This window comes from Pristiophorus japonicus, unplaced genomic scaffold (assembly GCF_044704955.1).
Source record: "Pristiophorus japonicus isolate sPriJap1 unplaced genomic scaffold, sPriJap1.hap1 HAP1_SCAFFOLD_488, whole genome shotgun sequence".
In the NCBI taxonomy this organism is placed as follows: Eukaryota; Metazoa; Chordata; class Chondrichthyes; family Pristiophoridae; genus Pristiophorus; species Pristiophorus japonicus.
Genome location: NW_027254393.1, coordinates 164,662 through 226,868, shown reverse-complemented (window position 1 = coordinate 226,868; position 62,207 = coordinate 164,662). Strand labels below are relative to the sequence as shown.

The 62,207-nt window shown below is 50.9% G+C and overlaps 2 protein-coding genes across 2 annotated transcripts; one reads left to right on the top strand and one right to left on the bottom strand.

The window, feature by feature from the left end:
- The first annotated feature begins 1,632 nt into the window (after positions 1 to 1,632).
- Positions 1,633 to 31,325, top strand: rusf1 (RUS family member 1). The gene is made up of 10 exons (XM_070873479.1): positions 1,633 to 1,680; positions 2,015 to 2,047; positions 2,796 to 2,901; positions 6,522 to 6,623; positions 7,612 to 7,682; positions 9,946 to 10,130; positions 12,501 to 12,558; positions 23,801 to 23,871; positions 26,274 to 26,432; positions 30,169 to 31,325. The coding sequence occupies exons 1-10, from the start codon at positions 1,646 to 1,648 to the stop codon at positions 30,339 to 30,341; spliced, it is 993 nt and encodes a 330-aa protein (XP_070729580.1). The 5' UTR covers positions 1,633 to 1,645; the 3' UTR covers positions 30,342 to 31,325.
- An 878-nt stretch (positions 31,326 to 32,203) lies between these two features.
- On the bottom strand, positions 32,204 to 46,081 carry LOC139253269 (guanylate-binding protein 1-like). The gene is made up of 8 exons (XM_070873478.1): positions 46,011 to 46,081; positions 44,136 to 44,201; positions 42,659 to 42,846; positions 40,389 to 40,631; positions 38,413 to 38,693; positions 36,557 to 36,769; positions 36,075 to 36,177; positions 32,204 to 32,562 (listed from the first exon to the last, which is right to left on the bottom strand). The coding sequence occupies exons 1-8, from the start codon at positions 46,079 to 46,081 to the stop codon at positions 32,204 to 32,206; spliced, it is 1,524 nt and encodes a 507-aa protein (XP_070729579.1).
- Between the last annotated feature and the right edge of the window lie 16,126 nt (positions 46,082 to 62,207).

Genomic DNA, 62,207 nt, shown 5'->3' with positions numbered 1-62,207 from the left:
ATGGGGAGAGGTGGGGATGGGGAGAGGTGGGGTTGGGAGAGGTGGGGTTGGGGGATATGGGGAGAGGTGGGGTTGGGTGATATGGGGAGAGGTGGGATTGGGGAGAGGTGGGGTTGGGGGATATGGGGAGAGGTGGGGTTGGGGGATATGGGGAGAGGTGGGGTTGGGTGATATGGGGAGAGGTGGGGTTGGGGGATATGGGGAGAGGTGGGGTTGGGTGATATGGGGAGAGGTGGGGTTGGGGGATATGGGGAGAGGTGGGGTTGGGGGATATGGGGAGAGGTGGGGTTGGGGGATATGGGGAGAGCTGGGGTTGGGGAAAGGTGGGGTTGGGGGATATGGGGAGAGGTGGGGTTGGGGAGAGATGGGTTTGGGGGATATGGGGAGATGTGGGTTTGGGGGATATGGGGAGAGGTGGGGTTGGGGGATATGGGGAGAGTTGGGATTGGGGGATATGGGGAGAGGTGGGGTTGGGGATATGGGGAGAGGTGGGGTTGGAGATGTGGAGAGGTGGTGTAGGGGGATATGGGGAGAGGTGGGGTTGGGGGAGCTGGGGTTGGGGGATATGGGGAGAGGTGGGGTTGGGGGAGATGGGGAGAGGTGGGGTTGGGGGAGATGGGGAGAGGTGGGGTTGGGGGAGATGGGGAGAGGTGGGGTTGGGGGAGATGGGGAGAGGTGGGGTTGGGGGAGATGGGGAGAGGTGGGGTTGGGGGAGATAGGGAGAGTTGGGGTTGGGGGATATGGGGAGAAGGTGGGGTTGGGGGATATGGGGAGAAGGTGGGGTTGGGGGATATGGGAGAGGTGGGGTTTGGGAGAGGTGGGGGAGATGGGGAGAGGTGGGGTTGGAGATATGGGGAGAGGTGGGTTTGGGGAGATGGGGAGAGGCGGGGTTGGGGATGTGGGGAGAGGTGGGGTTGGGGGAGATGGGGAGAGGTGGGGTTGGGGAGATGGGGAGAGGTGGGGTTGGGGATATGGGGAGAGGTGGGGTTGGGGGAGATGGGGAGAGGTGGGAGAGGGGGATGGGGTTGGGGGAGATGGGGAAGTGGGGTTGGGGGAGATGGGGAGAGGTGGGGTGGGGAGAGGGGGGGTTGGGGATGGTTGGGGGAGATGGGGAGAGGTGGGGTTGGGGGAGATGGGGAGAGGTGGGGTTGGGGGAGATGGGGAGTGGTAGGGTTGGGGGAGATGGGGAGAGGTGGGGTTGGGGGAGATGGGGAGAGGTGGGGTTGGCGGAGATGGGGTTGGGGAGATGGTGAGAGGTGGGGTTGGGGGAGATGGGGAGAGGTGGGGTTGGGGGAGATGGGGAGAGGTGGGGAGGGAGAGGGTGGGGTTCGGGGAGATGGGGAGAGGTGGGATATGGGGAGAGATGGGGTTGGGGGAGATGGGGAGAGGTGGGGTTGGGGGGACATGGGAAGAGGTGGGGTTGGGGGACATGCGGAGAGGTGGGGTTTGGGGATATGGGGAGAGGTGGGGTTGGGGGAGGTGGGGTTGTGGTTGGTGAGGTTCCTTGATTCCTTCCTTACACCCTGTCGTGCTAACTGCTCTCTGTGGTGTGTACAAGGTCCACCCGTCCTACTTCGCTTTCCTGGAAACGGGTGGTGCTGTGATGTGCTCATTGTCTGTAATCCTCTCTCCAGATGGCACCGGGATGGTTGGCCGTATCTTCTTTGCCTGGATGAAGGGTAAGTCTTGCAACTGTAACATTCAACACGATTAGTGTGACGTACCAGACCGCCCAACTGTCCGTGGTCCCTTGTCTGTGTGTCTGTCTGTGTGTGTGTGTGTCCGTGTGTAATGTCTGTGATCCCCTGTCTGTCTGTCTCTGTGTGTGTGTCCGTGTGTAATGTCTGTGATCCCCTGTCTGTCTGTCTCTGTGTGTGTGTCCGTGTGTAATGTCTGTGATCCCCTGTCTGTCTGTCTCTGTGTGTGTGTGTGTGTAATGGGGACTGTGATGTTCAAGTTATGACCTGTGCCCTCTTCCCCCATTCTCTCTTAACGTTGCCTTTATTCCACACAGGAGCAGGTTGGACTGTGATGCGAAGAAGTGGAGGTGAGTTTATTGCACTGAGACTCATGTTCCTGAAGCAGCAGATCTCTGTAATGCATTAAATGCCCTGTGACAGTGTAGATGGAGCCTTAAATCTGTATCTAACCCCGTGCTGTACCTGCCCTGGGAGTGTTTGATGGGACAGTGTAGAGGGAGCTTTACTCTGTATCTAACCCCATGCTGTACCTGCCCTGGGAGTGTTTGATGGGACAGTGTAGAGGGAGCTTTACTCTGTATCTCACCTGTGCTGTATCTGCCCTGGGAATGTTTGATGGCACAGTGTAGAGGGAGCTTTACTCTATATCTAACCCATGCTGTACCTGCCCTGGGAGTGTTTGATGGGACAGTGTAGAGGGAGCTTTACTCTGTATCTAACCCCCTGTACCTGCCCTGGGAGTCTTTGATGGAACAGTGTAGAGGGAGCTTTACTCTGTATCTAACCCCGTGCTCTACCTGCCCTGGGAGTGTTTGATGGGACAGCGTAGAGGGAGCTTTAATCTGTATCTAACCCATGCTGTACTTGCCCTGGGTGTGTTTGATGGGACAGTGTAGAGGGAGCTTTACTCTGTATCTAACCCCGTGCTGTACCTGTCCTGAGAGTGTTTGATGGGACAGTGTAGAGGGAGCTTTACTCTGTATCTAACCCCGTGCTGTACCTGCCCTGGGAGTGTTTGATGGGACCGGGTAAGGGGAGGTTTCATTATATTTACAGGCTGAGTATTTAAATAACCTTTTCTTTCTATGACCGCAGGCTGTTTGCTGATGGTCTGAACGACCTGGCGATATTCCTGGAAATTGTTGCCCCTGCTTTCCCGCCAATCTTCACCCTTACCATCTGCGTTTCTGGTGTGTTTAAGGTGAGTTCATTAAGGTGAGGGGGAACTGTGTCTCTGAACGGAAGCAGTAAAGCTCTCAGTTTGCTCTCCTGTGGCTGATAATGGAACCACATTTCACACTAAGGTCTCTTTACATTCTGATTACCGATGCCTTTCACACCCTTAGAACTCACGCCAAATTTGTGGGTAAGGTGGAACCGCACAGGGTAGGAAGCATTGGTGGTGAGTTAGCTGATCGGATCTGGTGCTGCCTTTAATGGACCGGCCAAGCTGAGCAGTGCTCCACTCAGCTCCAGAGAGTAGAAAGAAAAAAGTGAGAAATACTTACATTTATATAGCGCCTTTCACGACCACCGGACGTCTCAAAGCGCTTTACATCCGAGCAATGCCACAGGAGGTGTGGCAGTCCTCTGACTCTGGGAGCAATGCCACAGGAGGTGTGGCAGTCCTCTGACTCTGGGAGCAATGCCACGGGAGGTGTGACAGTCCTCTGACTCTGGGAGCAATGCCACAGGAGGTGTGGCAGTCCTCTGACTCTGGGAGCAATGCCACAGGAGGTGTGACAGTCCTCTGACTCTGGGAGCAATGCCACAGGAGGTGTGACAGTCCTCTGACTCTGGGAGCAATGCCACAGGAGGTGTGGCAGCCCTCTGACTCTCCGAGCAATGCCACAGGAGGTGTGGCAGTCCTCTGACTCTCCGAGCAACGCCACAGGGACGTCCACGGCCCTCACTGGGCAATGCCAAGGGTTGTCCACGGTCCTCACTAACTGAACAATGGCATAGGAGGCCCCAGGGTCCTCGCACTATGAGCAATGACACGGGAGGTCCCAGGGACCTCGCACTATGAGCAATGCCCCGGGAGGTCCATCGGTCCTCGCACTATGAGCAATGCCCCGGGAGGTCCATCGATCCTCGCACTATGAGCAATGCCCCGGGAGGTCCATCGGTCCTCGCACTATGAGCAATGACACAGGAGGTCCCGGGGTCCTCGCACTATGAGCAATGACACGGGAGGTCCATCGGTCCTCGCACTATGAGCAATGACACGGGAGGTCCCGGGGTCCTCGCACTATGAGCAATGACACGGGAGGTCCTGGGGTCCTCGCACTATGAGCAATGCCACGGGAGATCCATCGATCCTCGTACTATGAGCAATGCCCCGGGAGGTCCATCGGTCCTCGCACTATGAGCAATGACACGGGAGATCCATCGGTCCTCGCACTATGAGCAATGCCCCGGGAGGTCCATCGGTCCTCGCACTATGAGCAATGCCCCGGGAGGTCCATCGGTCCTCGCACTATGAGCAATGACACGGGAGGTCCTGGGGTCCTCGCACTATGAGCAATGACACGGGAGATCCATCGGTCCTCGCACTATGAGCAATGACACGGGAGGTCCATCGATCCTCGCACTATGAGCAATGACACGGGAGGTCCCGGGGTCCTCGCACTATGAGCAATGACACAGGAGGTCCCGGGGTCCTCGCACTATGAGCAATGACACGGGAGGTCCCGGGGTCCTCGCACTATGAGCAATGACACGGGAGATCCATCGATCCTCGCACTATGAGCAATGCCCCGGGAGGTCCATCGGTCCTCGCACTATGAGCAATGACACAGGAGGTCCCGAGGTCCTCGCACTATGAGCAATAACACGGGAGATCCATCGATCCTCGCACTATGAGCAATGCCACGGGAGGTCCATCGGTCCTCGCACTATGAGCAATGCCACGGGAGGTCCATCGATCCTCGCACTATGAGCAATGCCCCGGGAGATCCATCGATCCTCGCACTATGAGCAATGACACGGGAGGTCCCGGGGTCCTCGCACTATGAGCAATGCCCCGGGAGGTCCATCGGTCCTCGCACTATGAGCAATGCCACGGGAGGTCCATCGGTCCTCGCACTATGAGCAATGACACAGGAGGTCCCGAGGTCCTCGCACTATGAGCAATAACACGGGAGATCCATCGATCCTCGCACTATGAGCAATGCCACGGGAGGTCCATCGGTCCTCGCACTATGAGCAATGCCACGGGAGGTCCATCGATCCTCGCACTATGAGCAATGCCCCGGGAGATCCATCGATCCTCGCACTATGAGCAATGACACGGGAGGTCCCGGGGTCCTCGCACTATGAGCAATGCCCCGGGAGGTCCATCGGTCCTCGTACTATGAGCAATGCCACGGGAGGTCCATCGGTCCTCGCACTATGAGCAATGCCCCGGGAGGTCCATCGGTCCTCGCACTATGAGCAATGCCACGGGAGGTCCATCGGTCCTCGCACTATGAGCAATGCCACGGGTGGTCCTGGGGTCCTCGCACTATGAGCAATGCCCCGGGAGATCCATCGATCCTCGCACTATGAGCAATGACACGTGAGATCCTGGGGTCCTCACACTATGAGCAATGACACGGGAGGTCCATCGATCCTCGCACTATGAGCAATGACACGGGAGGTCCATCGATCCTCGCACTATGAGCAATGCCCCGGGAGGTCCATCGATCCTCGCACTATGAGCAATGCCACGGGAGGTCCTGGGGTCCTCGCACTATGAGCAATGACACGGGAGGTCCATCGATCCTCGCACTATGAGCAATGCCCCGGGAGGTCCATCGGTCCTCGCACTATGAGCAATGACACGGGAGGTCCATCGATCCTCGCACTATGAGCAATGCCACGGGAGATCCTGGGGTCCTCGCACTATGAGCAATGACACGGGAGGTCCATCGGTCCTCGCACTATGAGCAATGCCCCGGGAGGTCCATCGATCCTCGCACTATGAGCAATGCCACGGGAGGTCCTGGGGTCCTCGCACTATGAGCAATGACACGGGAGGTCCATCGATCCTCGTACTATGAGCAATGACACGGGAGGTCCATCGGTCCTCGCACTATGAGCAATGCCCCGGGAGGTCCATCGGTCCTCGCGCTATGAGCAATGCCACGGGAGGTCCATCGGTCCTCGCACTATGAGCAATGCCCCGGGAGGTCCATCGATCCTCGCACTATGAGCAATGCCACGGGAGGTCCATCGGTCCTCGCACTATGAGCAATGCCACGGGAGGTCCTGGGGTCCTCGCACTATGAGCAATGACACGGGAGGTCCATCGGTCCTCGCACTATGAGCAATGCCCCGGGAGGTCCATCGGTCCTCGCACTATGAGCAATGACACGGGAGGTCCATCGATCCTCGCACTATGAGGAATGCCCCAGGAGGTCCATCGATCCTCGCACTATGAGCAATGACACGGGAGGTCCATCGGTCCTCGCACTATGAGCAATGACACGGGAGGTCCATCGGTCCTCGCACTATGAGCAATGCCCCGGGAGGTCCATCGATCCTCGCACTATGAGCAATGACACGGGAGGTCCATCGGTCCTCGCACTATGAGCAATGACACGGGAGGTCCATCGGTCCTCGTACTATGAGCAATGTCCCCGGGAGGTCCATCGGTCCTCGCACTATGAGCAATGACACGGGAGGTCCATCGATCCTCGCACTATGAGCAATGACACGGGAGGTCCATCGGTCCTCGCACTATGAGCAATGACACGGGAGGTCCATCGGTCCTCGCACTATGAGCAATGCCCCAGGAGGGTCGGGCAGAGTTTCACTGTGTCCTTTCTCTGTTTCCAGTCCATAGTCGGGGTGGCAGGAGGAGCAACGCGGGCAGCCCTCACCATGCACCAGGCCAGGCGCGACAACATGGCCGACGTCTCGGCAAAGGACGGCAGCCAGGTACCCGCGGTGGGGGGTGGTCTCGCGACGGGTACGAGCAGGCGATGAGACGCCACCTTTCACGGGGTGCCCGATATCAGGAAAGGCCCAGGCTGCATCCGCGGCCAAGTGCTGAGTGAGCTGCATCATACCCAGTGTGGCACTGAACCTCACACATGGAGCAGGAAAGGCCCAGGCTCCATAAGCGCGTGTTTGTGTCTCTGTGTGTCTTTGTGGGCGATTGCGTGTGCATGTATATGTGTGGGTGATTTTGTGTGTGTATAGGTGAATGCGGGTGTGTGTGGGTGAATGTGCATGCATGTGTGTGCGTATGACTGTGTTTGTGCGCGTGAGCGTGTGTTTGTGCGCGTGGGCGTGTGTTTGTGCGCGTGGGCGTGTGTTTGTGCGCGTGGGCGTGTGTTTGTGCGCGGGGCTGTGTGTTTGTGCGCGGGGCTGTGTGTTTGTGCGCGGGGCTGTGTGTTTGCGCGCGCGGGGCTGTGTGTTTGCGCGCGCGGGACTGTGTGTTTGTGCGCGCGGGGCTGTGTGTTTGTGCGCGCGGGGCTGTGTGTTTGTGCGCGCAGGGCTGTGTGTTTGTGCGCGCGTGGGTGTGTGTTTGTGCGTGTGGGTGTGTGTTTGTGCACGCGGGTGTTTGCGCGCAGGACTGTGTGTTTGTGCGCGTGGGACTGTGTGTTTGTGCGCGCGTTGGTGTGTGTTTGTGCGCGTGGGTGTGTGTTTGTGCGTGTGTGGGTGTGTGTTTGTGCGTGTGGGTGTGTGTTTGTGCACGCGGGTCTGTGTGTTTGTGCGCGCGGGACTGTGTTTGTGCGTGTGTTTGTGCGTGTGGGTGTGTGCGTGCCTGTGTGGTGATTGTGTTTGTGCGTGCGCGCCTGTATGTGTGCGGATGACTCAGGGACCGACTGGGGGAGGCGGGGAATGGATGGGGAGTGTACAGACTTCCCTGCGGTTTGAAGGACTGTGTGTCTCATTCTCTGTCGCTCTGTGTCTGCCGCAGGAGACCCTGGTGAACTTGGCCGGGCTGTTGGTCAGCCTCCTTCTCACCCCACTCGTCACCGACAACATCCTGTACGTGGGTAACGCTAACTCCTGGAAATCCCAGGGGAGCGGCCGGGAATTCTGCACCGGGGTCGGGTTATGTGAGGGAGCGGAGGCGAATTCTGTGCTGGGGGCGGCATACCTGAGGGAGATGGTGGGAATTCTGTCGATAAGTTCGAGTATCTGCGGGAGAGAGTGGGAATTGCGGGCTGGGATTGGGATATGTGAGGAAGTGGGTGGGAATTCTGGGATTGGGATATGTGAGGGAGAGGGTGGGAATTCTGGGATTGGGATGTGAGGGAGAGTGTGGGAATTCTGGGATTGGAATATGTGAGGGAGTGGTTGGGAATTTTGGGATTGGGATGTGTGAGGGAGTGGGTGGGAATTCTGGGATTGGGATGTGAGGGAGAGTGTGGGAATTCTGGGATTGGAATATGTGAGGGAGAGGATGGGAATTCTGGGTTTGGGATGTGTGAGGGAGTGGGTGGGAATTCTGGGATTGGGATATGTGAGGGAGTGGGTGTGAATTCTGGGATTGGGATATGTGAGGGAGAGTGTGGGAATTCTGGGTTTGGGATGTGAGGGAGAGTGTGGGAATTCTGGGATTGGAATATGTGAGGGAGAGGGTGGGAATTCTGGGTTTGGGATGTGTGAGGGAGTGGGTGGGAATTCTGGGATTGGGATATGTGAGGGAGTGGGTGTGAATTCTGGGATTGGGATATGTGAGGGAGAGTGTGGGAATTCTGGGTTTGGGATGTGAGGGAGAGTGTGGGAATTCTGGAATTGGGATGTGTGAGGGAGTGGGTGGGAATTGTGGGCTGGGATGTGTGAGGGAGTGGGGGAATTCTGGGCTGGGATGTGTGAGGGGGAGGGTGGGAATTCTGGGCTGGGATGTGTGAGGGGGAGTGTGGGAATTCTGGGCTGCGATGTGTGCGAATTCTGGGATTGGGATATGTGAGGGGGAGGGTGGGAATTCTGGGCTGGGATGTGTGAGGGAGAGTGTTGGAATTGTGGGATTGACATATGTGAGGGGGAGTCTGGGAATTCTGGGCTGGGATGTGTGAGGGGGAGTGTGGGAATTGTGGGATTGGGATGTGTGAAGGAGAGTGTGGGAATTGTGGGATTGGGATGTGTGAGGGAGAGTGTGGGAATTGTGTGATTGGGATGTGTGAGGGAGAGGGTGGGAATTGTGGGCTGGGATGTGTGAAGGAGAGTGTGGGAATTGTGGGATTGGGATGTGTGAGGGAGAGTGTGGGAATTGTGGGATTGGGATGTGTGAGGGAGAGTGTGGGAATTCTGGGCTGGGATGTGTGAGGGGGAGGGTGGGATTTCCAGGATTGGGATGTGTGAGGGGGAGTGTGGGAATTGTGGGCTGGGATGTGTGAGGGGGAGTGTGGGAATTCTGGGCTGGGATGTGTGAGGGGGAGGGTGGGAATTGTGGGATTGGGATGTGTGAGGGAGAGTGTGGGAATTGTGGGATTGGGATGTGTGAGGGAGAGTGTGGGAATTCTGGGCTGGGATGTGTGAGGGGGAGGGTGGGATTTCCAGGATTGGGATGTGTGAGGGGGAGTGTGGGAATTGTGGGCTGGGATGTGTGAGGGGGAGTGTGGGAATTCTGGGCTGGGATGTGTGAGGGGGAGTGTGGGAATTCTGGGCTGGGATGTGTGAGGGGGAGTTTGGGAATGCTGGGCTGGGATGTGTGAGGGGGAGGGTGGGATTTCTGGGCTGGGATGTGTGAGGGGGATGGTGGGAATTCTGGGCTGGGATGTGTGAGGGGGAGTGTGGGAATTGTGGGATTGGGATGTGTGAGGGGGAGTGTGGGAATTCTGGGCTGGGATGTGTGAGGGGGAGTGTGGGAATTCTGGGCTGGGATGTGCGAGGGGGAGGGTGGGATTTCTGGGCTGGGATGTGTGAGGGGGAGTCTGGGAATTCTGGGCTGGAATGTGTGAGGGGGAGTGTGGGAATTGTGGGATTGGGATGTGTGAGGGAGAGGGTGGGAATTGTGGGCTGGGATGTGTGAAGGAGAGTGTGGGAATTGTGGGATTGGGATGTGCGAGGGGGAGGGTGGGATTTCTGGGCTGGGATGTGTGAGGGGGAGGGTGGGATTTCCAGGATTGGGATGTGCGAGGGGGAGGGTGGGATTTCTGGGCTGGGATGTGTGAGGGGGAGTGTGGGATTTCCAGGATTGGGATGTGTGAGGGAGAGTGTGGGATTTCTGGGCTGGGATGTGTGAGGCAGTGACTGGGAATGGTCTCCAGCGATACTGACCCGGGTTTCCATTCCTTTCCAACAGCCTCACTTACCTGCTCTATGCTCTCTTCACTTCGCTGCACCTGTACGCCAACTACCGTGCGGTCAGGGGCGTCGTCATGGAGACGCTGAACCAGGCCCGGCTCAGCCTGACGGTCAACGACTTCCTGCGGCTGGGCAAGGTTCCCCCTCCAAGCTCCGTCAACCCCCGGGAGCCCCTCCTGCCTGGTGAGCCCGGAATCTAACCTCCCCAACCGCAGCCTCCAGCTCCAGCTCCAGCTCCCGATTCCAGAGGCTCGAGCCCCAAAGTGCAGGCCGACAATCCCCGGTTGCCAGTACTGAGGGAGTGCTGCACTGTCGGAGGGGCGGTACTGAGGGAGTGCCGCACTGTCGGAGGGGCAGGACTGAGGGAGTGCCGCATTGTCGGAGGGACAGTACTGAGGGAGTGCCGCACTGTCGAATGGCAGTACTGAGGGAGTGCCGCACTGTCGGAGGGGCAGTACTGAGGGAGTGCCGCACTGTCGGAGGGGCAGTACTGAGATAGCGCCGCACTGTCGGAGGGGCAGTACTGAGGGAGCGCCGCACTGTCGGAGGGGCAGTACTGAGATAGCGCCGCACTGTCGGAGGGGCAGTACTGAGGGAGCGCCGCACTGTCGGAGGGGCAGTACTGAGATAGCGCCGCACTGTCGGAGGGGCAGTACTGAGGGAGCGCCGCACTGTCGGAGGGGCAGTACTGAGGGAGCGCCGCACTGTCGGAGGGGCAGTACTGAGGGAGCCCCGCACTGTCGGAGGGGCAGTACTGAGGGAGCACCGCACTGTCGGAGGGGCAGTACTGAGGGAGCACCGCACTGTCGGAGGGGCAGTACTGAGGGAGCACCGCACTGTCGGAGGGGCAGTACTGAGGGAGCCCCGCACTGTTGGAGGGGCAGTACTGAGGGAGCACCGCACTGTCGGAGGGGCAGTACTGAGGGAGTGCCGCACTGTCGGAGGGGCAGTACTGAGGGAGTGCTGCACCGTCGGAGGGGCAATACTGAGGGAGCGCCGCACTGTCGGAGGGACAGTACTGAGGGAGCACCGCACTGTCGGAGGGACAGTACTGAGGGAGTGCCGCACTGTCGGAGGGGCAGTACTGAGGGAGCGCCGCACTGTCGGAGGGGCAGTACTGAGATAGCGCCGCACTGTCGGAGGGGCAGTACTGAGGGAGCGCCGCACTGTCGGAGGGGCAGTACTGAGGGAGCGCCGCACTGTCGGAGGGGCAGTACTGAGGGAGCCCCGCACTGTCGGAGGGGCAGTACTGAGGGAGCACCGCACTGTCGGAGGGGCAGTACTGAGATAGCGCCGCACTGTCGGAGGGGCAGTACTGAGGGAGCCCCGCACTGTCGGAGAGGCAGTACTGAGGGAGCGCCGCACTGTCGGAGGGGCAGTACTGAGGGAGTGCTGCACTGTCGGAGGGGCAGTACTGAGGGAGCGCCGCACTGTCGGAGGGGCAGTACTGAGGGAGTGCCGCACTGTCGGAGGGGCAGTACTGAGGGAGCGCCGCACTGTCGGAGGGGCAGTACTGAGGGAGTGCCGCACTGTCGGAGGGGCAGTACTGAGGGAGCGCTGCACTGTGGAGGGGCAGTACTGAGGGAGTGCTGCACTGTGGGAGGGTCAGTACTGAGGGAGCGCCGCACTGTCGGAGGGGCAGTACTGAGGGAGCGCCGCACTGTCGGAGGGGCAGTACTGAGGGAGTGCCGCACTGTCGGAGGGGCAGTACTGAGGGAGTGCTGCACTGGCGGAGGGGCAGTACTGAGGGAGTGCCGCACTGTTGGAGGGGCAGCACTGAGGGAGCGCTGCACTGTCGGAGGGGCAGTACTGAGGGAGTGCTGCACTGTCGGAGGGGCAGTACTGAGGGAGTGCCGCACTGTCGGAGGGGCAGTACTGAGGGAGCACCGCACTGTCGGAGGGGCAGTACTGAGGGAGTGCCGCACTGTTGGAGGTGCCGTCTTTCAGATGAGACGTTAAAACGAGGCCCCGTCTGCCCCCTTGGGTGGGATGTAAAACCGCACAGCACCATTGGCGGAAGAGCGGTGTCGGGGGGGGGCGATATTTATCCCTCGACCAACATCACTGAAACACAGATGATCTTATCTATCTTTCTTTCTCTCTTCCTTTCCATCTTTCTTCGTTTCACTTTCATTCGCTCCTTTTCTCTTTTCTCTCTCTCTCTTTTCTTTCCCACATTTTTCTTTCGCTTCCATCCTTCCTTCCTTTCTCTCCTTCCTTGTTGTGGCAGAGTGAGACCCCGGGAATCCCAGGCCACACTCCCAGCCGTCTCTCTCTCACACACACACACACACACTGCAGCCCTCGGTTGGGGAGGGCAAGCTTCAAGCACCCTGGCCCAGCCTAGTGGCCTGACTGAGGGTGGGGGAAAGGTGGGTGTCACGCTGCCCACCAGCAGCCCCCTCTCCTGGGCTCCACCTCGGACAATCACCCTGCCGCCGGGCAGCATCAGCGGGGGGGGGGGGGGGGGAATTCTGCAACGAGGCCGCAGCAAGGTGTTCATCACGGTCAGACACCGGCTCCGCAACTAACTGCTCACTCTCTGCATTCCAGCCTTTCATCGCAGACTGTCCGTCAGACTGGGAGCCCCTCTCAACTCCATCTTACACAGGTCAGTGCAACAATCTCCGGTACCGACAAACCTCCAGTCTGCATCCCAGCCTGGAACTCACTCCCGGGTATCTGTTAATCTATATATAAACCCCCCGAATCCCTCGATTAGATTCCAGCCTGTAACTCACTCCCGGGTATCTGTTATTCTATATATAATCCCCCGAACCCCTCGATTAGATTCCAGCCTGTAACTCACTCCCGGGTATCCGTTATTCTATATATAAACCCCCCGAACCCCTCGATTAGATTCCAGCCTGTAACTCACTCCCGGGTATCGGTTATTCTATATATAAACCCCCCGAACCCCTCGATTAGATTCCAGCCTGTAACTCACTCCCGGGTTTCTGTTATTCTATATATAAACCCCCCGAACCACTCGATTAGATTCCAGCCTCTAACTCACTCCCGAGTATCTGTTATTCTATATATAAACCCCCGAACCACTCGATTAGATTCCAGCCTGTAACTCACTCTCGGGTGTCTGTTATTCTATATATAAACCTCCCGAACCCCTCGATTAGATTCCAGTCTGTAACTCACACACGGATATCTGTTATTCTATATATAAACCCCCCGAACCCCTCGATTAGATTCCAGTCTGTAACTCACTCCCGGGTATCTGTTATTCTATATATAAACCCCCGAACCCCTCGATTAGATTCCAGCCTGTAACTCACACACGGATATCTGTTATTCTATATATAAACCCCCCGAACCCCTCGATTAGATTCCAGTCTGTAACTCACTCCCGGGTATCTGTTATTCTATATATAAACCCCCCGAACCACTCGATTAGATTCCAGTCTGTAACTCACTCCCGGGTATCTGTTATTCTATATATAAACCCCCCGAACCACTCGATTAGATTCCAGTCTGTAACTCACTCCCGGGTATCTGTTATTCTATATGTAAACCCCCCGAATCCCTCGATTAGATTCCAGCCTGTAACTCACTCCCGGGTATCCATTATTCTATATATAAACCCCCCGAACCCCTCGATTAGATTCCAACCTGTAACTCACTCCCGGTTATCTGTTATTCTGTATATAAACCCCCCGAACCCCTCGATTAGATTCCAACCTGTAACTCACTCCCGGGTATCTGTTATTCTATATATAAACCCCCCGAACACCTCGGTTAGATTCCAGTCTGTAACTCACTCCCGGGTATCTGTTATTCTATATATAAACCCTCCGAACCCCTCGATTAGATTCCAGCCTGTAACTCACTCCCTGGTATCTGTTATTCTATATATAAACCCCGAACCTGTCGATTAGATTCCAGCCTGTAACTCACTCCCGGGTATCTGTTATTCTATATATAAACCCCCCGAACCTGTCGATTAGATTCCAGCCTGTAACTCACTCCCGGGTATCTGTTATTCTATATATAAACCCCCCGAACCCCTCGATTAGATTCCAGCCTGTAACTCACTCCCAGGTATCTGTTATTCTATATATAAACCCCCGAACCCCTCGATTAGATTCCAGTCTGTAACTCACTCCCGGGTATCTGTTATTCTATATATAAACCCCCCGAACCCCTTGATTAGATTCCAGCCTGTAACTCACTCCCGGGTATCTGTTATTCTATATATAAACCCCCCGAACCACTCGATTAGATTCCAGTCTGTAACTCACTCCCGGGTATCTGTTATTCTATATATAAACCCCCCGAACCCCTCGATTAGATTCCAGCCTGTAACTCACTCCCGGGTATCTGTTATTCTATATATAAACCCCCCGAACCCTTCGATTAGATTCCAGCCTGTAACTCACTCCCGGGTATCTGTTATTCTATATATAAACCCCCCGAAACCCTCGATTAGATTCCAGCCTGCAACTCACTCCCGGGTATCTGTTATTCTATATATACACCCCCCGAACCCCTCGATTAGATTCCAGCCTGTAACTCACTCCCGGGTATCTGTTATTCTATATATAAACCCCCCCCGAACCCCTCGATTAGATTCCAGTCTGTAACTCACTCCCGGGTATCTGTTATTCTATATATAAACCCCCCCGAACCACTCGATTAGATTCCAGCCTGTAACTCACTCCCTGGTATCTGTTATTCCATATATAAACCCCCCCGAACCACTCGATTAGATTCCAGCCTGTAACTCACTCCCTGGTATCTGTTATTCTATATATAAACCCCCCCCCCGAACCCCTCGATTAGATTCCAGCCTGTAACTCACTCCCGGGTATCTGTTATTCTATATATAAACCCCCCCGAACCCCTCGATTAGATTCCAGCCTGTAACTCACTCCCGGGTATCTGTTATTCTATATATAAACCCCCCCGAACCCCTCGATTAGATTCCAGCCTGTAACTCACTCCCGGGTATCTGTTGTTCTAAATATAAACCCCCCCGAACCCCTCGATTAGATCCCAGCCTGTAACTCACTCCCGGGTATCTGTTATTCTATATATAAACCCCCCGAACCCCTCGATTAGATTCCAGCCTGTAACTCACTCCCTGGTATCTGTTATTCTATATATAAACCCCCCCCGAACCCCTCGATTAGATTCCAGCCTGTAACTCACTCCCGGGTATCTGTTATTCTATATATAAACCCCCCCGAACCCCTCGATTAGATTCCAGTCTGTAACTCACTCCCGGGTATCTGTTATTCTATATATAAACCCCCGAACCCCTCGATTAGATTCCAGCCTGTAACTCACTCCCGGGTATCTGTTATTCTATATATAAACCCACCCGAACCCCTCGATTAGATTCCAACCTGTAACTCACTCCCGGGTATCTGTTATTCTATATATAACCCCCTAAACACCTCGATTAGATCCCAGCCTGTAACTCACTCCCGGGTATCTGTTATTCTATATATAAACCCCCCGAACCTCTCGATTAGATTTCAGCCTGTAACTCACTCCCGGGTATCTGTTATTCTAAATATAAAACCCCCCGAGCCCCTCGATTAGATTCCAGCCTGTAACTCACTCCCGGGTAACTGTTATTCTATATATAAACCCCCCGAACCACTCGATTAGATTCCAGTCTGTAACTCACTCCCGGGTATCTGTTATTCTATATATAAACCTCCCCGAACTCCTCGATTAGATTCCAGTCTGTAACTCACTCCCGGGTATCTGTTATTCTAAATATAAACCCCCCGAACCCCTCGATTAGATTCCAGTCTGTAACTCACTCCCGGGTATCTGTTATTCTATATATAAACCCCCCGAACCCCTCGATTAGATTCCAACCTGTAACTCATTCCCGTGTATCTGTTATTCTATATATAAACCCCCCGAATCCCTCGATTAGAATCCAGCCTGTAACACACTCCCAGGTATCTGTTATTCTATATATAAACCCCCCGAACCCCTCGATTAGATTCCAGCCTGTAACTCACTCCGGGTATCTGTTATTCTATATATAAACCTCCCCGAACCCCTCGATTAGATTCCAGTCTGTAACTCACTCCCGGGATCTGTTATTCTATATATAAACCCCCGAACCTCTCGATTAGATTCCAGCCTGTAACTCACTCCGGGTATCTGTAATTCTATATATAAACCCCCGAACCTCTCGATTAGATTCCAGTCTGTAACTCACTCCCGGGATCTGTTATTCTATATATAAACCCCCCGAATCTCTCGATTAGATTCCAGTCTGTAACTCACTCCGGGTATCTGTTGTTCTATATATAAACCCTCCGAACCCCTCGATTAGATTCCAGCCTGTAACTCACTCCCGGGTATCTGTTATTCTATATATAAACCCCCGAACCACTCGATTAGATTCCAGCCTCTAACTCACTCCTGGGTATCTGTTATTCTATATATAAACCCTCCGAACCCCTCGATTAGATTCCAGCCTGTAACTCACTCCCGGGTATCTGTTGTTCTATATATAAACCCCCCTGAACCTCTCGATTAGATTCCAGCCTGTAACTCACTCCCGGGTATCTGTTATTCTATATATAAACCCCCCGAACCCCTCGATTAGATTCCCGTCTGTAACTCACTCCCGGGTATCTGTTATTCTATATATAAACCCCCCTAACCGCTCGGTCGATTCCAGCCTGTAACTCACTCCCGGGTATCTGTTATTCTATATATAAACCCCCCCGAACCCTTCGATTAGATTCCAGCCTGTAACTCACTCCCGGGTATCTGTTATTCTATATATACACCCCCCGAACCCGTCGATTAGATTCCAGCCTGTAACTCACTCCCGGATATCTCTTATTCTATATATAAACCTCCCCGAATCCCTCGATTAGATTCCAGCCTGTAACTCACTCCCGGGTATCTGTTATTCTATATATAAACCCCCCCGAACCCTTCGATTAGATTCCAGCCTGTAACTCACTCCCGGGTATCTGTTATTCTATATATAAACCCCCCGAACCCGTCGATTAGATTCCAGCCTGTAACTCACTCCCGGGTATCTCTTATTCTATATATAAACCCCCCCGAACCCCTCGATTAGATTCCAGCCTGTAACTCACTCCCGGGTATCTATTATTCTACATATACACCTCCCCGAATCCCTCGATTAGATTCCAGCCTGTAACTCACTCCCGGGTATCCGTTATTCTATATATAAACCCCCGAACCCCTCGATTAGATTCCAGCCTGTAACTCACTCCCCGGTATCCGTTATTCTATACATTAACCCACCCGAACTCCTCGATCAGATTCCAGCCTGTAACTCACTCCCCGGGTATCTGTTATTCTATATATAAACCCCCCGAACCCCTCGATTAGATTCCAGCCTGTAACTCACTCCCGGGTATCTGTTATTCTATACATTAACCCACCCGAACTCCTCGATTAGATTCCAGCCTGTAACTCACTCCCGGGTATCTGCTATTCTATATATAAACCCCCCGAACCCCTTGATGTGTTCGTAATGGTCTCACAGCCTGTATGCAGCATTAACTATCAAAACCACCTATCCCAATTCATTCGTGCATTAGCGGATAATTCTGAACCTGTAAAATAATAGTCTATCATCCTTCCTGGAATGTCATGTTTTAGTACATTAATTTATTCCTGTGATTTGCTATTCTTTCCCCCTCTCCCCATTTACTGTGTATCTCTCCGACTCTCCCTGTCTCTCTCTCACTATCCATCTGTCTGTCTCTCTGTCTCCGTGTATCTCTCTCTCCTACTCTCCCTGTCTCTCCCTCACTATCCATCTGTCTGTCTCTCTGTCTCCGTGTATCTCTCTCTCTCCTACTCTCCCTGTATCTCTCTCACTATCCATCTGTCTCTCTCTGTCTCCGTGTATCTCTCTCTCCTCCTCTCCCTGTCTCTCCCTCACTATCCATCTGTCTCTCTCTGTCTCCGTGTATCTCTCTCTCCTACTCTCCCTGTCTCTATCTCACTATCCATCTGTCTCTCTCTCTGTCTCCGTGTATCTCTCTCTCCTACTCTCCCTGTCTCTCTCTCACGACCCATCTGTCTGTCTCTCTGTCTCCGTGTATCTCTCTCTCCTACTCTCCCTGTCTCTCTCTCACAATCCATCTAACTCTCTCTCTGTCTCCGTGTATCTCTCTCTCCTACTCTCCCTGTCTCTCTCTCACTATCCATCTGTCTGTTTCTCTGTCTCCGTGTATCTCTCTCTCCTAATCTCCCTGTATCTCTCTCTCTATCCATCTGTCTCTGTCTCCGTGTATCTCTCTCTCCTACTCTCCCTGGATCTCTCTCTCACTATCCATCTGCCTCTCTCTCTATCTCCGTGTATCTCTCTCTCCGACTCTCCCTGTCTCTCCCTCACTATCCATCTGTCTGTCTCTCTGTCTCCGTGTATCTCTCTCTCCTACTCTCCCTGTATCTCTCTCACTATCCATCTCTCTCTCTCTCTGTCTCCGTGTATCTCTCTCTCCTACTCTCCCTGTATCTCTCTCTCTATCCATCTGCCTCTCTCTCTGTCTCCGTGTATCTCTCTCTCCTACTCTACCTGTCTCTCACTATCCATTTCTCTCTCTGTCTCCGTGTATCTCTCTCTCCTACTCTCCCTGTCTCTCTCTCACTATCCATCTGTCTCTCTCTCTCCTACTCTCCCTGTATCTCTCACACTATCTATCTGTCTCTCTCTCTATCTCCGTGTATCTCTCTCTCCAACTCTCCCTGTCTCTCTATCTCACTATCCATCTGTCTGTCTCTCTGTCTCCGTGTATCTCTCTCTCCAACTCTCCCTGTCTCTCTATCTCACTATCCATCTGTCTGTCTCTCTGTCTCCGTGTATCTCTCTCTCCTACTCTCCCTGTCTCTCTCTCACTATCCATCTGTCTGTCTCTCTGTCTCCGTGTATCTCTCTCTCCTACTCTCCCTGTCTCTCTCTCACTATCCATCTGTCTGTCTCTCTGTCTCCGTGTATCTCTCTCTCCTACTCTCCCTGTCTCTCTCTCTCACTATCTATCTGTCTCTCTCTCTGTCTCCATGTATCTCTCTCTCCTACTCTCCCTGTATCTCTCTCACTATCCATCTCTCTGTCTCCGTGTATCTCTCTCTTCTACTCTCCCTGTCTCTCTCTCACTATCCATCTGTCTGTCTCTGTCTCCGTGTATCTCTCTCTCCGACTCTCCCTGTCTCTCTCTCACTATCCATCTGTCTCTCTCTCTGTCTCCGTGTATCTCTCTCTCCTACTCTCCCTGTCTCTCTCTCTCACTATCCATCTGTCTGTCTCTCTGTCTCCGTGTATCTCTCTCTCCGACTCTCCCTGTCTCTCTCTCACTATCCATCTCTCTCTCTGTCTCCGTGTATCTCTCTCTCCTACTCTCCCTGTCTCTCCCTCTCCTACTCTCCCTGTCTCTCCCTCACTATCCATCTGTCTCTCTCTGTCTCCGTGTATCTCTCTCTCCCACTCTCCCTGTCTCTCTCTCTCTATCTCACTCACTCTCTGACCCCCACTCTCCCTATCTCCCCCTCACTATTTCTGACTCTCCCTCCATCCATCTCTTGCTCTGTCTCTGTCGATTTGTCTCCTTCTTTGTCTTTCTCTCTGTCTCTCTCTCTCTCTGTCTCCCCCTTGTTCTCCATCTGTGTGTCTCTCTGTCTCTCACTATCCATCTGTCTGTCTCTCTGTCTCCGTGTATCTCTCTCTCCGACTCTCCCTGTCTCTCTCTCACTATCCATCTCTCTCTCTGTCTCCGTGTATCTCTCTCTCCTACCCTCCCTGTATCTCTCTCACTATCCATCTGTCTGTCTCTCTCTGTCTCCGTGTATCTCTCTCTCTCCTACTCTCCCTGTCTCTCTCTCACTATCCATCTGTCTCTCTCTGTCTCCGTGTATCTCTCTCTCCTTCTCTCCCTGTCTCTCTCTCACTATCCATCTGTCTCTCTCTGTCTCCGTGTATCTCTCTCTCTCCTACTCTCCCTGTCTCTCTCTCACTATCCATCTGTCTGTCTCTGTCTCCGTGTATCCCTCTCTCCTACTCTCCCTGTCTCTCTCTCTCACTATCCATCTGTCTGTCTCTCTGTCTCTGTGTATCTCTCTCTCCTACACTCCCTGTCTCTCCCTCTCCTTCTCTTCCTCACTATCCATCCATCTCTCTCTGTCTCCGTGTATCTCTCTCTCCCACTCTCCCTGTCTCTCTCTCTCTATCTCACTCACTTTCTGACCCCCACTCTCCCTATCTCCCCCTCACTATTTCTGACTCTCCCTCCGTCCATCTCTTGCTCTGTCTCTGTCCATTTGTCTCCCTCTTTGTCTTTCGCTCTGTCTCTCTCTCTCTCTGTCTCCCCCTTGTTCTCCATCTGTGTGTCTCTCTGTCTCTCACTATCCATCTGTCTGTCTCTCTGTCTCCGTGTATCTCTCTCTCCTACTCTACCTGTCTCTCTCTCACTATCCATCTGTCTGTCTCTCTGTCTCCGTGTATCTCTCTCTCTCCTACTCTCCCTGTCTCTCACTATCCATCTGTCTCTCTCTCTCCTACTCTCCCTGTATCTCTCACACTATCTATCTGTCTCTCTCTCTATCTCCGTGTATCTCTCTCTCCAACTCTCCCTGTCTCTCCCTCACTATCCATCTGTCTGTCTCTCTGTCTCCGTGTATCTCTCTCTCCTACTCTCCCTGTATCTCTCTCACTATCCATCTCTCTCTCTGTCTCCATATATCTCTCTCTCCTACTCTCCCTGTATCTCTCTCACTATCCATCTCTCTCTCTGTCTCCATGTATCTCTCTCTTCTACTCTCCCTGTATCTCTCTCACTATCCATCTCTCTCTCTGTCTCCATGTATCTCTCTCTCCTACTCTCCCTGTATCTCTCTCACTATCCATCTCTCTCTCTGTCTCCATGTATCTCTCTCTTCTACTCTCCCTGTTTCTCTCTCTCACGATCGATCTGTCTCTCTCTCTGTCTCCGTGTATCTCTCTCTCCTACTCTCCCTGTATCTCTCTCACTATCCATCTATCTGTCTCTCTGTCTCCGTGTATCTCTCTCTCCCACTCTCCCTGTCTCTCTCTCTATCTCACTCACTTTCTGACCCCCACTCTCCCTATCTCCCCCTCACTATTTCTGACTCTCCCTCCGTCCATCTCTTGCTCTGTCTCTGTCCATTTGTCTCCCTCTTTGTCTTTCTCTCTGTCTCTCTCTCTCTCTGTCTCCCCCTTGTTCTCCATCTGTGTGTCTCTCTCTCTGTCTCACATTATCCATCTTTCTGTCTCTCTGTCTCCGTGTATCTCTCTCTCCTAATCTCCCTGTATCTCTCTCACTATCCATCTGTCTCTCTCTCTGTCTCCGTGTGTATCTCTCTCTCTGTCTCCGTGTATCTCTCTCCCCTACTCTCCCTGTCTCTCTCTCACTATCCATCTGTCTCTCTCTCTCTGTCTCCGTGTATCTCTCTCTCTCCTACTCTCCCTCTCTCTCTCTCTCACTATCCATCTGTCTGTCTCTCTGTCTCCGTGTATCTCTCTCTCCGACTCTCCCTGTCTCTCCCTCACTGTCCATCTGTCTGTCTCTCTGTCTCCCTGTATCTCTCTCTCACTATCCATCTCTCTCTCTGTCTCCGTGTATCTCTCTCTCCTACTCTCCCTGTCTCTCTCTCTCACTATCCATCACTCTCTCTGTCTCCGTGTATCTCTCTCTCCTACTCTCCCTGTCTCTCCCTCTCACTATCCATCTGTCTGTCTCTGTCTCCGTGTATCTCTCTCTCTGACTCTCCCTGTCTCTCTCTCACTATCCATCTCTCTCTCTGTCTCCGTGTATCTCTCTCTCCTACTCTCCCTGTCTCTCTCTCACTATCCATCTGTCTCTCTCTCTGTCTCCGTGTATCTCTCTCCTACTCTCCCTGTATCTCTCTCACTATCTATCTGTCTCTCTCTCTGTCTCCGTGTATCTCTCTCTCCTACTCTCCCTGTCTCTCTCTCACTATCCATCTGTCTCTCTCTCTGTCTCCGTGTATCTCTCTCTCCTACTCTCCCTGTATCTCTCTCACTATCCATCTGTCTGTCTCTCTGTCTCCCTGTATCTCTCTCTCACTATCCATCTCTCTCTCTGTCTCCGTGTATCTCTCTCTCCTACTCTCCCTGTCTCTCTCTCTCACTATCCATCTGTCTCTCTCTCTGTCTCCGTGTATCTCTCTCTCCTACTCTCCCTGTCTCTCCCTCTCACTATCCATCTGTCTGTCTCTGTATCCGTGTATCTCTCTCTCTGACCCTCCCTGTCTCTCTCTCACTATCCATCTCTCTCTCTGTCTCCGTGTATCTCTCTCTCCTACTCTCCCTGTCTCTCTCTCACTATCCATCTGTCTCTCTCTCTGTCTCCGTGTATCTCTCTCCTACTCTCCCTGTATCTCTCTCACTATCTATCTGTCTCTCTCTCTGTCTCCGTGTATCTCTCTCTCCTACTCTCCCTGTCTCTCTCTCACTATCCATCTGTCTCTCTCTCTGTCTCCGTGTATCTCTCTCTCCTACTCTCCCTGTATCTCTCTCACTATCCATCTGTCTGTCTCTCTGTCTCCGCGTATCTCTCTCTCTCCTACTCTCCTGTATCTGTCCCACTATCCATCTGTCTATCTCTCTGGCTCCGTGTATCTCTCTCTCCTACTCTCCCTGTCTCTCTCTATCCATCTGTCTGTCTCTCTCTCTCCGTGTATCTCTCTCTCTCCTACTCTCCCTGTATCTCTCTCACTATCCATCTGTCTCTCTGTCACGGGTATCTCTCTCTGCTTTTTTCCCTGTCTCTCTCTCTCACTATCCATCTGTCTGTCTCTGTTTCCGTGTATCTCTCTCCTACTCTCCCTGTCTCTCTCTCACTATCCATCTGTCTCTCTCTCTGTCTCCGTGTATCTCTCTCTCCTACTCTCCCTGTCTCTCTCTCACTATCCATCTCTCTCTCTGTCTCCGTGTAGCTCTCTCTCCTACTCTCCCTGTCTCTCTCTCACTATCCATCTGTCTCTCTCTCTGTCTCCGTGTATCTCTCTCTCCTACTCTCCCTGTCTCTCTCTCACTATCCATCTGTCTGTTTCTCTGTCTCCGTGTATCTCTCTCTCCTAATCTCCCTGTATCTCTCTCACTATTAATCTGTCTCTGTCTCCGTGTATCTCTCTCTCCTACTCTCCCTGGATCTCTCTCTCACTATCCATCTGTCTCTCTCTCTGTCTCCGTGTATCTCTCTCTCTCCTAATCTCCCTGTATCTCTCTCACTATCCATCTGTCTCTGTCTCTGTCTCCGTGTATCTCTCTCTCTCCTACTCTCCCTGTATCTCTCTCACTATCCATCTGTCCCTCTGTCACGGGTATCTCTCTCTGCTTTTTTCCCTGTCTCTCTCTCACTATCCATCTGTCTCTCTCTCTCACTATCCATCTGTATCTCTCTCTCTGTCTCCGTGTATCTCTCTCTCCTACTCTCCCTGTATCTCTCTCACTATCCATCTATCTGTCTCTCTGTCTCCGTGTATCTCTCTCTCCCACTCTCCCTGTCTCTCTCTCTATCTCACTCACTCTCTGACCACCACTCTCCCGATCTCCCCCTCACTATGTCTGACTCTCCCTCCGTCCATCTCTTGCTCTGTCTCTGTCCATTTGTCTCCCTCTTTGTCTTTCTCTCTGTCTCTCTCTCTCTCTGTCTCTCCCTTGTTCTCCATCTGTGTGTCTCTCTCTCTGTCTGTCTCATTGTCTGACTCCTTGTGTGCGTCGCACTGTCTTCCTGTCTTGCCCTCTCTGTCTCTCAATGTATCGCACTCTGCCTGCGTATGTTTCTCTGTCTCTCTCCCAATCCCTCCCTCTCTTAATCAATATCTCTTTCTCTCGTACCTAGTGCTTATGACTATCAGAGGGCAACAGAAAACAACCAGAAGAACTATTTACTTGGATTGCACCGAAATGCTGGTGAGTGGGAAAATAGAACTTGTGCATGTAAACATAATACCCGTTCCCAAAGGGGGAAAGGACAGTGTAACTAATGCACTGTGACACCCGGTCCCAGAGGGGGAAAGGACAGTGTATCTAACACACTGTGACACCCGGTCCCAGAGGGGGAAAGGACAGTGTATCTAACGCACTGTGACACCCGGTCCCAGAGGGGGAAAGGACAGTATATCTAACGCACTGTGACACCCGGTCCCAGAGGGGGAAAGGACAGTGTATCTAACACACTGTGACACCCGGTCCCAGAGGGGGAAAGGACAGTGTATCTAACACACTGTGACACCCGGTCCCAGAGGGGGAAAGGACAGTGTATCTAACGCACTGTGACACCCGGTCCCAGAGGGGGAAAGGACAGTGTATCTAACGCACTGTGACACCCGGTCCCAGAGGGGGAAAGGACATTGTATCTAACACCCTGTGACACCCGGTCCCAGAGAGGGGGAAAGGACAGTGTATCTAACGCACTGTGACACCCGGTCCCAGAGAGGGGGAAAGGACAGTGTATCTAACGCACTGTGACACCCGGTCCCAGAGGGGGAAAGGACAGTGTATCTAACGCACTGTGACACCCGGTCCCAGAGGGGGAAAGGACAGTGTATCTAACGCACTGTGACACCCGGTCCCAGAGGGGGAAAGGACAGTGTATCTAACATACTGTGACACCCGGTCCCAGAGGGGGAAAGGACAGTGTATCTAACGCAGTGTGACACCCGGTCCCAGAGGGGGAAAGGACAGTGTATCTAACACACTGTGACACCCGGTCCCAGAGAGGGGGAAAGGACAGTGTATCTAACACCCTGTGACACCCGGTCCCAGAGAGGGGGAAAGGACAGTGTATCTAACGCACTGTGACACCCGGTCCCAGAGGGGGAAAGGACAGTGTATCTAACACACTGTGACACCCTGTCCCAGAGGGGGAAAGGACAGTGTATCTAACGCAGTGTGACACCCGGTCCCAGAGGGGGAAAGGACAGTGTATGTAACACCCTGTGACACCAGGTCCCAGAGGGGGAAAGGACAGTGTATCTAACGCACTGTGACACCCGGTCCCAGAGGGGGAAAGGACAGTGTATCTAACACACTGTGACACCCGGTCCCAGAGGGGGAAAGGACAGTGTATCTAACACACTGTGACACCCGGTCCCAGAGGGGGAAAGGACAGTGTATCTAATGCACTGTGATACCTGGTCCCAGAGGGGGAAAGGACAATGTATCTAACACACTGTGACACCCGGTCCCAGAGAGTGAAAGGACAGTGTATCTAACACACTGTGACACCCGGTCCCAGAGGGGGAAAGGACAGTGTATCTAACGCACTGTGACACCCGGTCCCAGAGGGGGAAAGGACAGTGTATCTAACACACTGTGATACCTGGTCCCAGAGGGGGAAAGGACAGTGTATCGAACACACTGTGACACCCGGTCCCAGAGGGGGAAAGGACAGTGTATCTAACACACTGTGACACCCGGTCCCAGAGGGGGAAAGGACAGTGTATCTAACGCACTGTGACACCCGGTCCCAGAGGGGGAAAGGACAGTGTATCTAACACACTGTGACACCCGGTCCCAGAGACGGGGAAAGGACAGTGTATCTAACACCCTGTGACACCCGGTCCCAGAGACGGGGAAAGGACAGTGTATCTAACACCCTGTGACACCTGGTCCCAGAGAGGGGGAAAGGACAGTGTATCTAACGCCCTGTGACACCCGGTCCCAGAGGGGGAAAGGACAGTGTATCTAACGCACTGTGACACCTGGTCGCAGAGGGGGAAAGGACAGTGTATCTCACGCACTGTGACACCCGGTCCCAGAGGGGGAAAGGACAATGTATCTAACACACTGTGACACCCGGTCCCAGAGGGGGAAAGGACAGTGTATCGAACGCACTGTGACACCCGGTCCCAGAGGGGGAAAGGACAGTGTATCTAACGCACTGTGACACCCGGTCCCAGAGGGGGAAAGGACAGTGTATCTAACACACTGTGACACCAGGTCCCAGAGGGGGAATGGACAGTGTATCTAACACACTGTGACACCAGGTCCCAGAGGGGGAATGGACAGTGTATCTAACACACTGTGACACCCGGTCCCAGAGGGGGAAAGGACAGTGTATCTAATGCACTGTGACACCTGGTCCCAGAGGGGGAATGGACAGTGTATCTAACGCACTGTGACACCCGGTCCCAGAGGGGGAAAGGACAGTGTATCTAACACACTGTGACACCCGGTCCCAGAGGGGGACAGGACAGTGTATCTAACGCACACTAACCCAGGTTACGGTGTGATGTGAGGGTACTGTAACACTATGAGAGGGTGTGTGAGTGTGATGAGTTTGCGGTGACGGCGGTGTGTTGTGTTTGAAGGTACGGTCAGCATCTGTCTGAGGCAGGGAGCCGGGAGCGTTGATGTGATCGAGGCTTGTTTCCATGCTGAGATCCTGCATCAGCTCCTTCACCAGGACGTCAGCGCGTGGAGTGTGGAGCGGGACACATTTACCCAGCTCCAGGAGACAGTGAAAGCTGGTGAGAGAATCTCGCTCCCGTCAAACCAACTCCCCTCCATCCCCTCACTGAGGGGCTCTCCCCTCCACCCCCTCACTGAGGGACTCTCCCCTCCACCCCCTCACTGAGGGTCTCTCCCCTCCACCCCCTCACTGAGGGACTCTCCCCTCCACCCCCTCACTGAGGGTCTCTCCCCTCCACCCCCTCACTGAGGGTCTCTCCCCTCCACCCCCTCACTGAGGGTCTCTCCCCTCCACCCCCTCACTGAGGGACTCTCCCCTCCACCCCCTCACTGAGGGTCTCTCCCCTCCACCCCCTCACTGAGGGTCTCTCCCCTCCACCCCCTCACTGAGGGAACCTCCCCTCCACCCCCTCACTGAGGGGCTCTCCCCTCCACCCCCTCACTGAGGGACGCTCCCCTCCACCCCCTCACTGAGGGTCTCTCCCCTCCATCCCCTCACTGAGGGTCGCTCCCCTCCATCCCCTCACTGAGGGTCTCTCCCCTCCACCCCCTCACTGAGGGGCTCTCCCCTCCACCCCCTCACTGAGGGACTCTCCCCTCCACCCCCTCACTGAGGGAACCTCCCCTCCACCCCCTCACTGAGGGGCTCTCCCCTCCACCCCCTCACTGAGGGACCCTTCCCTCCACCCCCTCACTGAGGGACACTCCCCTCCACCCCCTCACTGAGGGAACCTCCCCTCCACCCCCTCACTGATGGAACCTCCCCTCCACCCCCTCACTGAGGGACTCTCCCCTCCACCCCCTCACTGAGGGACTCTCCCCTCCACCCCCCCACTGAGGGACTCTCCCCTCCACCCCCTCACTGAGGGGCTCTCCCCTCCACCCCCTCACTGAGGGACTCTCCCCTCCACCCCCCCACTGAGGGACTCTCCCCTCCACCCCCTCACTGAGGGGCTCTCCCCTCCACCCCCTCACTGAGGGACTCTCCCCTCCACCCCCTCACTGAGGGACTCTCCCCTCCACCCCCTCACTGAGGGACTCTCCCCTCCACCCCCCCACTGAGGGACTCTCCCCTCCACCCCCTCACTGAGGGGCTCTCCCCTCCACCCCCTCACTGAGGGACTCTCCCCTCCACCCCCTCACTGAGGGACTCTCCCCTCCACCCCCTCACTGAGGGACTCTCCCCTCCACCCCCTCACTGAGGGACACTCCCCTCCACCCCCTCACTGAGGGAACCTCCCCTCCACCCCCTCACTGAGGGGCTCTCCCCTCCACCCCCTCACTGAGGGGCTCTCCCCTCCACCCCCTCACTGAGGGACTCTCCCCTCCACCCCCTCACTGAGGGGCTCTCCCCTCCACCCCCTCACTGAGGGGCTCTCCCCTCCACCCCCTCACTGAGGGGCTCTCCCCTCCACCCCCTCACTGAGGGACTCTCCCCTCCACCCCCCCACTGAGGGACACTCCCCTCCACCCCCTCACTGAGGGAACCTCCCCTCCACCCCCTCACTGAGGGACTCTCCCCTCCACCCCCTCACTGAGGGGCTCTCCCCTCCATCCCCTCACTGAGGGTCTCTCCCCTCCACCCCCTCACTGAGGGGCTCTCCCCTCCACCCCCTCACTGAGGGGCTCTCCCCTCCACCCCCTCACTGAGGGGCTCTCCCCTCCACCCCCTCACTGAGGGACTCTCCCCTCCACCCCCCCACTGAGGGACACTCCCCCTCCACCCCCTCACTGAGGGAACCTCCCCTCCACCCCCTCACTGAGGGACTCTCCCCTCCACCCCCTCACTGAGGGGCTCTCCCCTCCATCCCCTCACTGAGGGGCTCTCCCCTCCACCCCCTCACTGAGGGAACCTTCCCTCCACCCCCTCACTGAGGGGCTCTCCCCTCCACCCCCTCACTGAGGGGCTCTCCCCTCCACCCCCTCACTGAGGGACCCTTCCCTCCACCCCCTCACTGAGGGACACTCCCCTCCACCCCCTCACTGAGGGGCTCTCCCCTCCACCCCCTCACTGAGGGACCCTTCCCTCCACCCCCTCACTGAGGGACACTCCCCTCCACCCCCTCACTGAGGGACTCTCCCCTCCACCCCCTCACTGAGGGACCCTTCCCTCCACCCCCTCACTGAGGGACTCTCCCCTCCACCCCCTCACTGACGGGCTCTCCCCTCCACCCGCTCACTGAGGGAACCTCCCCTCCACCCCCTCACTGAGGGACTCTCCCCTCCACCCCCTCACTGAGGGACTCTCCCCTCCATCCCCTCACTGAGGGATGCTCCCCTCCATCCCCTCACTGAGGGACTCTCCCCTCCATCCCCTCACTGAGGGACGCTCCCCTCCACCCCCTCACTGAGGGGCTCTCCCCTCCACCCCCTCACTGAGGGGCTCTCCCCTCCACCCCCTCACTGAGGGGCTCTCCCCTCCACCCCCTCACTGAGGGATGCTCCCCTCCATCCCCTCACTGAGGGGCTCTCCCCTCCACCCCCTCACTGAGGGACTCTCCCCTCCACCCCCTCACTGAGGGGCTCTCCCCTCCACCCCCTCACTGAGGGGCTCTCCCCTCCACCCCCTCACTGAGGGGCTCTCCCCTCCACCCCCTCACTGAGGGAACCTCCACTCCACCCCCTCACTGAGGGGCTCTCCCCTCCACCCCCTCACTGAGGGACTCTCCCCTCCACCCCCTCACTGAGGGGCTCTCCCCTCCACCCCCTCACTGAGGGGCTCTCCCCTCCACCCCCTCACTGAGGGGCTCTCCCCTCCACCCCCTCACTGAGGGGCTCTCCCCTCCACCCCCTCACTGAGGGAACCTCCACTCCACCCCCTCACTGAGGGGCTCTCCCCTCCACCCCCTCACTGAGGGAACCTCCACTCCACCCCCTCACTGAGGGGCTCTCCCCTCCACCCCCTCACTGAGGGGCTCTCCCCTCCACCCCCTCACTGAGGGAACCTCCACTCCACCCCCTCACTGAGGGGCTCTCCCCTCCACCCCCTCACTGAGGGACTCTCCCCTCCACCCCCTCACTGAGGGAACCTCCCCTCCACCCCCTCACTGAGGGACTCTCCCCTCCACCCCCTCACTGAGGGACTCTCCCCTCCACCCCCTCACTGAGGGACTCTCCCCTCCATCCCCTCACTGAGGGGCTCTCCCCTCCAGCCCCTCACTGAGGGAACCTCCCCTCCACCCCCTCACTGAGGGACCCTTCCCTCCACCCCCTCACTGAGGGACTCTCCCCTCCACCCCCTCACTGAGGGACTCTCCCCTCCACCCCCTCACTGACTCCCTCCCCCCCCTCACTGTCTCCCTCCCTACCCCTCACTGAGCGATCTGCCCTTCGAGCCTGCACCACCATTCAATGAGTTCATGGCTGATCATTCCCTCAGTACCCCATTCCTGCTTTCTCTCCATATACCCCTTGATCCCTTTAGCCGTAAGGGCCACATCTAACTTCCTCTTAAATATATCTAACGAACTGGCCCCAACAACTTTCTGTGGTAGGGAATTCCACAGGTTCACCACTCTCTGGGTGAAGAAGTTCCTCCGCATCTCGGACCTAAATGGCTTACCCCTTATCCTTAGACTGTGACCCCTGGTTCTGGACTTCCCCAACATCGGGAACATTCTTCCTGCATCTAACCTGTCCAGTCCCGTCAGAATTTTAAATGTTTCTATGGGAACCCCTCACATTCTTCTAAATTCCAGTGAATACAGACTCAGTCGATCCAGTCTCTCTTCATATGTCAGTCCTGCCGTTCCCCCCCACAACGTGCTGATCTCTGTCTCCTCTCCCTCCCTCCAGCCCGAGACGAGCGCCTGTGGGACGCGGTGGCGGCGACGCACCTCTTGGTCGACCAGCTGTTCCCCCGCCTCCTGTCGGAGGCCCGGTCGGCCGGCTGGGAGACGCAACGCAACCAGCTGGGGGCAGACGAGTGGCGGGCCCAGTGGCGGCTGGAGGCCAAGAAGAGGCAGTGAGAGGCGAGGAGAGACCCCGGGGCCAGACACCGCCCTCCAGGGACCGCAGCGTGACACTGCTCCGATCAGCGACGCTGCCTGCAGTGCCGCCGTCCACCAGCGGGCGGCAGCGTCGCGCCCTTAAAGGGACAGGCACCGTGTGGGCCGGTGAACACCGGCTCCTCCATTCACAGGTCGGGAGCTCGGGTTTTGAGGGAGGGGCCCGAACATGGCAGATGGATTATAATGTGGGGCAATGTGAGGTCATTCACTTCAGGAGGAAGAACGGAAAAGTAGAATCCTAAGTAAATGTTGGTATTCAGAGGGATTTGGGTGTCCTTCTACAGGAATCACAGAAATATAACTTGCAGGTACTGCAAGCAATTGGGAAAGCAAGTGGTATGTTGGCCTTTATTACAAAGGGTTTGGAGTATTAAGAGTAAGGAAGTCTTGCTGCAATTATATAACGCTATTGTGAAACCACACCTGGAGTACATAACATTAAAGCATAAGACTTAGGAGCAGTAGTAGGCCATTCGGCCCATCGAACCTGCGCCGCGAATTAACAAGATCATGGGGCATCGTCTCAGGATAAGGGCTCGGCCATTTAGGACGGAGATGAGGAGGGGTGGTGAATCTTTGGAATTCTCTGCCCCCAGAGGGCTCCGTCGTTGAGTATATTCAAGATGGGGCACGAAGGGAATGAAGAGTTGAGGTCGATGATCAGCCATGATCTTATTGAACGGTGGAGCAGGCTCGAGGGGCTGGATGGCCCACTCCTGCTCCTAATTCTCATGTTTCCAGGTTCTACCCAATGGGGGCCGGATCACCACACCAATTCCTACAGAAGGCCCAGTCTCAAAAACAACAACAACAGTACTCTTAACGTGGAGAATTATCCCAGAGTGCAAGGAATCAAACTGATGCCACGGTCACATTTATTGACCTCTTTATTATATGCACTGTCCCTGTGAATGAGTAAATAAAGCTCCCCGTTGGTAAAAACCCACTCAACTTCTCCATTCACTGCACTTTCACAGGGCGTGTCACAGTACTTGAAATATACTTGTCCTGGAAACATACTCAGCACTAGGCCGGGGATGGAGCCTGGGCCTTTCCTGCTGTGTGTGTGTGTGGAGGGGGAGGCTCAGTCCCACACCGGGTGTGAGATCAGGCTAACTCAGCACTAGGCCGGAGATGGAGCCTGGCCGTTTCCTGCTCTCTTTGTGTATGTTTGGGGGTGAGCTCAGTCCCACACCGGGTGTGAGATCAGGCTAACTCAGCACTAGGCCGGGGATGGAGCCTGGCCCTTTCCTGCTCTGTGTGTGGAGGGGGGAGCTCAGTCCCACACCGGGTGTGAGATCAGGCTAACTCAGCACTAGGCCGGGGATGGAGCCTGGCCCTTTCCTGCTCTGTGTGTGGAGGGGGGAGCTCAGTCCCACACCGGGTGTGAGATCAGGCTAACTCAGCACTAGGCCGGGGATGGAGCCTGGCCCTTTCCTGCTCTGTGTGTGGAGGGGGGAGCTCAGTCCCACACCGGGTGTGAGATCAGGCTAACTCAGCACTAGGCCGGAGATGGAGCCTGGCCCTTTCCTGCTCTCCTTGTGTATGTTTGGGGGTGAGCTCAGTCCCACACCGGGTGTGAGATCAGGCTAACTCAGCACTAGGCCGGAGATGGAGCCTGGCCCTTTCCTGCTCTGTGTGGGGGCAATCTTTTCCTACATGTTAAAACGGTCCAGAGCTGACGGCTGCGATCAAAGAACAGGCGGTCTAACTGCAGTGACGAGAACAAGGATCTTTGTTAGCTCGACCGATTCTCGGACCATCGTTAGACAGGTTGCGAAGGGCAGATCAGTTCGAGGTTCAGGACTGTCCTGACCTCGTCACAAATGAAGAAACTCTCGAAAGTTCCCCATCAACATCCTGCAATAGTTGCAGAAATAGTACCACAGCTTGTAATTCAATATCCGTTCCCATTCTCGGCTGAAGCGTTTGTAGTTGTCAATCATCTTCTGCTCCTCCGTTTCACGCCTCTCGGACAAGTACTTTGCCCTCTCCGCCTGCTTACGTTCCGTGGCCTCCTTCAGCTGAAGCCAGCTCTTCTCCATCTCCTCCTCGAACTGCTCCTTCATCTGTCTCAGCGCCTCCTCAGTCCTCAGCCGCTCCTCCTCCTCTCTCTGCTCTTCCCTGGATTGTCTCTTCCAGTCCGCCATCCAGAGATTTTCAATCAAAGCATGTAAAACTATTCAAAAAATACATGACAAAGTTGTGACACCCGACGTCATTACATCTCGGGCAGTGTAGAGGGAGCTTTACTCTGTATCTAACCCCGTGCTGTACCTGCCCTGGGAGTGTTTGATGGGACAGTGTAGAGGGAGCTTTACTCTGTATCTAACCCCGTGCTGTACCTGCCCTGGGAGTGTTTGATGGGGACAGTGTAGAGGGAGCTTTACTCTGTATCTAACCCTGTGCTGTACCTGCCCTGGGAGTGTTTGATGGGTCAGGGTGGAGCTCAGGACCATTCCCGGCCTGTGTGTGGTGCTCAGTGCCATTCCCGGCCTGTGTGTGGAGCTCAGGACCATTCCCGGCCTGTGTGTGGTGCTCATTGCCATTCCCGGCCTGTGTGTGGAGCTCAGGACCATTCCCGGCCTGTGTGTGGTGCTCAGTGCCATTCCCGGCCTGTGTGTGGTGCTCAGTGCCATTCCTGGTCTGTGTGTGGTGCTCAGTGCCATTCCTGGTCTGTGTGTGGTGCTCAGTGCCATTCCTGGCGTGTGTGTGGTGCTCAGTGCCATTCCCTGGCCTGTGTGTGGAGCTCAGTGCCATTCCCAGCCTGTGTGTGGAGCTCAGTGCCATTCCCTGGCCTGTGTGTGGAGCTCAGTGCCATTCCCGGCCTGTGTGTGGTGCTCAGTGCCATTCCCTGGCCTGTGTGTGGAGCTCAGTGCCATTCCCAGCCTGTGTGTGGAGCTCACTGCCATTCCCTGGCCTGTGTGTGGAGCTCAGGACCATCCCCGTCCTGTGTGTGGAGCTCAGTGCCATTCCCTGGCCTGTGTGTGGAGCTCAGTGCCATTCCCCGTCCTGTGTGTGGTGCTCAGGACCATCCCCGTCCTGTGTGTGGAGCTCAGTGCCATTCCCTGGCCTGTGTGTGGAGCTCAGTGCCATTCCCGGCCTGTGTGTGGAGCTCAGTGCCATTCCCGGCCTGTGTGTGGTGCTCAGTGCCATTCCCGGCCTGTGTGTGGAGCTCAGGACCATCCCCGTCCTGTGTGTGGAGCTCAGTGCCATTCCCTGGCCTGTGTGTGGAGCTCAGTGCCATTCCCGGCCTGTGTGTGGAGCTCAGGACCATCCCCGTCCTGTGTGTGGAGCTCAGTGCCATTCCCTGGCCTGTGTGTGGTGCTCAGTGCCATTCCCGGCCTGTGTGTGGAGCTCAGGACCATCCCTGGACTGTGTGTGGAGCTCAGTGCCATTCCCTGGCCTGTGTGTGGAGCTCAGTGCCATTCCCGGCCTGTGTGTGGAGCTCAGGACCATCCCCGTCCTGTGTGTGGAGCTCAGTGCCATTCCCGGCCTGTGTGTGGTGCTCAGTGCCATCCCCGCCCTGTGTGTGGAGCTCAGTGCCATTCCCTGGCCTGTGTGTGGTGCTCAGTGCCATTCCCGGCCTGTGTGTGGTGCTCAGTGCCATTCCCACCCTGTGTGTGGTGCTCAGTGCCATCCCCACCCTGTGTGTGGAGCTCAGTGCCATTCCCTGGCCTGTGTGTGGTGCTCAGTGCCATTCCCTGGCCTGTGTGTGGTGCTCAGTGCCATTCCCACCCTGTGTGTGGAGCTCAGTGCCATTCCCACCCTGTGTGTGGAGCTCAGTGCCATTCCCTGGCCTGTGTGTGGTGCTCAGTGCCATTCCCACCCTGTGTGTGGAGCTCAGTGCCATTCCCACCCTGTGTGTGGAGCTCAGTGCCATTCCCTGGCCTGTGTGTGGTGCTCAGTGCCATTCCCGGACTGTGTGTGGTGCTCAGTGCCATTCCCACCCTGTGTGTGGAGCTCAGTGCCATTCCCTGGCCTGTGTGTGGAGCTCAGTGCCATTCCCTGGCCTGTGTGTGGAGCTCAGTGCCATTCCCACCCTGTGTGTGGAGCTCAGTGCCATTCCCTGGCCTGTGTGTGGAGCTCAGTGCCATTCCCCGTCCTGTGTGTGGTGCTCAGTGCCATTCCCGGCCTGTGTGTGGAGCTCAGTGCCATTCCCTGGCCTGTGTGTGGAGCTCAGTGCCATTCCCGGCCTGTGTGTGGAGCTCAGTGCCATCCCTGGACTGTGTGTGGAGCTCAGTGCCATTCCCGGACTGTGTGTGGAGCTCAGGACCATTCCCGGACTGTGTGTGGAGCTCAGTGCCATTCCCGGCCTGTGTGTGGAGCTCAGTGCCATTCCCGGACTGTGTGTGGTGCTCAGTGCCATTCCCTGGCCTGTGTGTGGAGCTCAGTGCCATTCCCGGACTGTGTGTGGAGCTCAGTGCCATTCCCGGCCTGTGTGTGGAGCTAAGTGCCATCCCCGTCCTGTGTGTACAGCTCAGTGCCATCCCCGTCCTGTGTGTGGAGCTCAGTGCCATTCCCTGGCCTGTGTGTGGAGCTCAGTGCCATCCCCGTCCTGTGTGTGGAGCTCAGGACCATCCCCGTCCTGTGTGTGGAGCTCAGTGCCATTCCTGGCCTGTGTGTGGAGCTCAGGACCATTCCCAGCCTGTGTGTGGTGCTCAGGACCATCCCTGGCCTGTGTGTGGAGCTCAGTGCCATTCCCGGCCTGTGTGTGGAGCTCAGTGCCATTCCCACCCTGTGTGTGGTGCTCAGTGCCATTCCCGGCCTGTGTGTGGAGCTCAGTGCCATTCCCACCCTGTGTGTGGTGCTCAGTGCCATTCCCGGCCTGTGTGTGGAGCTCAGTGCCATTCCCTGGCCTGTGTGTGGAGCTCAGTGCCATTCCCGGCCTGTGTGTGGAGCTCAGGACCATTCCCGGCCTGTGTGTGGAGCTCAGGACCATTCCCGGACTGTGTGTGGAGCTCAGGACCATTCCCGGCCTGTGTGTGGAGCTCAGGACCATTCCCGGACTGTGTGTGGAGCTCAGTGCCATTCCCGGCCTGTGTGTGGAGCTCAGGACCATTCCCGGACTGTGTGTGGTGCTCAGTGCCATTCCCGGCCTGTGTGTGGAGCTCAGTGCCATTCCCGGCCTGTGTGTGGAGCTCAGGACCATTCGCGGACTGTGTGTGGTGCTCAGTGCCATTCCCGGCCTGTGTGTGGAGCTCAGGACCATTCCCGGACTGTGTGTGGAGCTCAGTGCCATTCCCACCCTGTGTGTGGAGCTCAGTGCCATTCCCGGCCTGTGTGTGGTGCTCAGTGCCATTCCCGGCCTGTGTGTGGAGCTCAGTGCCATTCCCACCCTGTGTGTGGAGCTCAGTGCCATTCTCGGCCTGTGTGTGGAGCTCAGTGCCATCCCCACCCTGTGTGTGGTGCTCAGTGCCATTCCCTGGCCTGTGTGTGGTGCTCAGTGCCATTCCCCGGCCTGTGTGTGGAGCTCAGTGCCATTCCCGGCCTGTGTGTGGTGCTCAGTGCCATTCCCTGGCGTGTGCTGAGCCACACTGCCACAGAGCAGGATTGGCGTGTACCATTGCAGCGTCTCGCTAGCCCACCACATCCCTCAGCTTTGCCCCGCTAACCCTCCGCCTCATCTCCTGGGTGTGTCGGCTCAACCCCAAACCCCCCTCGGCACCCCCTGCAAATCACCTCTCTCACCAGGCACTGAGTGCTCCTTCTCGGGCATCATGCTGTCCATCATCAGCACTGCGGCTAAGTAGGGCTTCACCGTGCGAAGCAAGTGGGCGAGGACATCAGTTCCCTGGACAGAGAGAAGGTTCCACAGTCACAGTCAACCATCCAATAGAACAGGGAGTCAACTGGCAACAACACAGCTCACCCAAATATCACTCTTCTCTATCACTGACTCTCCCCACCCATTTAATCATCCCACAGCCCATGTACACACTCCCCTATCACTGACTCTCCCCACCCATTTAATCCTCCCACAGCCCATGTACACACTCCCCTATCACTGACTCTCCATCTATCAGAGACGTGGGGTGCAGAGAGAGACAGAAAGCGAATTATGAAGAGAACAGAAATGGAGAGAAGGAGACAGAGAGGGAGTGTCAGAAAGAGAAAAGCATAGGGAGGAATGGAGAAGTGGAGAAAGACAGAAAGGAAAGTGGTGGACTGACCTTCACCTCCTCGACAGTCTGAGCCTTGAATTGCTTGATGCCGATCTCCAGTGCGTCCTCCAACTCCCGATATCCCACAGGTCTCAAATAATAACCAGAACCCAAGTTCTTCATTGCTGATCCCATCACTTCCAACAGCAACGCCTCACATCTTTCTAGTGATTCACTTTCAACCTTGGCAACTATTGAGCCATACCGGGATCTCAAGGACTCCTGGGAACAGGAAGAAATAATGAGACAATGACCCAGGACATCAGGGAGATATCTGTACACTGACTGGTGTCTCTCAGTCCCCTCTCCCTCAGGGAGATATCTGTACACTGACTGGTGTCTCTCTGTCCCCTCTCCCTCAGGGAGATATCTGTACACTGACTGGTGTCTCTCAGTCCCCTCTCCCTCAGGGAGATATCTGTACACTGACTGGTGTCTCTCAGTCCCCTCTCCCTCAGGGAGATATCTGTACACTGACTGGTGTCTCTCAGTCCCCTCTCCCTCAGGGAGATATCTGTACACTGACTGGTGTCTCTCAGTCCCCTTTCCCTCAGGGAGATATCTGTACACTGACTGGTGTCTCTCAGTCCCCTCTCCCTCAGGGAGATATCTGTACACTGACTGGTGTCTCTCAGACCCTCTCCCTCAGGGAGATATCTGTACACTGACTGAGAGAGAAGGACTGAGAGACACCAGAGAGATATCTGTACACTGACTGGTGTCTCTCAGTCCCTCTCCCTCAGGGAGATATCTGTACACTGACTGGTGTGTCTCAGTCCCTCTCCCTCAGGAAGATATCTGTACACTGACTGGTGTCTCTCAGTCCCCTCTTCCTCAGTTAGATATCTGGACACTGACTGGTGTCTCTCAGTACCCTCTCCCTCAGGGTGATATCTGTACACTGACTGGTGTCTCTCAGTCCCCTCTCCCTCAGGGAGATATCTGTACACTGACTGGTATCTCTCAGTCCCCTCTCCCTCAGGGAGATATCTGTACACTGACTGGTGTCTCTTAGTCCCTCTCCCTCAGGGAGATATCTGTACACTGACTGGTGTCTCTCAGTCCCTCTCCCTCAGGGAGATATCTGTACACTGACTGGTGTCTCTTAGTCCCTCTCCCTCAGGGAGATATCTATACACTGACTGGTGTCTCTCAGTCCCTCTCCCTCAGGGAGATATCTGTACACTGACTGGTGTCTCTTAGTCCCTCTCCCTCAGTTAGATATCTGTAGACTGACTGGTGTCTCTCAGTCCCCTCTCCCTCAGGGACATATCTGTACACTGACTGGTGTCTCTCAGTCCCTCTCCCTCAGGGAGATATCTGTACACTGACTGGTGTCTCTCAGTCCCCTCTCCCTCAGTTAGATATCTGTACACTGACTGGTGTCTCTCAGTCCCCTCTCCCTCAGGGAGATATCTGTACACTGACTGGTGTCTCTCAGTCCCTCTCCCTCAGGGAGATATCTGTACACTGACTGGTGTCTCTCAGTCCCTCTCTCTCAGGGAGATATCTGTACACTGACTGGTGTCTCTCAGTCCCTCTCCCTCAGGGAGATATCTGTACACTGACTGGTGTCTCTCAGTCCCTCTCCCTCAGGGAGATATCTGTACACTGACTGGTGTCTCTCAGTCCCTCTCCCTCAGGGAGATATCTGTACACTGACTGGTGTCTCTCAGTCCCCTCTCCCTCAGTTAGATATCTGTACACTGACTGGTGTCTCTCAGTCCCCTCTCCCTCAGTTAGATACCTGTACTGTAACCCAAGTCCCTGAGTCACGTCCATCATTCTTTGACCTGAATTGTGGAGAATAAGGATCCTGTTAGTGTGATGAGGAGAAAAGAAATCACCAGACAGCCAAAAATCACCTCTAATTTCCAGTTATGTTTCCCTGTGTCATCCTTTAGAGAATGTTTCATGAAAACCTTCTTAGCATCGTTGTGGTAATAAGTGAACAGATCGGTGAGACGTTCGTCAATGTGCGCTGGAGGCTGGGCAATCGCTGCCACCTTGCGGTCATAGTATTCCAGCGCTCTCTTGACAGCGGCGGAGTTTTCGAGCTCCGCCATTCTTGCTATTCCACTCTCCACACAAGGCAGCTCGCCTTTAGCAATGGCGTCCACGTAGGTCATGGCCAAGTGGATCAACCCTGAGGTAGAAGATGGAGGAGTTCACAATCAATGGACCCAACCCCTTCCCATTCTCTCCCATTGTACACAATCAATGGACCCGATCCCTTCCCATTATCTCCCACTGTACACAATCAATGGACCCAACCCCTTCCCATTCACTCCCATTGTACACAATCAATGGACCCAACCCCTTCCCATTCTCTCCCATTGTACACAATCAATGGACCCAACTCCTTCCCATTCTCTCCCATTGTACACAATCCCAATGGACCCGATCCCTTCCCATTCACTCCCATTGTACACAATCCCAATGGACCCAACCCCTTCCCATTCTCTCCCATTGTACACAATCTCAATGGACCCAACCCCTTCCCATTCTCTCCCATTGTACACAATCCCAATGGACCCAACCCCTTCACATTCACTCCCATTGAACACAATCCCAATGGACCCGATCCCTTCCCATTCACTCCCATTGTACACAATCCCAATGGACCTGATCCCTTCCCATTCTCTCCCATTGTACACAATCCCAATTGACCCGATCCCTTCCCATTCACTCCCATTGTACACAATCCCAATGGACCCAACTCCTTCCCATTCTCTCCCATTGTACACAATCTCTATGGACCCGATCCCTTCCCATTCACTCCCACTGTACACAATTCCAATGGACCCAACCCCTTCCCATTCACTCCCACTGTACACAATCCCAATGGACCCAACCCCTTCCCATTCTCTCCCATTGTACACAATCCCAATGGACCCGATCCCTTCCCATTCACTCCCATTGTACACAATCCCAATGGACCCAACCCCTTCCCATTCACCCTCGCTGTCCACAATCCCAATGGACCCAACCCCTTCCCATTCACTCCCATTGTGCAGAATCCCAATGGACCCAACCCCTTCCCATTCACTCCCATTGTGCAGAATCTCAATGGACCCAACCCCTTCCCATTCACTCCCATTGTACACAATCCCAATGGACCCAACCCCTTCCCATTCATTCCCATTGTACAGAATCCCAACGGACCCAACCCCTTCGCATTCACTTCCATTGTACACAATCCCAATGGACACAACCCCTTCCCATTCACTCCCATTTTACACAATCCCAATGGACCCAACTCCTTCCCATTCACTCCCACTGTACACAATCCCAATGGACCCAATCCCTTCCCGTTCTCTCCCACCGTACACAATCCCAATGGACCCAACCCCTTCCCACTCACTCCCACTGTACACAATCCCAATGGACCCAATCCCTTCCCGTTCTCTCCCACTATACACAATCCCAATGGACCCAACCCCTTCCCATTCACTCCCATTGTACACAATCCCAATGGACACAACCCATTCCCATTCACTCCCATTTTACACAATCCCAATGGACCCAACCCCTTCCCATTCACTCCCATTGTGCAGAATCCCAATGGACCCAACCCCTTCCCATTCACTCCCGATGGTACAGTATCCTACATTACTAAGTGATGACGCTGCTAAAAGTACATCACTGGCCTTGAGACGTGCTGAGGACATTAAATGCAAGTTCTATCTTTCTCTCCAGACGTTCTCTGTCTGGGTTCCCATACGTGTTGGATACATGGGAAGGGGAGCTGGAAGATCGGGGAGGAAGCTGGGAGATGGAGGAGAGGGAGGGAACAGAAGTCAATGCAGACTTCAGGTGTGGCCAACATCCGTGTACTCACTCCTGCCCGTGACCTGGTGGCCACCAAGCACCGTCTTAACCTTCCCGGAGGTGTAAATGTACTCGGAGAACTTGCGGAACTCCGCCACGAATTCCTGGTCCAGTTGGTCGTCAGCCAACTCCTGGAGCTGTTTCAGATCCTTCCGCGTTGCGGGGCACACGAACCCGAAGCAGCGGCGTGTCGGGAAGTAGTTCCGGATACACCTCCGCAGGTTGTTGTAATCCTGGTCTCGCTCAGTCGTCTCTGTCGGAACACCGGGAATCAGAGCGGTGTCACAACGGCAGATCAGTGATTCCCCCCTCCCACATCACCCCCTCCCCCCTCCCACATCACCCCTCCCCCCAGACTGAGGATCCCCCCTCCCACATCACCCCCTCCCCCCAGACTGAGGATCCCCCTCCCACATCACCCCCTCCCCCCAGACTGAGGATCTCCCCCCCCACATCACCCCCTCCCCCCAGACTGAGGATCTCCCCTCCCACATCACCCCCTCCCCCCAGACTGAGGATCCCCCCTCCCACATCACCCCCTCCCCCCAGACTGAGGATTCCCCCTCCCACATCACCCCCTCCCCCCAGACTGAGGATCTCCCCTCCCACATCACCCCCTCCCCCCAGACTGAGGATCCCCCCTCCCACATCACCCCCTCCCCCCAGACTGAGGATCCCCCTCCCACATCACCCTCTCCCCCCAGACTGAGGATCTCCCCCCCCCACATCACCCCCTCCCCCCAGACTGAGGATCTCCCCTCCCACATCACCCCCTCCCCCCAGACTGAGGATCCCCCCTCCCACATCACCCCCTCCCCCCAGACTGAGGATTCCCCCTCCCACATCACCCTCTCCCCCCAGACTGAGGATCCCCCCTCCCACATCACCCCCTCCCCCCAGACTGAGGATCTCCCCTCCCACATCACCCCCTCCCCCCAGACTGAGGATCCCCCCTCCCACATCACCCCCTCCCCCCGACTGAGGATTCCCTCCTCCCACATCACCCCCTCCCCCCAGACTGAGGATCTCCCCTCCCACATCACCCCCTCCCCCCGACTGAGGATTCCACCCTCCCACATCACCCCCTCCCCCCAGACTGAGGATCCCCCCTCCCACATCACCCCCTCCCCCCAGACTGTGGATCTCCCCTCCCACATCACCCCCTTCCCCCAGACTGAGGATCTCCCCTCCCACATCACCCCGTCCCCCCAGACTGAGGATCCCCCCTCCCACATCACCCCTTCCCCCCAGACTGAGGATCCCCCCTCCCACATCACCCCCTCCCCCCAGACTGAGGATCTCCCCTCCCACATCACCCCCTCCCCCCAGACTGAGGATCTCCCCTCCCACATCACCCCCTCCCCCCAGACTGAGGATCCCCTCCTCACACATCACACCCTTCCCCCAGACTGAGGATCTCCCCTCCCACATCACCCCCTCCCCCCAGACTGAGGATCCCCCTCCCACATCACCCCCTCCCCCCAGACTGAGGATCCCCTCCTCACACATCACACCCTCCCCCCAGACTGAGGATCCCCCTCCCACATCACCCCCTCCCCCAGACTGAGGATCCCCCTCCCACATCACCCCCTCCCCCCAGACTGAGGATCCCCCCTCCCACATCATCCCCTCCCCCCAGACTGAGGATCCCCTCCTCACACGTCACACCCTCCCCCCAGACTGAGGATCTCCCCTCCCACATCACCCCCTCCCCCCAGACTGAGGATCCCCCCTCCCTCATCACCCCCTCCCTCATCACCCCCTCCCCCCAGACTGAGGATCACCCCCTCCCCCCAGACTGAGGATTCCCCCTCCCACATCACTCCTTCCCCCCAGACTGAGGATTCCCCCTCCCACATCACCCCTTCCCCCCAGACTGAGGACCCCCCTCCCACATCACCCCCTCCCCCCAGACTGAGGATCCCCCCCTTCTCTCACTCTCCATCTGTTCCTCTTTATGTTTCTCCATCTGTCCCTGTCACACTATCTATCGCTCCAAAACTGTATATCTGTCTCTCTCTCTCTCTCTCAATATCTGTGTGTATCTCTTTGCCTCTCTCTCCATCTCTTTCTCTCTCTCTGTCTCTCCCTGGCTCTGTCTCTTTCTCTGTCTCTCTCTCTCTCTCTGTCTCTCTCTCTCTCTGTCACGCTCTCTCTTCTCGCTCTCTCTATCCATCTCTCAGTCTACCTCACCTCCTCCCTCGGTTACTCACACTCCCTGCCCCTGCCACACCCTATCTATACGATGACATGCTCGATGTGTGTTGTGATACCACATACCATTCCTGAGTCGCAGACTGTTCTCCAGATATTGGTCTGCAGTCACATCGGTTCCATTAATCTCCAAATCCAAGGTCAGGTCGCGCAATGACCACACAAAGTCAGGAAAGAACTGGATAAAATCTCGCTCCTCGCCCCCATCCGGCTGTGACTTCACCTGAATGCGCTTCGCGAGTTCCGTCACAAAGCTGGTCGGTCAGTCAAGGGCCGAGGAATCAATGGGACAGCAAGACGGGACTGGGAGATACACTGAGAGTGTACAGGCATATCCCTGAGAGTGGGACTGAGACACACCAGTCAGTGTACAGATATCTCCCTGAGAGTGGGACTGAGAGACACCAGTCAGTGTACAGATATCTCCCTGAGAGAGAGGGACTGAGAGACACCAGTCAGTGTACAGATATCTCCCTGAGGGAGAGGGGACTGAGAGACACCAGTCAGTGTACAGATATCTCCCTGAGAGAGAGGGACTGAGAGACACCAGTCAGTGTACAGATATCTCCCTGAGAGAGAGGGACTGAGAGACACCAGTCAGTGTACAGATATCTCCCTGAGGGAGAGGGGACTGAGAGACACCAGTCAGTGTACAGACATCTCCCTGAGGGAGAGGGGACTGAGAGACACCAGTCAGTGTATAGATATCTCCCTGAGGGAGAGGGGACTGAGAGACACCAGTCAGTGTACAAATATCTCCCTGAGGGAGAGGGGCTGAGAGACACCAGTCAGTGTACAGATATCTCCCTGAGGGAGAGGGGACTGAGAGACACCAGTCAGTGTACAGATATCTCCCTGAGGGTGGGGACTGAGAGACACCAGTCAGTGTACAAATATCTCCCTGAGGGAGAGGGGCTGAGAGACACCAGTCAGTGTACAGATATCTCCCTGAGGGAGAGGGGACTGAGAGACACCAGTCAGTGTACAGATATCTCCCTGAGGGTGGGGACTGAGAGACACCAGTCAGTGTACAGATATCTCCCTGAGGGAGAGGGACTGAGAGACACCAGTCAGTGTACAGATATCTCCCTGAGGGAGAGGGGGCTGAGAGACACCAGTCAGTGTACAGATATCTCCCTGAGGGAGAGGGGACTGAGAGATACCAGTCAGTGTACAGATATCTCCCTGAGGGAGAGGGGACTGAGAGATACCAGTCAGTGTACAGATATCTCCCTGACGGAGAGGGGGCTGAGAGATACCAGTCAGTGTACAGATATCTCCCTGAGGGACAGGGGGCTGAGAGATACGAGACACTCTACTGTAATATTATATTTGCAGGGTTTGCAAATGTGAGCTGATTTGGTGGCAACAGGTTTAGCCATTCACCTCCAGAACTGGCTGGACCAATCGCAGTTCTTGTGTTCTCTGAGAGACCACGCAGAATGGGTAGTAAGCCCAAACAACTAGGCCGGGAATCTCCGTTGCTCTGCGATGGCCCTGACTGAGGAATTCTGGGTAGACAGGCCTAGCGAGGAAAGGATACTGGAGGTCCCTCATGGACTGTTGGTTAATGGTCCCCTGGCTGTTGAAGACAAAGACACTGCTGAGGAGGATATTGATATTTTGTATTATATATCACATAGAATTAATAAACTGCTTCTCAGGCACTGATATTCTCATTAAACTGCCACACCCCTTGAAGCCCTTAATTAGATTCCAGCCAGTAACTCACTCCCATTCGGCCCCTATAAATCATGCAATCCAAGGCTTAAATTATATAAAGCTCCCTCTACACTGTCCCATCAAACACTCCCAGGGCAGGTACAGCGGGTTAGATACAGAGTAAAGATCTCTCTACACTGTCCCATCAAACACTCCCAGGGCAGGTATAGCACGGGTTAGATACAGAGTAAAGCTCCCTCTACACTGTCCCATCAAACACTCCCAGGGCAGGTACAGGGGGTTAGATACAGAGTAAAGCTCCCTCTACACTGTCCCATCAAACACTCCCAGGGCAGGTACAGCACGGGGTTAGATACAGAGTAAAGCTCCCTCTACACTGTCCCATCAAACACTCCCAGGGCAGGTACAGGGGGTTCGATACAGAGTAAAGCTCCCTCTACACTGTCCCATCAAACACTCCCAGGGCAGGTACAGGGGGTTAGATACAGAGTAAAGCTCCCTCTACACTGTCCCATCAAACACTCCCAGGGCAGGTACAGGGGGTTAGATACAGAGTAAAGCTCCCTCTACACTGTCCCATCAAACACTCCCAGGGCAGGTGCAGCACGGGGTTAGATACAGAGTAAAGCTCTCTCTACACTGTCCCATCAAACACTCCCAGGGCAGGTACAGGGGGTGAGATACAGAGTAAAGCTCCCTCTACACTGTCCCATCAAACACTCCCAGGGCAGGTACAGGGGGTTAGATACAGAGTAAAGCTCTCTCTACACTGTCCCATCAAACACTCGCAGGGCAGGTACAGCACGGGTTAGATACAGAGTAAAGCTCCCTCTACACTGTCCCATCAAACACTCCCAGGGCAGGTACAGCACGGGTTAGATACAGAGTAAAGCTCCCTCTACACTGTCCCATCAAACACTCCCAGGGCAGGTACAGGGGGTTAGATACAGAGTAAAGCTCCCTCTACACTGTCCCATCAAACACTCCCAGGGCAGGTACAGCACGGGGTTAGATACAGAGTAAAGCTCCCTCTACACTGTCCCATCAAACACTCCCAGGGCAGGTACAGGGGGTTCGATACAGAGTAAAGCTCCCTCTACACTGTCCCATCAAACACTCCCAGGGCAGGTACAGGGGGTTAGATACAGAGTAAAGCTCCCTCTACACTGTCCCATCAAACACTCCCAGGGCAGGTACAGGGGGTTAGATACAGAGTAAAGCTCCCTCTACACTGTCCCATCAAACACTCCCAGGGCAGGTACAGGGGGTTAGATACAGAGTAAAGCTCCCTCTACACTGTCCCATCAAACACTCCCAGGGCAGGTGCAGCACGGGGTTAGATACAGAGTAAAGCTCTCTCTACACTGTCCCATCAAACACTCCCAGGGCAGGTACAGGGGGTGAGATACAGAGTAAAGCTCCCTCTACACTGTCCCATCAAACACTCCCAGGGCAGGTACAGGGGGTTAGATACAGAGTAAAGCTCTCTCTACACTGTCCCATCAAACACTCCCAGGGCAGGTACAGCACGGGTTAGATACAGAGTAAAGCTCCCTCTACACTGTCCCATCAAACACTCCCAGGGCAGGTACAGCACGGGTTAGATACAGAGTAAAGCTCCCTCTACACTGTCCCATCAAACACTCTCAGGGCAGGAACAGCACGGGTGGAATTATCCACTCTCTGTCATTATCCCGGGGTCAATTCTCCCAAGTGATGGTTTGATGTTCCTTACCATATCTGACGGTCCAGCTCCTGGAGAACAGTCTTTGTCTGCACCTTGGTTTCACGAGCAAGTCGACCCATGATGCTTCTCCAGGGCAGATGACCCGAGGGTGAGAATCACGAGGAGCTGCAGCAGAGGATTAATATTAGACGGAGTAGAATCCCTGATAAAACCTGCTCCCCTTCAACTGACCAGGTCCCCTCTATCAGTTCTGGTCTCCATACACCTTGGTTAGACCACACTTGGAACACTGTGCACAGTTCTGGTCTCCCTATACCTTGGGTAGACCACACTTGGAGCACTGTGCACAGTTCTGGTCTCCCTATACCTTGGGTAGACCACACTTGGAGCACTGTGCACAGTTCTGGTCTCCCTATACCTTGGGTAGACCACACTTGGAGCACTGTGCACAGTTCTGGTCTCCCTATACCTTGGGTAGACCACACTTGGAGCACTGTGCACAGTTCTGGTCTCCCTATACCTTGGTTAGACCACACTTGGAGCACTGTGCACAGTTCCGGTCTCCATATACCTTTGGTAGACCACACTTGGAACACTGTGCACAGTTCTGGTCTCCATATACCTTGGTTAGACCACACTTGGAGCACTGTGCACAGTTCTGGTCTCCGTATACCTTGGTTAGACCACACTTGGAGCACTGTGCACAGTTCTGGTCTCCATATACCTTGGTTAGACCACACTTGGAGCACTGTGCACAGTTCTGGTCTCCATATACCTTGGTTAGACCACACTTGGAACACTGTGCACAGTTCTTGTTTCCATAAACCTTGCTGCTCTGTGTGTCAGGGGGCGCTCAGTCCCACACTGGCAGTGCTGCACTCCTTCAGTACTGGTAGCGGGAGTGTCGGCTTAGATCAGGGGCTCAAATCACAGGAGTGGGACATGAATTCTTGAGTATATTCAAGACAGAGATTGATTGATTTTTGAATATTAAGGGAAGCAAGGGAGTTGTGGTTGAAGATCAGCTGTGCTCTAATTGAATGGTGAGGCAGGCTCGAGGGGCTGAATGGCCTGTTCCTATTTCTGATGTTCTGATAAACCCAAGACGTTCTGACCCAGAGATGAGAATGCTGATCATTACCCGGTTCGTGCTATCACAGGTAAAACAATGAACCCCATTATTGGGTAGCGGCTGTCCAGTCAGAAACCAGCTAAAGGTCAAGAGTATCTCTTGACAGCACTGTGTCAGCTAATGATTTGAAGGCAGGGCTGGTGTCTCAGAAAACAGTCTACAGAGACTATATTAACAGTGCATTATAGCAATCAGTCTAGTCTATATAAACAGCGCATTACAGAAAACAGTCTACAGAGTCTTTATAAACAGTGCATTACAGCAAACAGTCTACAGAGTCTATATAAACAGCGCATTACAGAAAACAGTCTACAGAGTCTTTATAAACAGTGCATTACAGCAAATAGTCTACAGAGTCTATATAAATAGTGCATTACAGCAAACATTCGACAGAGTCGATATAAATAGCGCATTACAGCAAACTGTCCACAGAGTCTATATCAACAGAGCATTGCAGCAAACTGTCTACAGAGTCTATATAAACAGAGCATTGCAGCAAACTGTCTACAGAGTCTATATAAACAGTGCATTAGAGCAAACTGTCGACATAGTCGATATGAACAGCGCATTACAGCAATCAGTCTACAGAGTCTATATAAACAGCGCATTACAGCAAACAGTCTACTGAGTCTATATAAACAGTGTATTACAGCAATCAGCCTACAGAATCTATACAAACAGTGCATGACAGCAAACAGTCTGCAGAGTCTATATAAACAGTGAATTACAGCAAACTGTCTACAGAAACTATATAAGCAGTGCATTACAGCAATCAGTCTACAGAGTCTATACAAACAGTGCATGACAGCAAACAGTCTACAGAGTCGAAATAAACGGTGCATTACAGCAACCTACCTACAGAGTCTATATAAACAGTGCATGACAGCAAACAGTCTGCAGAGTCTATATAAACAGTGCATTACAGCAAACTGTCTACAGAATCTATATAAACAGTGCATTACAGCAAACAGTCTGCAGAGTCTATATAAACAGTGCATTACAGCAAACTGTCTACAGAATCTATATAAACAGTGCATTACAGCAAACAGTCTGCAGAGTCTATATAAACAGTGCATTACAGCAATCAGTCTACAGAGTTTATAGAAACAGAGCATTACAGCAAACTGCCGACAGAGTGCAGATAAACAGTGCATTACAGCAATCTGTCGACAGAGTCTATACAAACAGTGTATTACAGCAAACTGTCTACAGAGTCTATATAAACAGAGCATTACAGCAAACTATCTACAGAGTCTATATAAACAGTGCATTACAGCAATCAGTCTACAGAGTCTATATAAACAGTGCATCACAGCAATCAGTCGACAGAGTCTATATAAACAGTGCATTACAGCAATCAGTCTACAGAGTCTATATAAACAGAGCATTGCAGCAAACGGTCTACTGAGTCTATATAAACAGTGCATTACAGCAAACTATCTACAGAGTCTATATAAACAGTGCATTACAGCAATCAGTCTACAGAGTCGATATAAACAGTGCATTACAGCAATCTGTCGACAGAGTCTATATAAACAGTGCATTACAAAAAACTGTCTACAGAGTCGATATAAACAGTGCATTACAGCAAACTGTCTACAGAGTCTATATAAACAGAGCATTGCAGCAAACGGTCTACAGAGTCTATATAAACAGTGCATTACAGCAAACTGTCTACAGTCTACATAAACAGTGTATTACAGCAATCAGTCGACAGAGTCTATATAAACAGCGCATGACAGCAAACAGTCGAGAGAGTCGATATAAAGTGCATTACAGCAAACTGTCTGCAGAGTCTATATAATCAGTACATTACAGCAAACTGTCTACAGAGTCTATATAAACAGCACATTACAGCAAACAGTCCACAGAGTCTATATAAACAGTGCATTACAGCAGTCAGTCTACAGAGTCTATATAAACAGTGCATTACAGCATACTGTCTACAGAGTCTATATAAACAGCACATTACAGCAAACAGTCTACAGAGTCTATATAAACAGTGCATTACAGCAAACAGTCTACAGAGTCTGTATCAACAGTGCATAACAGCAAACTGTCTACAGAGTCTATATAAACAGTGCATTACAGCAAACTGTCTACAGAATCTATATAAACAGTGCATTACAGCAAACTGTCTACAGAGTCTATATAAACAGTGCATTACAGCAAACTATCTACAGAATCTATATAAACAGTGCATTACAGCAAACTGTTTATAGCGTCTATATAAACAGCACATTACAGCAAACAGTCTACAGAGTCTATATAAACAGTGCATTAAAGCAAACAGTCTACAGAGTCTGTATCAACAGTGCATAACAGCAAACTGTCTACAGAGTCTATATAAACAGTGCATTACAGCAAACTGTCTAAAGAGTCGATATAAACAGTGCATTACAGCAATCAGTGTACACAGTCTATATAAACAGCGCATTACAGCAAACAGTCTACAGAGTCTTTATAAACAGTGCATTTCAGCAAACTGTCTACAGAATCTATATAAACAGTGCATTACAGCAAACTGCATACAGCGTCTACATAAACAGCACGTTACAGCAAACAGTCGACAGAGTCTATATAAACAGTGCATTACAGCAAATATTCTACAGAGTCGATATAAACAGTGCATTACAGCAAACATTCTACAGAGTCTATATAAACAGTGCTTTACAGCAAACAGTCTACAGAGTCTATATAAACAGTGCATAACTGCAAACTGGCTACGGAGTCTATATAAACAGTGCATTACAGCAAACTATCTACAGAGTCTATATAAACAGTGTATTACAGCAAACAGTGCACAGAGTCTATATCAACAGTGCATTACAGCAAACAGTCTACAGAGTCTATATAAACAGTGCATAACAGCAATCAGTCTACAGAGTCTATATAAACAGTGCTTTACAGCAAACTGTCTACAGAGTCTATATAAACTGTGCATTATAGCAAACTGTCTGCAGAGTCTATATAAACAGTACATTCCAGCAAACTGTCTACAGAGTATATATAAACAGTGCATTATAGCAAACTGTCTACAGATTCTAGATAAACAGTGAATAACAGCAATCAGTCTACAGAGTCTATATAAACAGTGCATTACAGCAAACAGTCTACAGAGTCTATATAAACAGTGTATTACAGCAAACTGTCAACAGAGTCTATATAAACAGTGCATTACAGCAAACTGTCTACAGAGTCTATATAAACAGTGCATTACAGCAAACTGTCTACAGAGTCTATATAAACAGCGCAATACAGCAATCAGTCTACAGAGTCTATATAAACAGCGCATGACAGCAAACTGTCGACAGAATCTATATAAACAGTGCATTACAGCAAACTGTCTACAGAGTCTATATAAACAGTGCATTACAGCAAACAGTCTACAGAGTCTACATAAACAGTGCATAACTGCAAACTGGCTACGGAGTCTATATAAACAGTGTATTACAGCAAACTGTCTACAGAGTCTATATAAACAGTGTATTACAGCAATCAGTCTACAGAGTCTATATAAACAGTGCATTACAGCAAACTGTCTACAGAGTCTATATAAACAGTGCGTTACAGCAAACAGTGTACAGCGTCTATATAAACAGTGCATTACAACAAACTGTCTGCAGAGTCTATATAAACAGTGCATTGCAGCAATCAGTCTACAGAGTCTATATAAATATTGCATTACAGCAAACTGTCGACAGAATCTACATAAACAGTGCATTACAGCAAACTGTCTGCAGAGTCTATATGAACAGTGCATTACAGCAAACAGTCTACAGAGTCTATATCAACAGTGCATAACAGCAAACTGTCTACAGAGTCTACACAAACAGTTCATTACAGCAAACTGTCTACAGAGTCGATAAAAACAGCGCATTACAGCAATCAGTCTACAGAGTCTTTATAAACAGTGTATTACAGCAAACTGTCTGCAGAATCTATATAAACAGTGCATTACAGCAAACTGTATACAGCGTCTATATAAACAGCACATTACAGCCAACAGTCTACAGAGTCTATAGAAACAGTGCATAACAGCAAACTGGCTACGGAGTCTATATAAAAAGTGTATTATAGCAATCAGTCTACAGAGTCTATATAAACAGCACATTACAGCAATCAGTCTACAGAGTCTATATAAACAGTGCATTACAGCAAACTGTCTGCAGAGTTTATATAAATAGCGCATTACAGCAAACTGTCCACAGAGTCTATATCAACAGTGCATTACAGCAAATAATCTCCAGAGTCTATATAAACAGAGCATTGCAGCAAACTGTCTACAGAGTCTATATAAACAGTACATTACAGCAAACCAACGACAGAGTCGATATGAACAGCGCATTACAGCAATCAGTCCTTACAGTCTATATAAACAGCGCATTAAGCAAACAGTCTACAGAGTCTATATCAACAGCGCATGACAGCAAACAGTCGAGAGAGTCTATATAAACAGTGCATAACAGCAAACTGTATACAGCGTCTATATAAACAGCACATTACAGCAAACAGTCTACAGAGTCGATATAAACAGTGCATTACAATAAACATTCTACAGAGTCTAAATAAACAGTGCACTACAGCAAACTGTCTACAGAATCTGTATAAACAGTGCATTACAGCAAACTCTCTACAGAGTCTATATAAACAGTGCATTACAGCAAACTGTCTACAAAGTCTATATAAACAGCACAATACAGCAAACAGTCTACAGAGTCTATATAAACAGTGCATTACAATAAACATTCTACAAAGTCTATATAAACAGTGCACTACAGCTAACTGTCTACAGAATCTATATAAACAGTGTATTATAGCAATCAGTCTACAGAGTCTATATAAACAGTGCACTACAGCTAACTGTCTACAGAATCTATATAAACAGTGCATTACAACAAACTGTCGACAGAGTCTATATAAACAGTGCATTACAGCAAACTGTCTACAGAGTCTATATAAACAATGCATTACAGCAAACTGTCTACAGAGTCTATATAAACAGCGCATTACAGCAATCAGTCTGCAGGGTCTATACAAACAGGGCATTACAGCAATCAGTCTACAGAGTCTATAGAAACAGTGCATTACAGCAAACTGTCTACAGAGTCTATATAAACAGCGCATTACAGCAGTCTACAGAGTCTATATAAACAGTGTATTACAGCAAAATGTCGACAGAGTCGATATAAACGGCGCATTACAGCAATCAGTCGACAGAGTCTATATAAACAGCGCATGACAGCAAACTGTCGACAGAATCTATATAAACAGTGCATTACAGCAAACTGTCGACAGAATCTATATAAACAGTGCATTACAGCAAACTGTCTACGGAGTCTAGATAAACAGTGCGTTACAGCAAACAGTGTACAGCGTCTATATAAACATTGCATTACAGCAAACTGTCGACAGAATCTATATAAACAGTGCATTACAGCAAACTGTCTACAGAGTCTATATAAACAGTGCATTACAGCAAACAGTCTACAGAGTCTATATCAAGACTGCATAACAGCAAACTGCCTACAGAGTCTATACAAACAGTGCATTAAAGCAAACAGTATACAGCGTCTATATAAACAGCACATTACAGCCAACAGTCTACAGAGTCTATATAAACAGTGTATTACAGCAATCAGTCTACAGAGTCTATAGAAACAGTGCATAACAGCAAACTGGCTGCGGAGTCTATATAAACAGTGTATTTCAGCAAACTGTATACAGAGTCTATATAAACAGTGTATTACAGCAATCAGTCTACAGAGTCTATATAAACAGTGCATTACAGCAAACTGTCTACAGAGTCTATATAAACAGTGTATTACAGTAATCAGTCTACAGAGTCCATATTACCAGTGCTTGACAGAAACTGTCTGCAGAGTCGATATAAACAGTGAATTGCAGCAATCTGTCTACAGAGTCGAGACAATCAGTGCATTACAGTAAACTGTCTGCAGAGTCTATATAAACAGTGCATTACAGCAAACAGTCTACAGAATCTATATAAACAGTGCATTACAGCAATCAGTCGACAGAGTCTATACAAACAGTGCATTACAGTAAACTGTCTACAGAGTCTATATAAACAGAGCATTACAGCAAACAGTCTACAGAGTCTATATCAACAGTGCATTACAGCAAACAGTCTACAGAGTCTATATAAACAGTGCATAACAGCAAACTGGCTACGGAGTATGTATAAACAGTGCATTGCAGCAAACTGTCTACAGAGTCTATATAAACAGTGCATTATAGCAATCAGTCTAAAGAGTCTATATAAACAGTGCATTACAGCAAACTGTCTACAGAGTCTATATAAACAGTGCATTACAGCAAACAGTGCACAGAGTCTATATAAACAGTGCATTACAACAAACTGTCGACAGAGTCTATATAAACAGTGCATTACAGCAAACTGTCTACAGAGTCCATATAAACAGTGCATCACAGCAAACTGTCTACAGAGTCTATATAAACAGTGCATTACACCAATCAGTCTACAGGGTCGATACAAACAGGGCATTACAGCAAACAGTCTACAGAGTCTATATAAACAGTGCATGACAGCAAACTATCTACAGAGTCTATATAAACAGTGCATTACAGCAATCAGTCTACAGAGTCTATATAACCAGAGTATTACAGCAAACTGCCTAGAGAGTCGATATAAACAATGCATTACAGCAATCTGTCTACAGAGTCTATATAAATAGCGCATGACAGCAAACAGCCCACAGAGTCGATATAAACAGTGCATTACAGCAGTCAGTCTACAGAGTATATATAAACAGTGCATTACAGCATACAGTCTACAGAGTCTATATAAACAGTGCATTACAGCAAACTGTCTACAGAATCTGTATAAACAGTGCATTACAGCAAACTGTTTACAGCGTCTATATAAACAGCACATTACAGCAAACAGTCTACAGAGTCTATATAAACAGTGCATTACAGCAAACAGTCTACAGAGTCTATATAAACAGTGCATTACAGCAAACTGTCTACAGAGTTGATATAAACAGCGCATTACAGCAATCAGTCTACAGAGTCTATATAAACAGCGCATTACAGCAAACTGTCTACAGAATCTATACAAACAGTGCATTACAGCAAACTGTATACAGCGTCTATATAAACAGCACATTACAGCAAACAGTCGACAGAGTTTATATAAACAGTGCATTACAGAAAACATTCTACAGAGTCTATCTCAACAGTGCATTACAGCAAACTGTCTACAGAGTCTATATAAACAGTGCATTACAACAAAGTGTCTGCAGAGTCTATATAAACAGTGCATTGCAGCAAACAGTCCACAGAGTCTATATAAACAGTGCATTACAGCAATCAGTCAACAGCGTCTATATGAACAGCACATTACAGCAAACAGTCTACAGAGTCTATATAAACAGTGCATTACAGCAAACAGTCTACAGAGTCTATATAAACAGTGCATAACAGCAAACAGGCTACGGAGTCTATATAAACAGTGCATTATAGCAATCAGTCTACAGAGTCCATATTACCAGTGCTTGACAGAAACTGTCTGCAGAGTCGATATAAACAGTGAATTGCAGCAATCTGTCTACAGAGTCGAGACAATCAGTGCATTACAGTAAACTGTCTGCAGAGTCTATATAAACAGTGCATTACAGCAAACAGTCTACAGAATCTATATAAACAGTGCATTACAGCAATCAGTCGACAGAGTCTATACAAACAGTGCATTACAGTAAACTGTCTACAGAGTCTATATAAACAGAGCATTACAGCAAACTTTCGACAGAGTCTATATAAACAGTGCATTACTGCATATGCCTACAGAGTCTATACAAACAGTGCATTACAGCAAACATTCTGCAGTGTGTATATAAACAGTGCACTACAGCAAACTGTCTACAGAATCTATATAAACAGTGCATTACAGCAAACTGTATACAGCGTCTATATAAATAGCACATTACAGCAAACAGTTTACAGAGTCTATATAAACAGTGCATTACAGCAAACAGTCTACAGAGTCTATAGAAACAGTGCATAACAGCAAACTGGCTACGGAGTCTATATAAACAGTGCATTACAGCAAACTGTCTCCAGAGTCTATATAAACAGAGCATTACAGCAAACTGCCGACAGTGTGTAGATAAAAAGTGCATTACAGCAAACTGCCTGGAGAGTCGATATAAACAGTGCATTACAGCAATCTGTCTACAGAGTCTATACAAACAGTGCATTACAGCAAACTGTCTACAGAGTCTATATAAATAGCGCATTACAGCAATCTGTCTACAGAGTCTATATAAACAGTGCATTACAGCAAATTGTCGACAGAGTCGATATAAACAGTGCATTACAGCAATCAGTCTACAGAGTCTATATAAACAGCGCATTACAGCAAACTGTCTGCAGAGTCTATATAAAGAGTGTATTACAGCAAACTTTCGACAGAGTTGATATAAACAGTGTATTACAGCAAACAGTCTTCAGAGTCTATATAAACAGTGTATTACAGCAATCAGTCTACAGAGTCTATATAAACAGTGCTTTACAGCAAACAGTCTACAGAGTCGATATAAACAGTGTATTACAGCAAACAGTCGACAGAGTCGATATAAACAGCGCATTACAGCAATCAGTCAACAGAGTCTATACAAACAGTGCATTACAGCAAACTGTCTGCAGTCTATGTAAACAGAGCATTACAGCAAAGAGTCTGCAGAGTCTATATAATCAGTGCATTACAGCAAGCTGTCTACAGAGTCGATATAAACAGTGCATTACAGCATACTGCCTACAGAGTCTATATAAACGGAGCATTACAGCAAACTGTCTGCAGAGTCTATATAAACAGCGCATTACAGCAATCAGTCGACAGAGTCTATATAAACAGCGCATTACAGCAAACATTCTACAGTGTGTATATAAACAGTGCACTACAGCAAACTGGCTGCGGAGTCTATATAAACAGTGTATTATAGCAATCAGTCTATAGAGTCTACACAAACAGTGCATTACAGCAATCTGTCTACAGAGTCTATACAAACAGTGCATTACAGCAAACTGTCCACAGAGTCTATATCAACAGTGCATTACAGCAAATAGTCTACAGAGTCTCTATAAATAGCGCATTACAGCAAACTGTCTTCAGATTCTATATAAACAGTGCATTACAGCAAACAGTCGACAGAATCTATATAAACAGTGCATTACAGCAATCAGTCTGCAGAGTCTATACAAACAGTGCATTACAGCAAACTGTCTACAGAGTCTATATGAACAGTGCATTACAGCAAACAGTCTACATAGTCTACATAAACAGTGCATAACTGCAAACTGGCTACGGAGTCTATATAAACAGTGCATTACAGCAAACTGTATACAGCGTCTTTATAAACAGCACATTACAGCCAACAGTCTACAGAGTCTATATAAACAGTGCATTACAGCAATCAGTCTACAGAGTCTACATAAGCAGTGCTTAACAGCAAACTGTCTGCAGAGTCTATCTCATCAGTACATTACAGCAATCAGTTTACAGAGTCTATATAAACAGTGCTTTACAGCAAACAGTCTCCAGAGTCAATAGAAACAGTGCATAAAAGCAAACTAGCTACGGAGTCTATATAAACAGTGCATTACAGCAATAAGTCTACAGAGTCTATATAAACCGTGCTTTACAGCAAACTGTCGACAGAGTCAATATAAACAGTGTATTACAGCAAACAGTTGACAGAGTCTATATAAACAGAGCATTCCAGCAAACTGTCTACAGAGTTTATATAAACAGTGCATTACAGCAATCAGTCCACAGAGTCTATATCAACAGTGCATTACAGCAAACTGTCTACAGAGTCTATATAAACAGTGCATTACAGCAAACAGTCTACAGAGTCTTTATAAACAGTGCATTACAGCAAACTGTCTACAGAATCTATATAAACAGTGCATTACGGCATACTGCATACAGCGTCTATATAAACAGCACATTACCGCAAACAGTCTACAGAGTCTATATAAACAGTGCATTACAGCAAACATTCTACAGAGTCTATATAAACAGTGCACTACAGCAAACTGTCTACAGAATCTATATAAACAGTGCATTACAGCAAACTGTATACAGCGTCTATATAAACAGCATATTACAGCGAACAGTCTGCAGAGTCTAAATAAACAGTGCATTACAGCAAACAGTCTACAGAGTCTATATAAACAGTGCATTAGAGCAAACTGTTTACAGAGTCTGTATAGACAGAGCATTACAGCAAATAGTCTACAGAGTCTATATAAATAGCGCATTACAGCAAACTGTCTACAGAATCTATATAAACAGTGCATTACGGCAAACTGTATACAGCGTCTATATAAACAGCACATTACAGCAAACAGTCTACAGAGTCTATATCAACAATGCATTACAGCAATCAGTATGCAGAGTCTATATAAACAGTGCATTACAGCACTCAGTCTACAGAGTCTATATAAACAGTGTATTACAGCAAACTGTCTACAGAGTCTATATAAACAGTGCATTACAGTAATCAGTCTACAGAGTCTATACAAACAGTGCATTACAGCAAACTGTCTACAGAGTCTTTATAAACAGTGCATTACAGCAATCAGTCTGCAGAGTCTATATAAACAGTGCATTACAGCAATCAGTCTACAGAGTATATACAAATAGTGCATTACAGCAAACAGTCTACAAAGTCTATATAAACAGTGCATTACCGCAAACTGTCTAAAGAATCTATTTCAACAGTGCATTGCAGCAAATAGTCTACAGAGTCTATATAAATAGCGCATTACAGCAAACTGTCTACAGAGTCTATATAAACAGTGCATTACAGCAAACTGTATACAGCGTCTATATAAACAGCACATTACAGCAAACAGTCTACAGAGTCGATATAAACAGTGCATTACAGCAAACTGTCTGCAGAATCTATATAAACAGTGCATTGCAGCAAACTGTATACAGCATCTATATAAACAGCACATTACAGCAATCAGTCTACAGAGTCTTTCTAAACAGTGCATTAGAGCAAACTGTCTACAGAGTCTATATAAACAGTGCATAACAGCAAACTAGCTACAGAGTCTATATAAACAGTGCATTACAGCATACTGTCTACAGAGTCTATATAAACAGTGCATTGCAGCAAACATTCTGCAGCGTCTCTATAAACAGCACATTACAGCAAACAGTCTACAGAGTCTATTTAAACAGTGCTTAACTGCAAACAAGCTACGGAGTCTATATAAACAGTGCATTACAGCAAACTGTCTACAGAGTCTATATAAACAGTGTATTACAGCAATCAGTCTACAGAGTCTATATAAACAGTGCGTTACAGCAAACAGTGTACAGCGTCAATATAAACAGTGCATTACAACAAACTGTCTGCAGAGTCTATATAAACAGGGCATTACAGCAATCAGTCCACAGAGTCTATATAAACAGTGCATTACAGCAAAACTGTCGACATAATCTATATAAACAGTGCCTTACAGCAACCTGTCTACAGAGTCTATATAAACAGTGCATTACAGCAAACTGTCTACAGAGTCTATATAAACAGTGCATAACAGCAAACTGTCTACAGAGTCTATATAAACAGTGCATTACAGCAAACTGTCTGCAGAGTCGATATAGACAGTGCATTACAGCAATCAGTCTACAGAGTCTATATAAACAGTGCATTAGAGCAAACAGTCTACAGAGTCTGTATAAACAGTGCATTACAGCAAACTGTCTACAGAATCTATATAAACAGTGTATTACAGCAAACTGTATACAGCGTCTAAATAAATAGCGCATTACAGCAAACTGTCTACAGAGTCTATATAAACAGTGCATTACAGCAAACTGTCTGCAGAGTCTATATAAACAGTGCATTACAGCAATCAGTCTACACAGTCGATATAAACAGTGCATTACAGCAATCAGTTCACATAGTCTATACAAACAGTGCATTACAGCAAACTGTCTACAGAGTCGTTATAAACAGAGCATTACAGCAAACTTTCTACAGAGTCTATATAAACAGTGCATTACTGCAATCAGCCGACAGAGTCTATACAAACAGTGCATTACAGCAAACTGTCTACAGAGTCTATGTAAACAGAGCATTACAGCAAAGAGTCTGCAGAGTCTATATAATCAGTGCATTACAGCAAGCTGTCAACAGAGTCAATATAAACAGTGCATTACAGCAGACTGCCTACAGAGTCTATATAAACGGAGCATTACAGCAAACTGTCTACAGAGTCTATATAAACAGCGCATTACAGCAATCAGTCGACAGTGTCTATATAAACAGCGCATTACAGCAAACATTCTACAGTGTGTATATAAACAGTGCACTACAGCAAACTGGCTGCGGAGTCTATATAAACAGTGTATTATAGCAATCAGTCCACAGAGTCTACACAAACAGTGCATTACAGCAATCTGTCTACAGAGTCTATACAAACAGTGCATTACAGCAAACTGTCCACAGAGTCTATATCAACAGTGCCTTACAGGAAATAGTCTACAGAGTCTCTATAAATAGCGCATTACAGCAAACTGTCCACAGAGTCTATATCAACAGTGCATTACAGCAAATAGTCTACAGAGTCTATATAAACAGTGCATTACAGCAAACAGTCGACAGAATCTATATAAACAGTGCATTACAGCAATCAGTCTGCAGAGTCTATACAAACAGTGCATTACAGCAAACTGTCTACAGAGTCTATATGAACAGTGCATTACAGCAAACAGTCTACATAGTCTGCATAAACAGTGCATAACTGCAAACTGGCTACGGAGTCTATATAAACAGTGCATTACAGCAAACTGTATACAGCGTCTTTATAAACAGCACATTACAGCCAACAGTCTACAGAGTCTATATAAACAGTGCATTACAGCAATCAGTCTACAGAGTCGACATAAGCAGTGCTTAACAGCAAACTGTCTGCAGAGTCTATCTCATCAGTGCATTACAGCAATCAGTTTACAGAGTCTATATAAACAGTGCTTTACAGCAAACAGTCTCCAGAGTCAATAGAAACAGTGCATAACAGCAAACTAGCTACGGAGTCTATATAAACAGTGCATTACAGCAATAAGTCTACAGAGTCTATATAAACCGTGCTTTACAGCAAACTGTCGACAGAGTCAATATAAACAGTGTATTACAACAAACAGTTGACAGAGTCTATATAAACAGAGCATCCAGCAAACTGTCTACAGAGTTTATATAAACAGTGCATTACAGCAATCAGTCCACAGAGTCTATATCAACAGTGCATTACAGCAAACTGTCTACAGAGTCTATATAAACAGTGCATTACAGAAAACTGTCTACAGAGTCTATATAAACAGTGCATTACAGAAAACTGTCTACAGAGTCTATATAAACAGTGCATTACAGCAAAAAGTCTACAGAGTCTTTATAAACAGTGCATTACAGCAAACTGTCTACAGAATCTATATAAACAGTGCATTAAGGTAAACTGTATACAGCGTCTATATAAACAGCACATTACCGCACACAGTCTGCAGAGTCTATATAAACAGTGCATTACAGCAAACATTCTACAGAGTCTATATAAACAGTGCACTACAGCAAACTGTCTACAGAATCTATATAAACAGTGCATTACAGCAAACTGTATACAGCGTCTATATTAACAGCATATTACAGCGAACAGTCTGCAGAGTCTAAATAAACAGTGCATTACAGCAAACAGTCTACAGAGTCTATATAAACCGTGCTTTACAGCAAACTGTCGACAGAGTCAATATAAACAGTGTATTACAGCAAACAGTTGACAGAGTCTATATAAACAGAGCATTCCAGCAAACTGTCTACAGAGTTTATATAAACAGTGCATTACAGCAATCAGTCCACAGAGTCTATATAAACAGTGCATTACAGAAAACTGTCTACAGAGTCTATATAAACAGTGCATTACAGCAAACTGTCTACAGAGTCTATATAAACAGTGCATTACAGCAAACTGTCTACAGGGTCTATATAAACAGTGCATTCCAGCAAACTGGCTACGGAGTCTATATAAACAGTGCATTACAGCAAACTGTCTACAGAGTCTATATAAACAGTGTATTACAGCAAACAGTCGACAGAGTCTATATAAACAGAGCATTCCAGCAAACTGTCTACAGAGTTTATATAAACAGTGCATTACAGCAATCAGTCCACAGAGTTTATATAAACAGTGCATTACAGCAATCAGTCTACAGAGTCTATATAAACAGTGCATTACAGCAAACAGTCTACAGAGTCTATATAAACAGTGCATTACAGCAAACTGTCTGCAGAGTCTATACAAACAGTGCATTACAGCAAACTGTCTACAGAGTCTATATAAACAGCGCTCTATAGCAATCAGTCTACAGAGTCTATATAAACAGTGCATTACAGCAAACTGTCTACAGAGTCTATATAAACAGTGCATTCCAGCAAACTGTCTACAGAGTCTATATAAACAGCGCATTACAGCAAACTGTATACAGCATCTATATAAACAGCACATTACAGCCAACAGCCTACAGAGTCTATATAAACAGTACATTACAGCAAACAGTCTACAGAGTCTATAGAAACAGTGCATAACAGCAAACTGGCTACGGAGTCTATATAAACAGTGCATTTCAGCAAACTGTCTACAGAATCTATCTAAACAGTGCATTACAGCAATCAGTCTACAGAGTCTATACAAACAGTGCATTACAGCAAACTGCCTACAGAGTGTAGATAAACAGTGCATTGCAGCAAACTGTCTAGAGAGTCTATATAAACAGTGCATTACAGCAAACTGTCTACAGAGTCGATGTAAACAGAGCATTACAGCAAACTGTCTGCAGAGTGCATATAAACAGTGCATGACAGCAATCAGTCTACTGAGTCTATATAAACAGTGCATTACAGCATACTGTCTACAGAGTCTATATAAACAGTGCATTACAGCAAACTGTCTGCAGAGTCTATATAAACAGTGCATTACAGCAAACTGTCTACAGAGTCTATATAAACAGTGCATTACAGAAAACTGTCTACAGAGTCTATATAAACAGTGCATTACAGCAAACT

What these genes read in the sequence shown, in the direction of transcription:
- rusf1 (XM_070873479.1), top strand. Translation starts at nt 1,646, where the DNA reads ATGGTTGGCCGTATCTTCTTTGCCTGGATGAAGGG. An exon ending in GCGTTTCTGGTGTGTTTAAG is followed by an intron (nt 2,902 to 6,521) that starts GTGAGTTCATTA and finishes CTCTGTTTCCAG; the next exon opens with TCCATAGTCGGGGTGGCAGG. An exon ending in CTCAACTCCATCTTACACAG is followed by an intron (nt 12,559 to 23,800) that starts GTCAGTGCAACA and finishes TCTCGTACCTAG; the next exon opens with TGCTTATGACTATCAGAGGG.
- LOC139253269 (XM_070873478.1), bottom strand. Translation starts at nt 46,081, where the DNA reads ATGGGTCGACTTGCTCGTGAAACCAAGGTGCAGACAAAGACTGTTCTC. An exon ending in GAGCTGGACCGTCAGATATG is followed by an intron (nt 44,202 to 46,010) that starts GTAAGGAACATC and finishes TATCAATATCCT; the next exon opens with CCTCAGCAGTGTCTTTGTCT. An exon ending in CAGTCTGCGACTCAGGAATG is followed by an intron (nt 40,632 to 42,658) that starts GTATGTGGTATC and finishes GTGTTCCGACAG; the next exon opens with AGACGACTGAGCGAGACCAG.